Below are 62502 nucleotides of genomic sequence, written 5' to 3'. Positions count from 1 at the left end.
TTCTTTATCTTGTTCCATTTTCTGGAGAGCACCCAGTATAATGTGCTGGAGGGCACATTTTCTGGCTTGGCTCAGGACTCATTTCTCTATCTCTGAAGTCGGGAACAAATCACCTTCAGGTAGGACTCTAGTGCTCCTGCTTCTAGTCACATTATACTAAGCTAAGTAAGCCAGATCCAAAGAAACATAGGCTGCATGGTTTCCCTCCTTTGTAATAATTACAATGTGCTTATAAATCTACAAGTTAACCCAGTGGACAGCAAAAGACAAATGATTACACCTGGACATGATTAATTAAACAGCAATCTAAACATTCACACAGTGAGAGCAAAGGAGGACCAATTCGGTGGTGACATTCATTAGACATGATGTTGGAAATGAACTGTACAACTTGGGGGGAGGGGGAAGGGAGAGGAAAAACGGGGGGGGGGGGAATGACAGAGGGAGTGCCATTGTTCAAAAAGAAATGTACTCATTACCTGACTTACATAACTGTAACCCCTCATGGAGCCCAAGGTTGAAGGGCTGATTTGATGAGATTCTTTTTGCTGCGTCACAACATGCTGGGAGGCATCACAGGAACAGAGAGACAGAGAGACAGAAAGACAGAGTATGAGTTAGTGCTTTGATAATGGAATCCATTCATGAGGGCACAGCCATCATGAACTAACATTACTTAAAGGTTCCACCTCTCAACACTGAGTCACTGAGGATTACATTTTCCAGTCCATGAACTTTAGTGGACACATTTAAATTGTAACAGGTGTGTCTGGAAGCTAAAAGTATTACTCAGATAAGCCACAGCTCCAGATCTGCAAGTGCTTTTTTATATTTTCTTTCTTTTTTGCCAGTCCTGGGGTTTGGACTCAGGGTACTGTCCCTGGCATCTTTTTGCTCAAGGCTAGCCAGAGTGCCATATCCTACTTTTTCTGTTTACATGGTGCTAAGGAATCGAACCCAGGGCTTCATGCATGCTAGGCAAGCACCACTAAGCCACATTCCTAGCCCTTTTTTCTTTTCCCCCTAACCCCAGTAAGATCTATCCCATCACCAAAGAGAAGTAACATTTAATTCAATGGGGAATTTTAGGGGTTGTTGTTTTAAAAATGTGCTTTCATTGTACTTAGCCTACATCTAACATTCCGTACCATCAGAATACTGAGGGAAACGGACCTCCATGTCTTGAAGTAGAGGTGCTATCAGAGACCCAGATGATGTTGGAGAGAAGAGACACCCCTGTAGAACCAAAGGGCTTGGTTTAGCTTCTATGGCTTTCTGCCAACATTCCTGGATGGGGAAATGGGGTGGGGGGCACAAAGGCTTATCTTACTTGAGAAAGGGTGAATCTGACAGCTGACGGGTCCCAGAGCAGCAAATATCACCTTGCCTCTTCTCTTGGACCACTCCAACCAGCTGCTTGAGACTGACAGAGTCATCTGGCTGCTAAAAATACCCTACTGACCCAAGCCTCCTTATTCCAACCCAAGCTGAACATGGCTGCAAATGCAGAACTTGGCACATGCGCATAGTTTCTTCTTGAAAATGAGCTTTTCAAGCCTTGCCAGTCCCTAGCCCAAGACCGCACTAACTCAGGGCCACTTCTACCAGGTCACTATCCTGCTCACTCCCCACGCCTGCCTCCAGGGGAAGCAGTGAGGGGGAGGTGAGGCCCCCCTGGCTCAGGGGGGTGGGGGAGGGGAAGTGGCCTGTCCATTTATAGTCCTGCTCCTGGGACACTGAAGGTGCTAAATAGCAGCAGCCACCAGAGGCTGGGCGCAGTGTGAAATCCACCTCACTGGCCTGACAGGCTCTGAGATGACAGTAGGGGGCATGGAGAATGTGGAGGTCTTCACTTCTGAGGGCAAAGGCCGGGGTCTGAAGGCCACGAAGGAGTTCTGGGCGGCTGATGTCATCTTTGCCGAGCGGGCATATTCTGCGGTGGTTTTTGACAGGTATGAAACCTGGGGAGTGGCCATCCTCTCCTTCATTGGCATGGTGGGTGACAAATTTCCCAATGCTTTGCTCTCAAAACCCTCAGGGGGAAGGACTAAGGGTCATAGGATCCTTAACAGAGTGACAGTCTAATGTTGGCACTCCCCCTCTCCCCCTTTTGAGGAGCCATTGCCTGGGATTCCTTGTGGCCACCGGAAGGGTTACAAGTCAACAGGGACTTTGGGGCACCTTCTTCTCCTGGGGTGAAGTTGGCTGAGAGGGTGCGCTGTGGGTAGAAAGGTGGGTGTGGTTCTGGGGGAAGCAGTCTTACAGACAGCGCTTTAGCTTCTTTTGGGATATACAAAAAGCTAGACATCTGTGTTTGTGGATTAGATGGTAAACAAGTTGCTGAGAGTGCAAGAAATTAATTGTAAATATACAGGTAACACAGCACAAGCATCTATTTATTTTTCAAAAAATAAAAATAAAAATGAGAGCCAGGAGCCAGTGGCTCACACCAGTAATCATAGCTACTCAGGAGGCTGAGATCTGAGGATTGAGGTTCAAAGCCAGCTTGGGCAGGAAAGTCCATGAGACTCTTATCTCTAATAAATGACTCAGAAAACCGGAAATGGCACTGTGGCTCAAGTGGTAGAGCACTAGAGCTGAAGAACTTAGGGACAGCACCCAGGCCCAGAGTTCAAGCCCCATGGCCAACAACAGAGAGAGAGAGAGAGAGAGAGAGAGAGAGAGAGAGAGAGAGAGAGAGTCTGGTCCAATTCTAGTCCCCTATGCTTTTCCTTAGACCTATGTGATGATTTTAATGTATTTCCTTCTAGAATGTTTTCACATACATCTGTCTGTTCTTATCAAGATGTATAACTATAGTTTGTTTTTTCTTTTTCTTTTTTTTTTTTTTTTTGGCCAGTCGTGGGACTTGGACTCAGGGCCTGAGCACTGTCCCTGGCTTCTTCCCGCTCAAGGCTAGCACTCTGCCACTTGAGCCACAGCGCCGCTTCTGGCCGTTTTCTGTATATGTGGTGCTGGGGAATCGAACCTAGGGCCTCGTGTATCCGAGGCAGGCACTCTTGCCACTAGGCTATATCCCCAGCCCTGTTTTTTCTTTTTATAGAAATAGAATCATACTTCATATGTCATTTTAGAACATGATTTTTTTCTCCTCTAACATTTTTTATGTTTATACTTGTGGGGACTAGTCTATAGATATTTTTTTCCTCCTCATGTGGTGTGTGTGTGGTGTGTGTGTGTGTGTGTGTGTGTCTGTGTGTGTCTGTGTGCTGGTACCGAAGCTTGAATTCAGGGCTTGGGCTTTGTTCTGAAGCTTTTTGTTCAAGGCTAGAATTCTTCCACTTGAGGCACAAGTTCATTTCTGTCTTGCTGGTGATTAATTGGAGATAAAAGTATCATTTTTCTGGCTGGCTTTGAAGTGGGATCTTCAGATCTCAGCCTCCTGAATTTACTAGGATTAAAGGTGCATGAGCCATTGTTCTGGTGACTCAACCCCAGATCTTGCACATACTAGGAATGTGCTCTAACAGTTCAGGCTTTAAAATAAATGTTTAACAAAACTTTAAGTTCTTCAGATAAAAATGTGATCGGTTTTCACACCGTGAGACCAAAGGAGAATACTCTTAGTTTTTTTTTTTGTTTTTTTTTTTGCCAGTCCTGGGCCTTGGACTCAGGGCCTGAGCACTGTCCCTGGCTTCTTCCCGCTCAAGCCTAGCACTCTGCCACTTGAGCCACAGCGCCGCTTCTGGCCATTTTCTGTATATGTGGTGCTGGGGAATCGAACCTAGGGCTTCGTGTATCCGAGGCAGGCACTCTTGCCGCTAGGCTATATCCCCAGCCCAGGAGAATACTCTTAGGAGAGGAACACAAAGGTGCAATGCCTATGTACCTCTGATCATTCAAAATAATATTTATGGAAATGAACTCCAGGATATGGAAACACACTTCTTTATTTCTGTTTTCATTTTCTTTTCTTTTTATCTTGCTTGTTTATATATCTGTCTTTGGGAGGCACAGAAATAGAGGGACAAAGGACAAACAAATCCAGCAGTGGTATTCATTAGATACTGTGTTGAAAATGAATGCATACAACTTGTGGGAGGGGCTGGGAGGGAAAAACTGGGAGAGCATGAGGTCCTGGGGCTTGAATTCAGGGCCTGGGCTCTGTCCCTGACTGAGCCTCTCTGTGTTCAAGCCTAGCCTCTTCATGACATTGTCCAAAAGAAAAAAAAGAAACATTTACCACCTGACTTATGAAACAGCAGCTTCTCTGTACAACTCCTTAATCAGAACAATAAAATTACTTTTTAAACCCTCTCTAAATGCCCAGGCCTTGCAGGAGACCTTTGTATAGCCACGCCCACTTCTCCCTGTCCCCACCACCTGTGTAACCCCTGGCAACCCTCGCACGGTCATATGGTGCCCATTTCGATCACCCCATCATTAGAGTGTTGTGTAAGTGGGACCACACAGTGTGGCACCTTTTGGGACTGGCTTGTCACACTTGCCGTAGTTCTGTGGAGACTCCGGTGTTCCATGTACCCGTGGGTCCTCCTTTCTTGTTGTTGCATAGTACCTCATGGTGTGGATGTATGGACAAGTTTGTTGAGCCATGTACCTGCTAAATGACATCTGGATCATTTTCAATTTGAAGCCATCATGAAATGAAACTGCTATATGAAAAAAAATTATATAGCCCTTTTGGTGTTTGCCCTTGATCATGAGGGTAACCATAGGAGATTTAAGATTTTGCCTTTAGGAAAAAACATGCTGTTGTGTGACACAGCCTCCTGTGAGCTGTATTGCTAAAACATCTACTGAATAGTCCTCAGATTCTAAAGTTTAGGAGTAACAACCTCGTCTCTTTCTTTTTTCTCCTCTCCTCTCTTCTTTTCCCTCAGCTCCCATCCCTTCCTTTTTTCTCTTCTCTCTTCCTTTCTCCTTCCCCTTCTCTCCTCCATCCCTCCCTTTCTCCCTCCCTCCCTCCCTCCCTTCCTCCCTCCCTCCCTTCCTCCCTCCCTCCCTCCCTTCCTCCCTTCCTTCCTGCGGGGTCTCCCTGTATTACCCAGGTTGGTCTCAAACCCACAGTCCTTCTGCCTGATCCATCTTGGAACTGGAGTCACAGGTGCATGGCACCATATTTGGCAATGATTTCCTTTAAAACCTAGAGTACATCACATACCAAATTGCCTCCACAGCGAGGCTCTCATTTACATCTGAGGATATGACGAACTTGGGGTGAGGAGTGTGAACACAGCTAGAACACAGAAATACATCCAGTGTGAGGTGCTGTGTGCACTGGCTGTAATTCCAGCATGAATGGGAGGCTGAAGTCAGAGGGTTGTGAGTTAGAAGCCAGGCTGGATTACATGGCAAGACTGCTTCAACAAACAAAATCAAAAGGGCCCTCTCTTCCTGAACAAGGAAGCTGAAGTATCTAACTTACATCTAGGTGCATAGTAATTCAACAGGAACCCAGCAATGCCCCTATAGGACTGACATGAGTCACTGGAACATTACATAGACATGTCAATCTGGTCAGGTTGCAAATTGTCTGCAATTGCAATGTACTGAAGAGGAAGTATTCCAGAACCTGCACAGACTCCAACATTGTATCTCACTATGATGCACCCAACCATCCCCCAACAGCCACTCCTGTCTCTTAGAGTGTCTGTGCTCACTCCTACTCCAACACTTTGACACAAATCAGGGCCTCTTTCTGGAAGACCTTGACATTCTTTGAGAACAAACTCAGTTCTTTATCCCAGTGGGGCCAAGCCTCTTCACCTGAGGTGGGCCTCAGGTCTCAGCCTCCTGAGTAGCTAGGATTACAGGTGTGAGCCACCTGCATGCAACTTCCCTTCTTGATGCCACAGTGGACCACCAGGCCTGGCCTTGGGCTAGTTCTGGAGCCTGACTCCTAGCACTGGGCATGAGACTTGCTTGACTCCACTGTAATTCCCATCTAGCTTTGGTGGCTGGAAGCATGTCAGCAGAAGCTGTCCATGGATCTGTTGAAGGCGCTGGGAAGATTCAACGCAGAGAAAAGAAGCAGCAGAATGACAGTAGCTAGCAAATTCTTAAAGAACTGACCTGGCCAGACTTGTTGCATTAGTCAAGGAGCCACAGGGCCACATTGGGGTACAAGAGTATGTTTTCTGGGGAGGCAAAGTCACACTTTTTGTTGTTCGGTTTTCTTGAGTCAGGGTTTAACTATGTAGCCCAGGTTGGGTTTAACTTACAGTTTCCTGATTAAAGGTATGCACCGTTATGCCCTGCTTGTGATTTGTTATTCTTTTGGGAAAGGGACCTTATATTTCAGCCATGAGAGGGAGGTGACACACAACAGTGCCTGTGACTTAGTGTTTTTGGTAAGGGGTCCATGAGGAATTCCAAGACTTCCACTGGGGTCTGCTCCCATGTGTTCTAGAAACACTCTATACTTCCTTTTCATGATATTCAGCCCAGCGATGGTGACCACATGTTCACTTGCATTTTGGGTGACTTGCTCACTGTATTCCGTGCTGGTCCCATAGAGGCGGAGAAGAACCCAGCAGGGGCTTCCATACAGAAGGCATTGTGTCTCCCACATTGAGGTCACTTCAAAGGTTCGGTGAAAAGTCTGCTTATAACGAAAGGGACCACTTGAAAGCTCAAGGCCCTCATTTTGAAAAGCAGGGATCTATAGTTTTGGAGGATAAAGACCAACTTAGAGCTAGAATTGGAAGCCAGGTCTCCCCATGGTCAGTACCGTGTGCTTTCCACTAGGCCCTCTGCTGTAGTTTGAAGCTGAGTGTGTCCCCAAGGTTTGTGGTGTGACATTTGATCCTCATTGTGAGCTCTTAAGAGGGCAGGAACAATCTATGGTAGTTGGAGGTCATTAAAGTAGAGTTCCAATGATTGAAACATTGTGGCTTTATAAAAAGCGGGAGAAACTTGAAGATGGGGATGGTAGGGAGAGCTGGGAGAGAGCTAGGCAGGGAGTGACACTGTACCAGAAATGTACTCATTGACTGTCTCATGTAACTGTTACCTCTCCGCATATCACTTTTATAATAACAATAACTTTTTTCCTTTTTTAAAAGTTAATTTTATTGTCAAGGTGATGTACAGAGGGGTTACAGTTACATGCATAAGGTAGTGAGTGCATTTCTTGTCAGACTTGTTGCCCTCTCCCTCACTTTTCTCCCACCTTTCCTCTCCTCAGCTCCCCCTTTCCCCCCAAGAATCATTGTCTTATAAAGACGAGATCAAAGAGTAAACCAAAAGTGCCTAGTGCCCTGGAAGCTGCCGCTTCCTGGGGTCATGATGGGCAGCAAGATGGTATCTGTCAGCAGGGTGGTTCAGTCAAGCCACATACACAATTAATAAGACTTCCTAACAGAAGAGACAATCCTCAGTGCATCTGAAGCTCTGAGCTCTGCGGGGCTCCCACCTCAGTCTTCTTTGGTCTCCCAACGTACTAAAGGAAGTAAATCACCAGGTCTGAGGCAGCAAGGCCCAGCAGACACTGCAGCAATATTAAGAAACATCATCTCAGCCTAGGAATGTGGCTTAGTGGTAGAATGCTTGCCTAGCATGCATGAGGCCCTGGGTTCAATTCCTTGGTACCACATAAACAAAAACTAAACAAAAACATAATCACAGAAGGAAACTTAGAACTCAAGGGGAAATGGAATTTATCCAACATGGAGGTTCAGAGTAAACATTGAGGCTGCTGTTTATCATCAAAGAATTACCTTTACAGTAAAGGATTTCTAAAATGACAAGTACAAAATTGTATATTAAACAACCTCAAACCTTAATCAATATCCTGAGAAAATGAAATCGAAAAATATACATGGATACTTGTATCTCCTAATTTATGTATCTCAGTCAGCTTCTCCACACACTTACCAAATTGCTTATGTATTTTATACTTATTAAAGTATACTTTTTTTTTTTTGCTAGTCCTGGGGCTTGATCTCAGGGCCTGAGCACTGTCCCTGGCTTCTTTTGGCTCAAGGCTAGCACTCTACCACTGAGCCACAGCGCCACTTCTGGCTTTTTCTATATATGTGGTATAACAATAATTTTTAAAGGAAGAGGGAGAGGGGAAAAAAAAAAAACAAACCAGCCCAGTGCCCATAGCTCATGCCTGTAATCTTAGCTACTCAGGAGGCTGAGATCTGAGGATCTCTGTTCAAAGTCAGCCCAGGCAGGAAAGTCCATGAGATTCTGATCTCCAATTAACTGCTTGAAAAAAAAGAAAAGCTAAAGTGACTCAAGTGGTAAAGCGCTACCTTTGAGGAAAAGAAGCCCAGGGACAGCGTACAGGTCTTGAATTCAAGTCCCAGGACTGGCATGTGCATGCACACACGCACGCACGCACACTCTCACACACACACACACACACACGCGCGCACGCGCGCGGAGGAGGGGGATAAGAAAAAGGAGAAGGAGAAGGAGAAGGTAGGCGAGACCCAGAACCCCTGCCATATTCTCGATTCCTGTCTCTCATCTTGGGAGTTGCTCTTCACCTTAGTGCTGTGTCAACAAACAAACGAAGACCCATCAAATTGCAGTCCTCATCTGTGCCACTGGACCATGAGCCCAAAGTGGTCCCTCTTTTTTTTTTTTTCCTAGCTCACGCAGCCAGTGCTCATGTTTTGTAACAAGGGAAAATGGCCCAAGACAGCCCCCACTAACCCTGTTTTCTTCCTCCATGTGCAGCCTCGTTAATTTTGTGTGCCATACCTGCTTCAAGAGGCAAGAGAAACTCCATCACTGCGGACAGTGCAAGTTCGCCCATTACTGCGACCGTACCTGCCAGAAGGACGCCTGGCTGAACCATAAGAATGAGTGTTCCGCCATCAAGAGATTCGGGAAGGTGCCCAATGAGAACATCAGGTCAGAGTTGGGCCCCGGGGTGGACCAGGGATCTCCACATGTCAGGCTGGGGACTGTGGTGGGCTCAGCACTGGCACTGGCTGTGGCAAAGAGCTTCCAAGAGACCCGACGGTCCTCACTTCCAGTCACACCCTTGGAAACAACAGGGAGAGCTGGAGGCTGCCCATGAAGCAGGCCTAGGACTTAGAGGACTTAGAGGCTACAGGATTTTTCCACACCTGATCTGCAGTCGCCGCTTCCATCTTCTCCTCTTCCGCCTCCTCCTTCCATTTAACACAGCAGTTGGTTAATTCAATTCATCTTGATCCGTGTCACCCCTTCCAACATTCCCACTCACCCCTTCCTTACCCACTCCTTCTCGCACGCTTCTTAATTTTGTAGGTTATACATTGGATTATTGACTGCATTTCCCCCCATTATTGACTGCATTTCCCCCCTCTTCTCTTCGTTTTGCTGGTCCTGGGTCTTGAACTTGGGGTCTGACCTCTATCCCTGAGTTTTTGTGCTCAAGGTTGGCACTATACCACTTGAGTTATAGCTCTACTTCTGGCATTTTAAAAATAGAAAATTGGAGATAAGAGTCTCATAAACTGTTCTGCCTAGGATGGCTTCAGACCATGACCCTCTGATCTCAGCCTCCTGAGTAGCTAGGGTGACAGGTGTGAGCCTCTGACACTGGGATTGGAGCCTTCTTTCATTCTACTGCTGCTCCATGTGGGGACACCTTGGTTCCCACACCTATGAACTCAAGAGTGTAAGGCTCTGAGTTCAAGTTCTAGTACCAGGGCACACGCACACACACACACACACACACGCACGCACACCACAGGATGTAGATATTCATGACCGTCCTTCATCTTCCAAGTACCTCTGGAGGGGTGGCCAAGAGTATTATGCCAGGTGTACCTTGCCGAGCTCTCTCCCTGTGAGCTGTACTGTCAGGAGATCCTCAGCCTGCTGCCCCTCTCTGTGTCCCAGGTCCTGAGTAACCCAGCCCCTGCTCTCTCCACTCCTTGTTCCTATACTCAGCCACCTGAGTCTTCCATCAGACCAAGCCATTTCTTTCCTCTCCATCGTGTCACTCCTTTTATTTTCTGCCCTGCATTTAACACTACTCAAAACAATTTTGTTTACTTATATCTCCCCTATCATAAGAAGCATCCCAATAGACTGCTCATTCCTTTAGTTCAAGAGCCCGACACTGCCTGGCACACCTTAGCCACCCAGTATTTGTTGAATGCATGCTTGGAGGACCATGCAGTGGGAGTGGCCTCTCAGACCAGGTCTGCCTCTCTCCCTACAGACTGGCTGCCCGCATCATGTGGCGGGTGGAGAGAGAGGGCACGGGGCTCACCGAGGGCTGCCTGGTGTCGGTGGACGACCTGCAGAACCACGTGGAGAACTTTGGGGAGGAGGAGCAGAAGGAGCTGCGGATGGATGTGGACACGTTCCTGCAGTACTGGCCGCCCCAGAACCAGCAGTTCAGCATGCAATATATCTCGCACATCTTTGGAGTGGTATGGCCCTGGGCCCTGGTTCCTTGTCCTGCCTCCTCCAGTGCCCTCCTCTGCCCTCTTGCTGAGGGCATCTCACCCAGGCAGCCCAGGACTGGTGAAATCTGCCCTGAACCTCCCAGATGTAGCCCAAACACCCGCTGGCCCTTCCGACAGTGCCTTAAATGACCCCAATACACAAAAAAAAAATCAGAGTTCTTAAGGTATGCCTCCTTAATAAAAGAGGGGCCATGGTGACAGCTGGCATTGCCCAGTCAAGAAGCTTCCAGAAGTCAGGAAAAGGAGGCCTAGAGGACTAGAGGGAACAGAAGCTTAAAAGGAAGACCTCTTGTTTACACTCTTTCTGGTCTCCTTAACTATGTCATTTCTATCCTAATTCAAATTGTGCTCCCTTCTACAAGCTATTTATTTGTCATTCTCTGAATAGTAGACTTGGATGGTAACTAATCTTCCAGTCTATCTGCACTTTCTCAGTTTTGTCCTGAAAACAAAGACATGGTCCTCATTATGGTCTACCTGTCAGTCACTTTAGGAAGAAGACCCTTTCTCATGTCTGCTGGGCAGGATGTTTGGGAAGCCAAAAGTAGTGAGTCAGGCCTTCCTGGCTGGAAGAACAGAGGCAAGCAGGAGCACAGGAATCCAGGAGCTAGAGGGGGGAGTTTGGTGGATCAGGAACCTCAGGCCTTGGGCTTTGGGGTATGGGGTATATGTGGTGGGCCACACCTTATGTGGTGATGGTGATTAGGCTGAAGAGGGAAGTTATAGTAACAGTAACACCATCAACAACAGCATGAGCACATGCTGAAAAAGATAGAGACAAGGATGTTTATTTTGAGAAGTCAGTTCATGCATTTCTGGGAGTTGGACAACTAAGGAGAACAACTAAGGTTGGGCAACTAAGGACAACTAAGAAGCTGCAGCTTGTTGAAAGGCCTTCTTGCTAAGGGAAAGTCAATCACTATTCTATTAAGATCTTTAACTAGCCAGGCTGGCTCACGCCTGTAATCCTAGCTACTTAGGAGGCTGAGATATGAGGATCGCAGTTCAAAGCTAGACCCAGCTGGCTTTGATCAGAGTCGGTGAGAATCTTATCTCCAATTGAACACCAACAAACAAACAAAAATACCAGAAGTGGAGCTGTGGCTCAAAGTGGTAGAGCTCAAGCCTTGAGCACAAAAGCTCAGGGACCTGGCCCAGGCCCTAAGTTTGGGCCGCCTCAGAACTGACAGAAAAGAAAAAAGATCTTTAAGTGATTAAATGAGACCCACCCTCATTGAGGAGGGCAATCTGCTTTACTCAAAGTTTGCCGATTGAAACATTAATCTTTTTTTTTTTTTTTTTGCCAGTCCTGGGCCTTGGACTCAGGGCCTGAGCACTGTCCCTGGCTTCTTTTTGCTCAAGGCTAGCACTCTGCCACTTGAGCCACAGCTCCACTTCTGGCCATTTTCTGTATATGTGGTGCTGGGGAATTGAACCCAGGGTTTCATGTATGCGAGGCAAGCACTCTTGCCACTAGGCCATATCCCCAGCCCCTGAAACGTTAATCTTATCCAAAAAAATAGCTTCACAGAAACATACATAATAAAGTCTCACCAAATAAACTATCTGAGCACCACAACCCAGCCATGGTGACTTGTGAATGTGCCAGCCTGCTTCCTGTGCTGCATTATGCCATGCTCTTTACACTACAAGGTAAGGTTAATGTTTTGTTTTGTTTTGTTTTTTTGGCCAGTCCTGGGGCTTGGACTCAGGGCCTGAGCACCGTCCCTGGCTTCTTTTTGCTCAAGGCTAGCACTCTGCCACCTGAGCCACAGCGCCCCCTCTGGCCGTTTTCCATATATGTGGTGCTGGAGAATCGAACCCAGAGCTTCATGTGTAGGAGGCAAGCACTCTTGCCACTAGGCCATATTCCTATTTTATTTTTATTTTTGATATTACTATTTTATAGGCAGACCTGCAACTAGAGAAGCTTCATAATCTCTGAGTGCTTTCTGGTTAGCTGATGCCCAAGAAAGGTCTAGAAGCCATCTGTCTGGTGCTCTACTCATGCACACATGTGTATACACATGCACTTGAACATCCTGGAACACACAGACACGCACACAATGCACATGCACACATCCACACTGGCAAGGCAGGTCAGGGAAGGGAATGGGGAGCGAAACAAAGACACTGAGGAGTCCTCAAGCAAAACCCAAATCCAGAAAAAGAGATTCATTATTTCCATCTTTGGCCTTTTAGGAACACAGCCACTGAGAGCTTCCATGGTGGTGTTTCATTTTGTGGCGCTCATGTGTAGGGCATTTGGAGTCCCATAGAGAGGAAGAGATTGTTTCCAGACTCGAAACATCTCTAGGCTCAAAGTGGATCTTCCAAGATTCAGCCTCCTTGCAATAGCTAGGATGCTGTTCTGCCCAGTTTCTATCTGTTCACTGACCCTTTTGTCCTCTCCTCTGGGTAGATTAACTGCAATGGCTTCACCCTCAGTGACCAGAGAGGCCTGCAGGCAGTGGGTGTGGGCATCTTCCCCAACCTGGGCCTGGTGAACCATGACTGCTGGCCCAACTGCACAGTCATCTTCAACAACGGCAAGTGAGTACTGTGCTTGGAAGGGGATGTGTGTGTGTGAGATGGGGAGGAGGACATTGGGCTCTCCATTGGTTCAAGAGTCAGACTCCTATCTGAACTTGAGCCATGGATAGCCAATGTTCAGCAACTCCAAATCTCATTCTAGAAGAATTGTGGCTAGGACAAAAAAAATGGGGATAGAGGGGGGGTCAGTTTTAAATTGATGTGTTTCTCAAGGTTGCTTAGGTATGTTAAATAAACCTCTATTCTATAATGTGAAGCTTGTGATTACTTATCTAGAAATGACATCAGAGAATGATTAAGAATATATGTTGGAAGGCACACCCAAAGAGGTCTATCCATAGAAAATATAGAAAACAGTAGAAGTGTAGACAGGGCTTAGGAATTGAGCAGGAATGGCAAGCAATCAAGGTCTAGAAAACTCTAGAAGGAAAACTCTATCACCTCTAGACTTAGAGGGACAAGTAGAGTTGAATCCTTTCCTATATCCAGTGAGAGCCTGACCCATGGCAGAGGGGCCTGGAGGCTCAACTTTGGTTTACAACTGTGCCAGCCACTACTGGAACCATGGTAGACTGTTCTCCAACCTTCTGGACTCCCCCAACTACAGGAGGCTGGAGAACAAAGGAATCTGAGGGATGTGGCCCTCACAATTCAGCCCTCTGCCCTGAGGATGACACAAATGGAGGACATGAGGGCAAAGACTGGATCTCGAAGATAGGACACAATGGAGAGGGATCCATCAATGATTGAGCACCTGGTTTTTGTTTTTGCCAGTCCTGGGGCTTGAACTCAGGGATTGGGCACTGTCCCTGAGCTGCTTTTACCTGAGGAAGGAAGCCTGAACTCTATGCATTGCTTTTGCTCTTAGAGATGATCTGGTATGACAGATAGGAGTTGATTCAGCCTTCAACATGAGTAGCTTCTCCTTTCCCATCCGCAAACTTAGACACCAGAAATTTTGGTTTCCAGGTCTCTACTGAGAATCAGGCTTAAGCCTTCACCTAGCAATGACTCTTAATTTCCCCTTTCTCTTCCCTACTTCCAAAGTCAGACTAAAGCAATTGAGAAAGATGCTGGGGTTGAGCAAGTTTACTTTGGACACAGATGATAATATATATGTATGTATGTATGTATGTATATATATATATATATATATATATATATATTTTTTTTTTTTTTTTTTTTGCCAGTCCTGGGGCTTGAACTCAGGGCCTAGGCACTATCCCTGAGCTTCTTTTTTTTTGGCCAGTCCTGGGGCTTGGACTCAGGGCCTGAGCACTGTCCCTGGCTTCTTTTTGCTCAAGGCTAGCACTCTGCCTCTTGAGCCACAGCGCCACTTCTGGCCATTTTCTGTATATGTGATGCTGGGGAATCAAACCCAGGGCTTCATGTATATGAGGCAGGCACTCTTGCCACTAGGCCATATCCCCAGCCCCATCCCTGAGCTTCTTAAGCTCAAGCCTAGTGCTGTACCACTTGAGCCACAGCGCCACTTCCGGCTTTCTCTGTTTATGTGGTACTGAGAAATTGAACCTAGGGTTTCATGCATGCTAGGCAAGCGCTCTACTGCCAAGCCACATTCCCAGCCCCCCCCCCCCCAGATGATAATATTTCCCAGGCTTTGTGTTACATTTCCTGTGCCTCTTGGGGTCATTTGGCTGGACTTCATGGAATCCTCCAAGAGGCCTGTAGTTCACACAGCCTCGTTAGCAGAGAGCAGATAAAATTTAGTCATATAGAGGCTCCAGCTTTCTAGATGGCCCTCCTCTAAGTGATGGTGATCTAGGCTCTTCTTGTCACTATGTGTAACCGTTGACCTTTCTTCAGATCATCTCTGGTGTGTGCTTTGGCTTCTTTGCCTTTATTAATCTTGAGCAGCTATGTATAGCTGAGATTCTTGGCTTTCGTACCAGAGAAGCAGTCTTTATAGTCACCGCTTAGCTGCCTGGCATAGTGGAAAGAACCCTGGATATGGTATTGGGGGTCTAATTTTAACTCCGACAATTTTTACATGCTGCCTGTGTGACCTAGCCAGTCTTCATACGCAATGAAAACTCTCTCCAAGATACTCACTCCAAAGAAGCCATGTTCATTCATCCAGGATGCTTGTCAATGGGAAAAGAACAACTGTACTTTCTTAGCACTGTACGTTGTCTCTTGACAGCCCCCCACCTCGTGTCAGTACTGGGGCTTGAACTCAGAGCTTGGGCTCTATCCCTTTGCTTTATTGTTCAAGTCTGGCATTCAACCGCTTGAGCCACAGCTCCAATTCTTGCTTTTTGCTGGTTAATTGGAGATAAGAGTCTCACAGGATTTCCTGTGTTGGCTGGCTTTGAACTATGATCCTCAGATCTCAGCCTCCTGAGTAGCTAAGATTATAGGCATAAGCCACAAACATCCAGTTTGATAGTTTCATTGCTTTCTAACAGGTGAGGCATTGGGTACCAGAGAAGAGAAATTATTTGTTCTACACTAAGAACCTTTGAATCTAGCACTTTGCATTCCAAATCCAGTGTGATTCCTCTATGTACCAGGGTGCATTCTGCCGCATGAGCATTGCTAGAAGGGCTGGGATAATTACCAGGATGGCCAAGGCTTTGATTGTGTGACCCACAATGCTGTGCACCAGATCAGCCAATGGTATTGACTTGCATTCGGGTGTCTGTTTTGTCTTTCAGTCATGAGGCAGTGAAATCCATGTTTCATACCCAGATGAGGTGGGTCAGTCTTTTCCAGCATCCTTGTTCCTCTGACCCATGTCCCTTACTTGCCTGGTTTGCTGGGACTGCCCCCTCCCAAGTGTCCACCCATCTGTAATGTCCTGCACTCCAGTGTCTGGTCTTTATTGAGTGGTGATACATTTTGAATGCATTGAAATTAACCATTTACTTCTCACCCACCCACTACTGCCTGCTTTGCCTTTGTTTCCTTGTGCTTCCTTCCTTTCTCTTTCCTAACTCAGCTTTCTCACGTCCCTAGCCTTGAAGCATGAATCCTCTAGTTTAGACCACCTTAGCAAAGACCTATTATCCCGTGAACCCTGCTTACCAAGAAATGAGGACTACTGATGCTATTGACCTACTAAAGTACTGTGTTGATTACTTCAGCTTCTTACCTAGACTGCGCTCTGAGAAGAGCACTCCTAACTATGATATTTTGGTCAATATGTGTACAGAGTATTTTGCTTACTGTTTTTGGAATTTGTATTTAAGTTGCATTTTACTTTTATGTGTGCGTGCGTGCGTGCGTGTGCACCTGTGCACGTGCTAGAACTGGGGCTTGAACTCACAGCCTTGCCTTCTCACTTGATTTCACTCAAGGCTGTTGTTCTACCGCTTAAGCCTCACTCCGCTTCTGGCAAGCAACACTTATTCTCCTACTTGTGCTCAGTGAGCCAAATTCTAGAATTGCCGTGTTGGAAGTGGAAGGGCTCTGGGTCCAGCATGGGGAAATGATTGACTGCAGAAGCTGGTTGGAGGAAAACCTCCTGACTGCTACCGTGCTTATTTTAGTCACATTGTCAGCCCTTACCAAGTAAAATGTTCTGTTGTTTAAGATATTTTGACAACTTTTTTTAAACTTTATGCTAATGTGAAAGCATACTCATGCCTCCATTCTGCTTTTCAATTTCAGTATATATAGTGTTCAGTAATTTGCATGAGTCGATGCTTAGCATTTTATTATAAAATAAGCTTTGTGTTAATATTTTTGTCCAATTAGTGAAAGCATTCTATTAAAACATAAGCTTTAGAAGTGGCGCTGTGGCTCAAGTAATAGAACACTAGCCTTGAGCTGAAGAGCTCAGGGAAAGCATCCAGGCCCAGAGTTCAAGCCCCACGACCAACCAAAAAAAAAAAATAAAAGAAAAAAGGAAAAGAAAAAAGAAATACAAAATAAAAACAAAATAAGCTTTGTGTTAGATAGTTTTGTCAAATTAAATGAATGCATTTAAGGCAGGTTAAGCTCAGCCATGATGTTTGGCAGGTTAGGTACATTAAATATATTTTCAACCAATTATATTTTCAACTTATGGGTTGTAATTGAGCATATACACCTGCTGTGGGACGAGGAGCTTCTCTAATGTAAAATGGCATGGGCCTAGATGCATTTATCGTATTTAAGTGATATCCAGTTAATTTGGTTTTGAAACCTTTAATAGCATTTAAACAATCTGCCAGACCCCAGCCAGGCACGCTCCACACTGCCCCAGAGAAGCTCACATAGAACTATTTAGGATAGTAATGGATTCCTAACAGGCAGAGGGTTGGCTATATTTCTTTTTCCATGCATGTATCATAGAGAGCAAACAGCTGAAAACCATCAGGCAAGGCTGGCGTGACTCATGGAAGCATGGTTGGTACCTTTCTTCTCATTCTGTCTCTGTTGCACAAGTGCTGGGAGACCTTCAGGGAAGTTGCTTACATCTCTGGTGTCAGCGTCCCTGTGTGGGAAATGAGTCTGGGGCTTGGAAATATTGAGATTACCTGCAGAGATACGACTGGAATCAGCCTACCTTCTTCTCCCATGTGTCTTTTTATCTCTTCAGTATAACAACAACCCCTGCCAAACTTGGGGCTGGGAAAGAGAGGAATGAAGGCAAAGGAACTAGGGGCATGGTTCAAGTGGTTGAACACCTGCCTAGCAATGGCAAAGCTCTGAGTTCCAAGTCTAGCACTAAAATAGATAAATAAATTTTTAAAAAGGAATAAATGGTAAGCAAGCATTTAGATTTTTCCAGGCTTTCTATCAGTTTTGATAACTATTTACCTCATTTATTGGGCGTGTCAGTGTATTTTCAGTTGGAGGAAAGTTAAAAAAAATTTTTTTATTTAGTTATCGATTTCATGACAGTCTTAGTATGTACTCTAGGCTGGCTTTGAACTTGGGATTCTCTTGCCTCAGTCTCTCAAGTGCCGACATTACAGGTGTGTTCCAATCACAGCACCTGGATCAGGGAAACGGATTGTAGGCATAAGTGGACAGATGCCTTTCTTAGTTTTCATCTCAAAAAACATGGGAGGGGCTCCTTTCAGGACTGCCCAGTTGTTCACAGGCGTCTAATGTAACCTTTCTGAGAGGTAAAGAAATGACCAGTGATCTTTGTCAGATGCTGTCCCCAGTCTCTGTATCCTGCTCCGTGCTCTCTGGAAGTTGCTTTCCCACTCAGCCGTGGAACCCAGGTGCCTGGGGGATGCGGAAGCACCGCAGAGGACCCAGCTCGCAGGCCGTAGCTGTCTGGCCCTGTGGCGGGAGGTGCATGGCCAAGGGACTCTCGTCTGGCCTCCGCCTGTTTGGTGTGAGGGCATATCAGTTCTTTCGGAGGGCTTTTATCTGTGTCACACTCTGTATGATTCCATGGTAAGCAGAATAGTGTTGTGGGTAATTGGAGGGTCAGATCTAGATTGGAAGGCAATTAAAATGCCATATAGCACCTTCAACCATTAAACCATTTCTCCCAGTAAGCACAAATGTGGACAATGCAGCAGGCTACAGACACGGCCTTTCTTTATTTAAATGCCTTCAGTGATCTCCAGTGGGCATAAGCTCCCTGACAGGATATAGACTTGAAATTAGACTGAAGTGTAAGTGTGAGAGGCTCAGAGTTAGATGCAGAATGAATCAACATTGTGGGTAACTAAATGTGCATGTTTCTGAGAGCCACTAATAAATTATAGATCTTTGCTTGCTTAAGATTTTCAAATTAGGGGCTGGGAATATGGCCTAGTGGTAAAGTGCTTGCCTCATATACATGAAGCCCTGGGTTCGATTCCTCAGCACCACATATATAGAAAAAGCCAGAAGTGTCACTGTGGCTCAAGTGGTAGAGTGCTAACCCTGAGCAAAAAGAAGCCAGGGACAGTGTTCAGGCCAAGTTCAAGCCCTAGGACTGGCAAAAAACAAAACAAGATTTTCAAATTAGGGGCTGGGAATGTGGCTTAGTGGTAGAGTGATTGCCTAGCATGCCTGACACCCTGGGTTCGATTCCTCAGCCCCACATAAACAGAAAAAGCTGGAAGTGGCACTGTGCCTTGAGCAAAAAGAAGGCAGGGACAGTGCTCAGGCCCTGAGTTCAAGCCCCAGGATTGGCAATAAATAAATAAGATTTTCAAGTTATTATTTCTCTCTTCCTTTGTTACACATAATCAGTAGCTAAGTGAACTTGGCTAATTGTAGGCATGGAAGGTGTGTATAGCTTTGTGAATAAGCCCTGCCCTCTACCGAGATTCTATTCGAGTTGATTCCAGAAACAAACAAATCAAACAACCTCACAGAATGGAGCAGACTTAACTGTTGTAATGAGTAGAGTGGAATTTTTCAGAGAACTATGCTTTAGACCACACTTCCCCTATTTGCAGGGAATGAGAGTTTTCTCAGAATGCTAGGGAACACGGTTGCATTTGAGTCTTGACTCCTGGAAGCTTTGCAGAGCACAATCCCTTGCTGGTATGCCTGGATTCCACTGACTCTTTCTCTTTTGCCCTGCTCTAGAATTGAACTCCGGGCCCTGGGCAAGATCTCTGAAGGAGAGGAGCTGACGGTGTCCTACATTGACTTCCTCAATGTCAGTGAGGAGCGAAAGAAGCAGCTGAAGATGCAGTACTACTTTGACTGCACGTGTGAGCATTGCCAAAAAGGGCTGAAAGACGACCTCTTCCTGGGGGTGAAGGAAGACCCCAAGGTACATGCCTCTCCACTGCTGGGTGTCTCTGTGGCTATCCTCTTCAGAGCCACCAAAGGGTGGATTCCACAGCTAAGCAATGGACCTTTGGGGAGGTGGCATGGGGTGGTGCACAGAGCAGGGTATTAGGTGGGTCCTAGCTAGTGTCCTGGCACTACAGTGGCTAAGGGTTTAGATGTAAAGAATCACTCAGTCTTCTCATCCTTGAAATGAGAGTGGTGGCCCCACTACATGGTGCTATAAAGATTAAACAAAAGGAGATATATAAAATGAGCCAGAGGCTCACGCATGGTAATCCTAGCTACTTAGGAGGCTGAGATCTGAGGATTGTAGTTTGAAGACAACCTGGGCAGAAAGGTCTGTGAAACTCTCATCTCCAATTACTCACCAAAGTCCAATATGAAGCTGTGGCTAAAGCACTAGCCTCAAATGAAAAAGCTCAGGGACAGCAGCCAGGCCCTGAGTTCAAGCTCCCAGACTCTCTCTCTCTCTCTCTCTCTCTCTCTCTCTCTCTCTCTCTCTCTCTCTCTCACACACACACACACAGACAGTGATATATAAGCACCAAGTAAGCTTTGGGTCTGGCCCTTGACCTTATATAGATGAAGTAATGTGTCCAGTTATTGAGGACTAATGGGCAAAGATGTTTGTTATCTGGGGCTGGAGACATGGCTCAAGTAGAAGAGTGCTTGCCTAGCATGCTCAAGGCCCCGGCTCAGTCCTCAGTATTAGGGAGGAAGAGAGGGGTTGGTATCTGGTTATCACAAAGATGGAACTGGGGATCTAGTTCCATGGAGATAGGGCAGGTTGAATGGGGCAGGAGGGGCAGGGGCTTAGAGGAGCTGCCACACACTAACATGACAGTGAAGTCTTGAGTCACTTATATATAACAATACAATCAAGAAGCTAAAATGGAACCATTTCCTCCTTGAACAGGCAGGGAGCAGAGGACAGATGGGATCGGCGCTGGGGTTGGGGTGACTCATGGTTGAGGGAACCCTATCAAGAGGTTTTGGAAGTTTTTGATCTGTAGCTGGAAGGCAGTCAAAGGGGAAGGGGTAGAGAGAAGGAACGGAATAGTGTATCAGTGTGAGCAGAAGTATCTTCAAGACTCTCTTCTTCCCCTCGGTATCAGTGCCTGAGGAGGATCTGGGCACCAGAACTTAGCTAAATAGAGGCAGGAATGGTAAAGCTGAACTGTAGCCCTTCTACTCAGAAGCTGCCACGCTGGCTGTGCACCACATCCGAAACCTGCCAGCGGGTCCTTTGGTCACAGCCTCTGAGCAGGCCTGAGGAATCACATAGAGGTGCTGAGCAAGGAGGCAGGCCCTCAGTGCAGTCTAATTGGGCATATCGGTCCAACTGGCAGTCCACGAGCATCTTTAAGATACAAACACATAAATAGGCTTCCAAACTCCCGTGTGGGAGCAGAAACTGGCTTCTAGTAAGGGCAGAGGCTCTACATGGACTTCTGGAGACCAGCGGTGGGCCGCCTGAGAAGCACTTCATTACTCAGTAGAGTCAGGGCTGAGGTTCAGAAAGCGTGTCCTCCCAGAACTCAGCTCTCCCGCCTCTAGGCTCTTGGCTCTTCTAGACATTGGGCCACTCACTGATTTTTATACTAGTTTTTATTTTTTCCCCCCAAAAGTTCCAGTTTTAAGAATTTATCCTGCATAAATGTCCATAAGGATACACACGCACACACACACACACACACACCACACACACACAGAGACAGAGAGAGAGAGAGAAAACCACCTCTTATTATTGAGAACAATAAAGAGAACCACCTCTTACTGTTAAGAACAATAAAATACCAAAACCCAGATAACCACAAACAGAGAAATATTTAAATGCAAGGAATAGCTTGTAAACATTAAAATAAATACATTGGGCTGGGAGTGTGGCTTAGTGGTAGAGTGTTTGCCTAGTATGCATGAGGCCCAGGGTTCGACTCCTCAGTACCACACAAACAAGCAAAAATTATTAAATGAATTATAAAAGGGGTTGGGGGCATGGCTCAGTGGGTTGAGTGCTAGTGAATAAGCAAAAGCATCAGGTACCCAGTTCTAGTCCCAATCTTGCAACAAAAGTAAATAAATAAATAAATAAATAAAAATAAATAAATACATTAGATGTTTATACATCAGTACGAACAGAGCTTTATTTCTTCTTCTTTTACAATGGTACTGGGCCTTGACCTCCAGGTTTTGAGCTGTCACTTGGCTTTTTAGCTCAAAACTGATACTCAACCACTTGAGTTATTCCTTTGTGTCTGGCTTTTCGGTGGTTAACTGGAGATGAGTTGCAGACTTTTCCATATGGGCTAACTGAACCACAATAATCAGATCTCAGCCTCCTGACTAGCTATGATAACAGGAGTGAACCACCCATGCCCAGCTTGGAATGAGCTCTCTTTCTTAAAGGAAAAGAATTAAGACGCTAAACAATACTGTGTGTATTTGTTTTCTGGAGCTGCTATAACAAAGTACCAAAAGGTGGGTGGTAAGACACACCAAGTTGTCTTACGGTTCTGAAAGTAAGAGGTCCACAAATGGTTGATAGAGTGGTTGCCTTCTGAGGCTTGTGAGGAAGGATCTGTTCCAGATCTTTCTCCCGAGCTTGTAGGTGGCTGTCTTCTCTTGGTGATCTGCATAGCGTTTTCATTATGCTTGTCTCCTCTTCACATAGTATTCTTTTTTATAAGGTCACTAGTCATATTGGACTAGGACCTACCCTAGTTTTTTTTTTTTCCAGTATGATCTCAGCTTAACTAATTACATCTACCAATGATCCTGTTTCTAAATAAGGCCACATTGCGAGGTACTAGGTATTAGGACTTCGACATATAAATTTCAAGGGGATGAACTTTAACCCATAACACAGTGTACACCTCCCCTTATAAAAATTACAAGAGACATACACCCATAGACCCATGTAATAGCCATGGATATGCAAGCATAATCAGTCTCTATGTAGACAAAAGTAGAAGGAAGCTGTAAGCAGTGAGTCATCAATGCAAAGCGTAGCGAAATTGAGAGTCCTATCTCCCAGGCAAGGGACAGAGTAATTGCGACCCAAGAATCAGTACCTTTCTTATAGGAACAGCTACTTTCTCACAGAAACTGAGGTTCCGTACATAGGAAATATGTATTGACATGCAGGCATGTACAAGTCTCTGCACTAAGGAGAGAGCAGACTACCCTGTTACCTCCACCTTGACCTTTTAGCATTTGTGCATGTCCTGTTTTGTCTGTGATCCTGCCAGTCTCCCCTCCTAGAGGCTGACTCCCAACACCACATAAACTATGTTTTCATAGACAAAAATCCTTCTCTCCCTTCCAAAACCATACAACAACATAGTCATTTTGTTAAACCTTTTTTTTCTTATTTATTGTCAAAGTGATATACAGAGAGGTTACAGTTTCATACTTGTTAAACTTTTTGATGTTTATCTAGTGTGTCAATAATTCAGTAGGTTAGCTACTCAGGAGGCTGAGCACTGAGGATTATGGTTTAAAGCCAGCCAGCAGAAATGTCCATGAGACGCTGATCTCCAATTAACCAGCTGGAAGTAGAGGTATGGCTCAAGTGGTAGAGCACCAATGTTGAATGAAAAAGCCAAAGAGGAGCTCAAAGCCCTGAGTTCAAGTCTCAGTATTGGCTCCATTAAAAGAAAATAAAAGCAGTTCTGTAGGTAGTATGTGACCCATAGTTTCTGTTTAGATAGGCTCTTACTAGTGATGACATTGTCCATGTGTTCCCGTCTGAATTGCAGGGGTGTAATCTCTATTGATGTAAAAGATTGAGGATTTGAACTGAAACTTACTTGGATTCAAAGCAAAAACCTTCTATTTTTAAAAAGTAAAATTGAGTTTCCGTGTTCAAATAAACAAACTAAAAACAACCTAAGTAATTGAGAAAAAACAAGTGAGTACACAAAACCAAACCAAAAAGCCATGATAATATAGAAAGAACACTGGAAAAAATAATTAGGAGCTCTATGTTCTAGTTCTGGCCATGACCTTGAATTCTGAGCTTGGCAACCTTCTTCCTTTTGGATTTTAATTTCCTCATGTGTAGAGTTGGAAGTTGGAGTCACTTAGAAATATTTCTGCAAGCTGAGGTCTGTATAAGTCCATTACAATTCTTTTTCTTTCTTTTGTTAAAATAACATGCCACTCCGTCCCATAAGCATCAAAATCTTTCCTACTTTCTTCATGACATGTATGTGTAAACCTACAGAGAGATGTAAAGCAAGTTGTGTGCGTGTGTGTGTGTGTGCGTGTGTGCGTGTGTGCATGTGCACGCCTGTACTGGGGCTTGAACTCAGTTTCTAGGTGCTGTCCTTTAGCTTTTTCTCTTAAGGCTGGCATTCTACTACTTGAGCCACAGCTCCACTGCTGGCTCTTTGGTGGTTAATTGGAAATGAGAGTCTTATGAACTTTCCTGGCTTGGAATCGAGATCCTCAGAGTTCAGCCCACTATATAAACAATTATATAACAATATAATAATTGTTATATGTAATAACAATTATATATGCATATTCTCTCAATTGTGCCTCTGGATGGCTTTCACAATAGAAATTTGTCAAATTTTCAAGGTTGAGGGACTGACATCCCTTTTACTCCATCCCCTTCTTCTGTAAGGGCTTCACCCCTTCTAATCTGCCTTCTCCTTTTTCCTTCCTCTTCCTTTTTTGAGGTTTGAGAATTTTTTGCATTTTTCTTCAAAATTATGGCAACTTTACGGTAATTGGCTTCATAATTATGGTACTTCTTTGCTTAAAATACCAAAAACCTATTTTAATAGGTCTTAACGAGACTTCTAGGTTTCTTAGGACCATCAGTAAGCCAAATAAATTTAGATTTCAGAGAAAGCTGATAATATCTCTCATGATATTCTTCTTGTCAAAACAAGTAGATGGATTATAATCCTATGAGCATTCTCTGATGAGCTCCAAGGGCAAACTGGAGCATGATTTTTGGATCAAGTCTTCAAGCTTTGCGCTTTATCCTGTACATGCTAGTATTTAATGGCTAGGTTAAAGACTAAAAACCCAAGAGCATATCTTCAGTTGTGTGTGGTTAACTTGAAGCAAAAAGAATGATAATTATTTCAGGTGACACATCTGGAATCCAAAATGCCAGAGAAAATATAACAGGAATCAATGTCCATTTTAACACTTAGGTCCCAAAACCCAGCAGTGAGCCCAGACTAGTAATGACTGACTAATAGTAAGGAAGGTTCTGGAATGTGATCTAGAGAACACAACATGTGTTAAAGTATGAAGAGGCCGCTGGAAAAGCCGCTGAGGTCTTTAGCACACTTGAATTAAGGTATTCAGAATGAGAAAGACATTGATCTTGAGTTACACTGAATGTAACTCAAAGGCTACTCAGAGATAGAATGAGTTTCTCCATCAGTAAGTCTCCAACTCAGTGTCTCCTTCTTTTCCAGCCTTCACCCGAAGTGGTGAAAGAGATGATACAATTCTCAAAAGACACACTGGAAAAAATAGACAAGGCTCGCTCTGAGGGTTTGTATCATGAGGTAAGCAGACTTTATAGGGCATGGGGTGGGGTGAAGATAGAAAGGCTCTCTAGTGTGAATTTCCTTTGGCGTATGCCACGTGGTTACTGTATATGTTTTTGGTACACTGGGTATTGTATATATCCCTACCTGATCTAGGAAAGGGAAAGAAAAACGAGGGTGTAAGATATCACAAGAAATGTACACACTGCCCTATTATGTAACTGTACCCCTTTTGCCCAACACCTTGTCAACAAAATTAATTAATAAATAAATAAAATTTTAAAAAAAAGAAAGGCTCTCTAGTAAGTAAGGACTTGGGAAGCTACTGAGCAGTTTGTTTTGCTGAAAAAATGTCCCTTATGATACTATGACTTTTTTTTTCCAGTCCTGGGGCTTGAACTCAGGGCCTGGGCACTGCCCCTGGCTTCTTTTTGCTCAAGGGTAGCACTCTATCACTTGAGCCACAGCTCCACTTCTGGCCCTTTCTGCTTATAGGGTGTTGAGGAATTGAACCCAGGGCTTCATGCATGCAAGGCAAGCGCTCCACCGCTAAGCCATGTGCCCAGCCTGATGCCATGACTTTTTATGCCCTTAAATCTTTAGTACCTGTGAGAGGTGTGTTCTCGATGACTGGTCAGCCTACCGGAACTGGGTGTGAGGAGAGCTAAAGCAGCCTGACCCGTATGCCGAGGGATTAGTGGGAGCTCAGGTGGCACTGGAGATAGAGGGAGGGCCGTGACGGGGGACACACTGAGAGTGGGTTGCTTGCTTTCCCGTAACTGGATTTCCATACAAATACAACTTCCCATTTCTACCAGCCGGGCATTTAACTTGGGCTCTGGATGTACCAGGGATTCGCATGTGGACACGCACTCCAATCTCCTTTGAGAACTCCTCATTTCCACACTCCTACCCAGGACAATTTCACCAGAATTTCTTGGCAGGGGACCCAGGCCTCTAGATTTTTAAAGCTCCCAGGTGATTTCAACGTACAGTCAAAACTGAAGCCCAAACACAAGCTTGCGGAGAAGTTGCCTTGAATGAGCCTGGGCAGCATGTTGGAAGTTAATTTCTGTGCCCAACACCTGCAAGGGAGTGCGCATCCAGTCTTTAATAGAACACAGAGACCATTAATCAGTTCTCCCCTTCCCCCACCCAAAAGTAGATGCCAGTAGGGCATGGCAATATAAGAGCTTAATATTTTCTTCATTTTTATTTGCTTTCCCCCCTCTCTATCTTCTTTTACTAATTCATTGTACATGTATGACCCTTTCCTGAAGTGAACAACCCAGGACATAGTTCTCGCTTCTTAGCAGTTCTTTCAGGTTAAGTGACAGTCATGTGAGTGAAGTGGTATTATATATTATGGTTAGTTGATGTCAAGGGTAGAGTCAAGAGTTACACTAATTAGTGTACTTCCATAGGCTCACCCCCTTCTCTTCTTTCCTCTTCATTTCCACCTTACAGTACCACCATAGGCAGGCAACCAAGCCTTTAACACATGGGCCTTTGGGAGATACCTAACCATAGCATAGGATATATTTGCATTGTGTATCTATTTGCATATTTATGTATATGTACATACGTATATGTGTGTAGCTATATACACACTGAGATACATATAAGTTTCTATAGCTCTCTGCTACCTGTGACTTTGAAAGCTCCTAACTTGGCCCTCCATCCCATCATTTCCCTTCCTATCCCTCTATCTTAACCAGACAGGGCCATTTAGCTGTGCAAATCGCAAGCCTGGCTTTCCCATCTCTGTCATCAACATCCCCAACCTTCAAAGATGAGTGGAGTGAGTGTCCAAGGGCTGGGATGTAGCTCAGGGGAAAAAGCATTTGCCTAGCAAGTACAACATCCTGGGTTTGATCCCCAGTACAACAAAAGAGAAAGAGAGCAAGGGTCCAGTATTGTCCTGGTGTATCATCTGTGAAGCGAGCGGGTGTTCTGGTGCAGTGGTGATGGACAGAGCCTTTCTCACTGCAGGTTGTGAAGCTGTGCCGGGAATGTCTGGAGAGGCAGGAGCCAGTGTTTGCCGACACTAACCTGTATTCACTGAGGATGCTGAGCATTGTGTCTGAGGTCCTCTCCTACCTGCAGGCCTTTGAGGAGGCCTCGCACTATGCCAAGAGGATGGTGGATGGCTACATGTAGGTGATGAGCCTGGGTCTCACACAGTCGCCTGGAAGCATGTCTATTCCAGTGATGGCAAATGGATGGCGCATGCGCGTACACATACACACACACACACACACACACACGCACGCACACACGCACGCACACACACACGTTGCTACCCTTCCAGTTGCACCCACAGCAGGCATCACAGTAATCAGTCACGCCATGGTTCTGTTTTCAACTGAACCTCTTTCTTGTGCTGCTCAAAAGGGCAATGACCCAACAGTGAGAATGGACAGTCCAGGTGAAGCCTACTTGTCGTCCATGGTCATGTGTCTCTTAAGTGGCTTCTGCTTTTGGTTGTTTTTGTTTTGTCAGTTGTAGGGCTTGAACTCAGGGCCTGGACACTGTGCCAGAGCTCTTTTGCTCAAGGCTAGTGCTCTGCCGCTCTGAGCCACAGCTTCTCTTCCAGTTTCTGGTAGTTAATTGGAGATAAGAGCCTCATGAGCCATGCACCCGTAGCTCACACCTGTAATCCTAGCTACTCAGGAGGCTGAGATCTGAGGATCACGGTTCAAAGCCAGCCCGGGCCAGAGAGTCCCTGAGATGCTTATCTCCAGTTACTCACAGAAAAAGCCAGAAGTGGCTCTGTGGCTCAGGTGGTAGAGTGCTAGCCTCGGTCAAAATGAACCCAGGGATGATGCTGAAGTCCAGAGTTCAAGCCCCCGGGGCCTCACAGAAAAAAAAAATGAGTCTCCCAGACTTTTCTGCCCCAGCTGGCTTTGTAACACAGTCCTCAGGTGTCACCCTCCTGAATAGCTAGGATTGTAAGTGTGAGTCACCAGGGCCCAGCTGCTTTTTTTTTTGCCAGTCCTGGGGCTTGGACTCAGGGCCTGAGCACTGTCCCTGGCTTCTTCTTGCTCAAGGCTAGCACTCTGCCACTTGAGCCACTTCTGGCCGTTTTCTGTATATGTGGTGCTGGGGAATTGAACCCAGGGCCTCATGTATACGAGGCAGGCACTCTTGCCACTAGGCCATATTCCCAGCCCCTAAATGTATTTTCTTTTTTTTTTTTGCCAGTCCTGGGCCTTGGACTCAGGGCCTGAGCACTGTCCCTGGCTTCTTTTTGCTCAAGGCTAGCACTCTACCACTTGAGCCACAGCTCCACCTCTGGCCAATTTCTATATATGTGGTGCTGGGGAATCGAACCCAGGGCTTCATGTATATGAGGTGCTTTTGTTTTTGTTTTTTTGTTTTTATGCTGCTGCTAGGGCTTGAGTTCAGGGCCTTATGCTCTCTTTTAGCTTGTTCTGCCTGAGGCTGACACTACTTCTTGAGCCACAACTCTACTGCCAGCTTTTTGCTGGTTAACTGGAGATAAGATCCTCATGAACTTTTCTATCTAGGCTGGCTTTGAACTTCAGTCCTCAGAGTTCAGCCCCCTGAGTTTCTAGGATTACAGGTATGAGCCACCAGCACCTCACACTGGTTACTTTTATTTATTTATTTTAAGTCCAATTATTTTATTTTCTCAATAGAATCTTTTTTTTTTATTTATTTTTTTTTTTGCTCAAGGCTAGCACTCTACCACTTGAGCCACAGCGCCACTTCTGGCCATTTTCTATATATGTGGTGCTGGGGAATTGAACCCGGGTTTCATGTATACTGGTTACTTTTAATATAGAATCTCATTTCCCACCAATGCATATATGAAAATACAATACTGTTCCGAGATGGACAGCTAAGTTATTTTTCCCCCTTGAACTTCATGTCACTCCCCTAAGAAGAGGGCTGAGGTGCTTCACAGGGTGCCAGCTTCCTATGCTCAAACTCAGAATTCAATCCTGGGCCCCTTCTCCAAAGAGGAGTTGTCTTGGTAGTTAGTCACATTGTGTGGGATCCTTCAGTCCTTTGCCCCTCAGCGCCCTCTATAGACGAAGATGCCTCACAGCAGTAGCAGTAACAGGAGGAGCAGATGGACTTGGTCTATGAATTGTTAAATGGTGTGCAGATGTAAGGATGGTTGCGATGAAGTATGATGACTATTTGCTGTGACCCTACAGGAAACTTTACCACCACAACAATGCCCAGCTGGGCATGGCCATTATGCGGGCAGGGCTGACCAATTGGCACGCTGGTAACATCGAAGTAGGGCACGGGATGATCTGCAAAGCCTACGCCATTCTCCTGGTGACACATGGTCCCTCCCACCCCATCACCAAGGACCTAGAGGCAAGTAGTAACTTGGGACTGGATGTCCCTGCCTTGTCTGAGCATCTGAGCTAAGCATAGTTCTCAGGTTGCCAGCTAGGCCAAAAGGAAACTTTAAAGGTATGGGCCCAGAACTCTTGTTTACTAAGGCAGAAATGAGGCCCAGGGAAGGGTGTAATCTGTCTATAGCTATCTAGTGAGCTGATGGCAGAGCTGAGTTGTTGTTGTTTTTTTTTCCCAGTCCTGGGGCTTGGACTCAGGGCCTGAGCACTGTCCCTGGCTTCTTTTTGCTCAAGGCTAGCACTCTGCACTTGAGTCACAGTGCCACTTCTGGCCATTTTCTATATATGTGGTGCTGGGGAATTGAGCCCAGGGCCTCATGTATACGGGGCAAGTACTCTTGCCACTAGGCCATGTCCCCAGCCCCAGAGCTGAGGTTTGAACTCCAAGTTTGTTGTATCCATGATGACCTCAAGCCTGAACTAAGAAGATGTATGTGTGCTCCATTGGCCATCTATATTAGAAAACATTTGGTGATCATAGGCTCAGATAATCAGGATTGATCAGTATGCTTCGTACTTACAAACTGACATAATGAAAGGAAACTCCTTTGTACAACTACTTAAGAAAAAAATTAAAAGTAACCCCCCTCCAAATAAACAGAAAAAAAGGACTGAATATCAGCTTGTGAAATTGTGTAGCCTTGTGATTTTGCAAATATAGAATGGATGAACCTAAAAGGATTGCAGTGAGGTTCAGTGAGTTGAACTCAGGGCCAAGTGCTTGCTAGGTTGGTATTCTGCCACTTGAGCTATATATCTAGTACAGCTTTTTGCTGGTTATTTTGGAGATGGAATCTATCACATTTTTTCTGCCCAGGTTGGTTTTTTTCTTGCCAATCCTGGGGCTTGGACTCAGGGCCTGAGCACTGACTGTCCCTGGATTCTTTTTGCTCAAGGCTAGCACTCTACCACTTGAGCCACAGTGCCACTTCTGGCCTCTTCTGTTTATGTGGTGCTGAGGAATCGAACCCAGGGCTTCATGCATGCTAAGTAAGCACAATACCACTAAGCCACATTCCCAGCCCCCATCTCAGCCTCTTGAGTAGCTAAAATCTGAAGTTTGAGCCACTGGCACCCAGTTGTAAGTAGCGTGGGCTCCCTTTGTGCTTTGAAGGGCTGGCTGGTTGGAGAGTGACAAGGCTGTTCCCAGGTGGTTTCCCAGGGAAAGCAGACAGATGTTTGTAGAACATGAATTGAAGAGTGACTACATTTAGAACTAGTATGAAACTCTGGTCTTTGTATCCTTTTGCTTCTCAGATCTCTAGTTTCTTCATCTATAAAATGAAAATCATACATTAGTCTCTCAAAAGGGATAGGAGGACCAAGTAGGGGGCAGAGAGGCAAAGATGACTAACTTTATTCCAATAGATTGAGCTTTTCCAAAGTGATCTTGTCAGTCTTAACCTCTGTAGAATCCTCAGCAACAAAATGATGACCATATTTGACGACTAGTTGAATGGTCAAATGGGGGAAAAGGATTTGTGTACGTGTACTATACAGTATAGTTCTCCCAACCTACTGTAAGGCACAAAGGAATCTCACCGTTCTCTTGGAAAACAAGGCTGAAGTGATTACATGATTGGCTTGAGGTCCCAGAACCAATAAGTACAGGATCTGAGGTTCAAATCGAGGTGCTCACTTGACAGTTTCTGAGAATAAACATTCTCTGCCCCAAACAATCCCTCCAGCTGCTCTCTTGGGGGTTTTGACCCCTTCTCCCTAACAAAAACGGACACACTGCCAAAACACACTGCGACGTGTGTGTGTGTGTGTGTGTGTGTGTGTGTGTGTGTGTGTGTGTGTGTATTCTAAAGAAGCAGAGATGAATCTCAGTGGCTGGGAGGGCTTTACTGCAAGGTAGATCAGGGACCCTGCCCTGAGAGTTTGTCACACTGCTTATGGTGTACCTATGTCCCACAGGGAATGCGGATGCAGACAGAGATGGAGCTGCGCATGTTCCGCCAGAACGAATTCATGTACCACAAGATGCGCGAGGCTGCCCTGAACAACCAGCCCATGCAGGTCATGGCGGAGCCCAGCAACGAGCCAGCCCCAGCCCTGTTCCATAAGAAGCAATGAGAAGCTGTTGGGGGTGGGGCGATCTGTCTGGGGAGCTGGAGACTCCTGAGATGCTGGGGCAGTGAGTCTCTGCAGCGAGGAAGTCAGGGTTCTGCTCAACCTGTGGCTGTGGGAATGTAGTGCCCTGAATTTCCCACTGTCATCTTGTGTGAGTTCAACCCATTTCAATTCAACTTAGCTCAATCACATCCCAGCCCAACATTGCCTACTAATGTATTTATTGAGTACAAGGGTATAGCATCTCATAAAGAAGCTCCGAATGCAGTTGGATGGGGGTGGGGCAGAATGTAAGCAATGAAAACACAGTATCATATTAAATGCAATGAACTGTATGGAGAGAGGGATGCAAAGGAGGTCATGATTGTGTGTGTGTGTGTGTGTGTGTGTGTGTGTGTGTGTGAGACACAGTGTAGCTATCACGGAAGGGATAACATCTGAGCTGGGGCTGGCAGGCTCCTGGAGTCTCAGGTGGATGCTTGCCTCTGTGTGGCTGCCTGTGGGGCTGTGCTCTTCCATGCTCTGGAGAAGGTGAGATCAGACACTAAGATGGATGCTTCGCCCTTCCTCGGCAGCATGGGGTATGAGTGGGCTTGTCTGGCCACTTGGGCTCTACTCAGACTTGAAATGTATTCAGGATGCTGCATGAATTGGTGGTGGCCTTTTCAAAACTACCCAAGGCCTCAACTTCAAGGCCAAATAAGATTTTAGAAATAGAAATCATTCTAGAACATACACAAATATGACCTTCCTCACGGTCATCCCCAAGCCTTGTGACTCTTGTCACGTGGGGGCTACTTGGACAAAAATCTAAGAGTTTGATGATGTAGGATTTTAGTGGCCTACTGGGATTTTCATTCCTAGCAAAACTGAAAAGACTTTTCAGGGCGAAGCTAAGAGAAACACGGAAGCACACACACCTGATGACCGTGGCCCAGAAGAACTGGCCCTTGCTTACTTGAGACAGTGGTTGTTATCATTGCTGCCTCCATTGTTAGCAAGGAATAGTTATTACCTCCCTTCATTTCTTTTTCTCTGTGCCCTGAGGGTTTCTGCCCTTCTCCTTAGAAAACACTTGCCCACCTGGGTTAGGATCTCCTCAGGGGTGTGGCCAATCTGTCTTCACTGCTGGAGGCGGATTTGCATTGGAGAAGGGAAGGTCTTGGGAGTCGACCAATCCCAGGGATGGCCTTGTATTTTCTGGGACCCCAATTTCTCATCGGTGTTTTGGGGGAGACCAGAGCAAAGTCTTTTACGTGGGGATGTCACCAAAACATCTATATAATCTTGGGCTACCTTTGATCCCAGAGCTCACTCTAACATTCTAAAGTCAAGTGATCCCACCGAGCCCTCTATTTATCTCTGCCTAAGATATTAACTTCTTCTTCTTTTTTTTTTTTTTGCCAGTCCTGGGCCTTGGACTCAGGGCCTGAGCACTGTCCCTGGCTTCTTTTTTGCTCAAGGCTAGCACTCTGCCACTTGAGCCACAGCGCCACTTCTGGCCATTTTCTGTATATGTGGTGCTGGGGAATTGAACCCAGGGCCTCATGTACATGAGGCGAGCACTCTTGCCACTAGGCCATATCCCTAGCCCCTAAGATATTAATTTCTTCCTTTGAATCCTGCCACTAAATGAAATTCCTGCAAACAGGACACTTCTGTGAAGCATATTTATATGACGTTTGGTTCTTCTTTGAGGATACAAAGCTTCAGCCTCCGTTCTTCAGGCACAGAGAGCACAGACATTTGTCACAAGATCCAACTGGCGCATCCTTACCATCACTCTTCTTCCAAAATACAACACCTCCTTCCAAGCCATCTTGTTCTTTTGTTGTTGTTGTTCTGTTTTCTGCCTACCTCCTTGTCTTTCTATCATGTTCATGGTCATTTTTTCCAGCATACTAAAATGTGTTGTCTTCCATTAATGATGTTCTAGGACTGTGCTCTTCCTCCTCTCCTTCCCTCTTGGACCAGTAGAATGGTGCGGGGGGGGGGGGGGGGGCGGAGGGGATGGAGGTTTCTTTCCCTCCAAATCTCACCTGTCTCTGCCCTGGACCCCTGGCTCTCCTACCACCTTGAGACCTAGTTCCATTATTATTCCTTCCCCATCCTGGATTCTTGGTACTTTCCATCTTCTTTAAAATGCAGTCAATGAACATGCTGGGGGCTCTTGAATCATAATCTTCATAGCCAAATATTTTTTTTCTACTTGTATAGTTTTATTTGATTTTCCTTGCTAGTGTGTGTGTGTGTGTGTGTGTGTGTGTGTGTGTGTGTGTGTGTGTTATGTACCTGTCCTAGGGCTTGAATTTAGGGCCTTGACACTGTTTTGAGATGTTTTTGCTCAAGGCTAGCACTCTACTTGAGCCACAGCTCTGCTTCTGGCTTTTTTGGTACTTCATTGAAGATCAGAGTCCCCTGGAGCAGGGAGCTGGTGGCTCATGCCTGTGATCCTAGCTACTCAGAAGTCTGAGATCTGAGGATCGTGATTCAAAGCCAGCCTGGGAAAATAGGAAAGTCTGTGAGACTCTTATCTCCAATCAACCACAAGAAAACTATAAGTGGCACTGAGGATTAGAGTGGTAGAGCACTAGCCTGGAGTGCAGAAGCTCAGGAATAGCACCCAAGTCTTGAGTTCAAGCCCCGTGACAACAACAACCAAAAGAGTCTCTTGGACTTTCCCTGCTGGAGCTGGCTTTAAACTGCAATCTGCAGATCTCAGCCTCCTGAGTAGCTAATATTATAGGCATGAGCCACTGGCACCCAGCTCCATTTCTTTTTACAACCACTAAAGACTGGCTTCCATTCGTACTTACCTAAAATATCTCTTCCCAGTGTTCTTATACCCTGTCCACTGAAAATCCTCTGCTGTAGTTCCTTGCTCATGTGGCTGATCAAAAAAAGAACATGCGGGGGGGCTGGGGATATAGCCTAGTGGCAAGAGTGCCTGCCTCGGATACATGAGGCCCTAGGTTCGATTCCCCAGCACCACATATACAGAAAACGGCCAGAAGCGGCGCTGTGGCTCAAGTGGCAGAGTGCTAGCCTTGAGCGGGAAGAAGCCAGGGACAGTGCTCAGGCCCTGAGTCCAAGGCCCAGGACTGGCCAAAAAAAAAAAAAAAAGAACATGCGGAGTCGCCCTAAAGGTCCTGCCACATCTTGGGTTCTTGTCAGGGACACCTGAGTGGACAATCTGAGGTCTGTATGCAGGTTAAGAATCATCCTTCAGGCCTGACCTGGTAGCTTGAAGCACATGGATACCAATTCCAAGTTTGTAGGTGTTAGTTGAGACCAACAGCAGAGCAGGGGAGGTAGCTCAGCGGTAGAACACTTGCCGAGAAAGCATGAGGCCCTGGGGTTGATCTCCAGTAACACACACACACACACACACACACACACACACACACACACACACACACTTTCAAAGCCAACAGTACAACCAATGAGAAGCTACCAAGAAGAAGCAATAGTTTTTAAACAAAGTTTACTTTGCTACATTAATTTTACACAGTAAAAGAAGATGAGTTGCAGTTGGTCTACATTCTTTTGCTGACTCTCTTGAAGACAATGTCACCCAGTGTCATGGTCTGAAAGCCAGAAATAAAAACCACAAAATTTTCATCTAATGTTGAATTGTAAAAAAAAAAAAAAGAAGGAATAATTAAGTTACCCCAAGAGCATCCAAATATGCTAACGTGGAGCAATCTAAAGACCCCCATTTTCTATAAGATGGGAGGAAGGATGGGTAATTTTTTAAAATTCCATGCCACTTTTTTCCCATTTCATTTTCTCATAGGGAAAATTGTCTTTCCAGATACTTCATTCTTTTCTGCATCTGTGGTTACTATAGCAACACCACTGTACCAGCTCCATTCCTCAAAACTTCACTGAGGTCTATTATATGTCGTGAGTATGTTGTTGAACACCCAAGAGAAGATACATGGACACACTAAGCAACTGGCCCGGAACATAGTGGGCACCATGTAATTTATCTACCAAAGCTACGAACGAAGGATATAAAAACACTTGAATGTACCAGTTGTCGATGTTGCGGGGTGATTCCCGCATCCCTCTAGTTCTCTGGAACAAGTTGGCTGTTGTGACACAGCTTGTTAGAGTGAAGGAAAGAACTCTTCGGCTTTTACAGCCATTCTATTGCTGGGGTGGAGCCCTGGCTCTATCATTCCTCAGCTGGATGGCCTTGGGTCAGTCAACCTGACTATGTAATCCTGGATCCCAACTCCCTCTCGGAAGATAGGAGAAGAAAGCGAAGTGGAGTTCATTAAAATCTGGTAGCCTGGACTGGGTGTAGGATAGCTCATGCCCGCTGCTCCCTATGTTGTAAAATGCAGGGTGGGGATGGAGACTGCATGTCTAGTGGTTGACGCCCATTCTTCCCTGTGGAAGGAAGCCACCGGTGACAGCCTCCTTGAGCAGGGCTCTGCCTTGTGACTCTAAAGCATATTGTTGGGGAGGGAAAGAAGAAATAGCAGAGCATATCTGTGGGGAAAACACTACAGATTGGCTGAATTGGAGTCTCCTTCTAAGTGCTAGTGGGAACTGGCTCTGGTGGCTCACACCTCTAATCCCAGCTACTCAGGAGGCTGAGGTCTGAAAATCATGATTTGAAGCCAGCCAAGGCAGCAAAGTCCATGGGACTCTTCTTCCCACTTAACCAGCAAAAAGCTGAAAGTGTAGCTTTGACTCGAGTGGTAAAATGCCTGACTGGAGCAAAAAAGCAAAGGGACGGTGACAAGATCCTCACTTCAAGCTCCCAAAGTGGCACAAAACAAATCTACAAACTCTAGTGGGCAGCGGCATTTGTTAGGTACCTCGGTCTTGTAGGGCAGATAAGGGCTCATTGGGTAGTGTAAGGCGCAGCCACAGGCTATGGTTATTGCCTCTTCTGATGTCATGAAAAAGGCAATAGGAAAAGCAACAAAACAGCCCAACGTGAGGGCACACAGAACCCTCTTTGGGAGCCAGAGCTGCATGGGTGGGATGAGCGGTCCTCCAGCAGCCACTGAGGCCCTACGAGGCCGATGGCTGCAGACGGGATCTCGGTGGCTTTGAACTGTGGCTTTCTGTGGCTTTGAATTGTGGCTTTCTGTGGATCTGAATGGACTTTGGCCTGAGTGTGAGGCTTCTGGCTACCCAACAGTGACAGAAAAAGACAAGCTCTGCTGGTGACTCCGCACGCACGTCCCCTGTGCCTCTGCCCATAAAACAATTCCCCGTATGGGTGTTGTTGAGAAAAAGGGAGAGGAGAGAGGGCGAGGAGGGGAGAAGGAAGGGTGCTGGGTGTGGGTGGCTGACTCAGAAAATGGTAGCGGAAGGCCACCCAGGTGACACCAGGCAATTCAAGCTCATATGGTGAAGTAGAAAAAGATTCCTCTTCCTCAAGATAGAGTAAGAAAAAGAAACCTCCAGGTGCTGCAGTGGTTGAGTTGAGAGGAAACCCACTGGAGGTTGTAGTGAGGATGCAAATCCACTGTCTACAACGCGAGTGGCTCCCCCTCTTGGGAGGGGAGTTGTGAGCAAGTGTGGCTGGCAGCCCAGCTCTGCTGTTCCCAGCTGTTCACTGCCTCAGTTTCCCTACTTAGAAAATTGTGTTGTTGGGAAGATTTAAACTGACAGGTGGTGGATTCTCAGAGAGTGCTTGAAGAAATTGCCAGGGGGTATGGAGAGTTAGAGGCGTACGGAAGGAAAGTTCGGGTACAGCTCCTGTGTGACATTCTCTTCTCCTCTCCCCTCAAGTTCCGGGAACTAGAAGCTCCACAGAGCGCCAACTTACATTGGTGATTGTGTCGCCGTTGAGTTCAGTCACAGACTTGACGTTTTTGATGGTTGTCACTAATTTATTGTCACCTTCCATCTTCACCACTGTCTGTAGGAGATAGAGAGATGGGCCTGTGAGGAAAGGTTTGTGGAGGGAGCTACACCCTTACTAAGGAGCTGGGCTTTTCCACATGACCTCAGCTCACAACCTCCAAAATGCTCTGTCCCCAGACCTCCAGTCCCCTCCCTTCCAATCCTCAGACTATAAATGGAAGTGAGGTGCATTTAAGAACGGGAGAAAACCTAAGAACTTCCCTTCTGAGAGTTGCAGTTTGTGGTATATGCTCTCAAAATGAGCATAGGGAACCCAAGATTTGGACCTCAAATCCAAATTCTCAAATCTAATGGAGAGAGACACAGTGAGAGAACATATAGTTCGCTTTGGTGTGTATTGATCTTTCCAGAACACTAATATTTCCTATTCTTTTTTCAATCCTTAGACATGCAGGAAAAGTAAAGAAACCCAGCCAGGACTGGACATGTTGGTGCATGCCTGTAATCCTAGCATTTAGGGATTCTTAGACAGGAGGATAGAAAATTCCAGGTACACTTAGGCTACATAGTGAGACAGTCTCAAAAACAACCAACCAACAAACTCTTAACATAGAAGACATTGGCCAAGGCTAAAAGTTGGACTCCTTAATGGGCAATTGGAAAAGGACCATGGTAAAAACCATGATAACTTGCTCCTTTACCATGGGCAGAGCGAGATAATTCATTCCCCTTTTGAAATTCATCTTGACTTGGATTTTTCTTTTTGCCAGTCCTGGGGCTTGAACTCAGGACCTGGGCACTGTCCCTGGCTTCTTTTTGCTTAGGGATAGCACTCTACCACTTGAGCCACAGCACCACTTCTGGCTTTTTCTGTGTATGTGGTGCTGAGGAATCGAACCCAGGACTTCATGCATGCTAGGCAAGCACTCTACCACTAGGCCACATTCCCAGCCCGTAATGTATCTTGAGAAGCAGAATTAAAGAACAATCAAAAAGGAGGAATTGGCAAATATGCCGAACCCAGAGCTTGAAGCTGTCTTGGGAGGGGGAGAGAAGATGGCGCTCTGTGATGCTGGCTACAATGGCCTGCAGAGTCGGTTACCTCCACAGCATTTGGGTTTCCTTCACGTGCCAGACTCTCACATAGCTCATGGCCCGGCTCTTATTGTCCAATTGGAGCCAGAGCCCCTTGGAGGTGTAGCTGTCTGGTCAGGTAGGGGTTTTCATGGACTTTTCTCTTCCTCCTTGCTGAACCCTTCTTGATGGATTCTGAAAGCACTGGGCCTGGGAGTCATACTCTGTGCTTGTTTTCTCCACATCCTCCATATGGGAGAGCTCAAGTATGGGGGCCAGAGCATTCTGGAACTTTCCCCAGGGGAAATCCAGAAGCTTCTTTTCAAGCTGTCTTGCTTCTTTCATCTAAGAGGTGAGTTCAAGATGGGATATCCATGATGGGAATTGTGAGACATGAACCCTGAGCAGAAAGCCCTGGGGCCGGGATCTAGGGAAAGTTCTAGAAGCAGAAGGTAGTGGAATAAGAGCAACTCCTACCTTGACTTTCTCCCCATTCATGGTCTCCAGCTCACACTCCTCCCCCAAGGTGAACTCATTCTGGATCACTTTGGACCCTGTGGTGATGGTGAGCTTGAAATGCTTCCCATTCTGCACGATTTCTGACACACTCTTGAGGTCCTTGCCCTTCTGGATGAGGTCATCAGACACACCTGGAGGAACCAGCTGAGGTTTACAGACAGCATGTGTGGGATTTGCATGGCTGAGGTAAACAGACAACCGTGGCATGTAGGGACAGAGGAGGGTGCCATGTGTCTCCAGAGACCATGGACATTGGAGACCAGTGAGGAGCAAGAGTTTTGTCTCCAAGGTCTGTGGCCAGTGGCCTGGTCTACTGCTATCCTACTAATTAATTTATGAAAAGAACCTTTCTCTGGCCCAAAGAGACTTTTGTCCATGGACCCCCTGCTTCTCGCTCACCTGTTTCCCCATCCCCTTCTCTTGTAATGGTTCAGCTGTTGGAATGTGGGCATTTCATCCCTCATACCGCGGGGACCAGAGCACTGGTCTTCCGGATCAAGTCACTCAAGCAGCAGTTAGGGGAACTGTTGCTAATTAGTGCAGTTGTGCCAGGCAAGCCTGTGTTTCTGGAGGCAAAACTGTCAGGGGAAATGTATAGGAATTTCCTCATCCTGGCATAGAGCTTTGCCAGTTGCAGAGCACATCTGTTGCCTCCATGTAAACGGAGGATCATGGAAGCCACGTGTTGTGCATTGACAGCAGGAATTTTTTTTTTTTTTTTGGCCAGTCCTGGGCCTTGGACTCAGGGCCTGAGCACTGTCCCTGGCTTCTTCCCGCTCAAGGCTAGCACTCTGCCACTTGAGCCACAGCGCCGCTTCTGGCCGTTTTCTGTATATGTGGTGCTGGGGAATCGAATGTAGGGCCTCGTGTATCCGAGGCAGGCACTCTTGCCACTAGGCCATATCCCCAGCCCGACAGCAGGAACTTTTGTTGCCAGGCTAAAAGATGCAGGACACAGAAGCACTGTGACTTGTCTATAGAAGAGACTTAGAGGTCTCAGCTTGCCCTTCAAGTCCTCCTATTCTAGCCCTTGTCATGCTGTACCTCTGTTCATGGGGCTCCTTCCCCCCAAAGCACACTTCTTTCCCCCAGGTCCCAGTGGACGCCTCATCTTCCAAAGGTCAGCCTTCACCACCCCTGAGATTTTCTGCACCTCCCTCCACCCTCCTGTGCTCAGGTTAAATGGGAGCGACAGGGACCGGGCCTGCTTTCAATCACAGTATGAACACTCCCTGCCAGGTAGCCTTGGTCGTTCTATTTAACCTAGCTTTCTCAGGCATGGTTGCCTCAAGTATAAAATAGGAAACCATATAACTCAATTCAGTGTGTGGTAAGCATCAAGTAGGGTGCTGTATATCCAGTGCCCGGTAGACTCACACTTCTTAGGGGACACTTTGTTGGTTTGTTTGTTTTCCTCTTCTGTCTTTAAATGGTGACCTTGGAAATAGGACTTGTCATTATTTGCTCCCAAGGTGTTTGATATATGGTTATCCTTGAGTCAGTATTTGTTTGTATCAAGAGTGAAACACACATACGTGAGTGAACAGGGTCACCAGATGACACCGGGCTTCACACCAGGCCCCAGTTTAGTGTTATTTCCACTGTCTCTGGGCTGTTCTGTCCAGTCATAGCACAAGGAGTGGTAAGAGACTATGAAAGTCAGCAAAACACCCTCCAGTTCCAATCTAACCTTGCACCTCTCCTCCCATCTCAACATCAGACCTTGCCTAGACCTTGCCTACTCAAGTAGGAGCAGATCTTCACTGCTTTACCCTGGCCTTGGCTTTCAGGCCAGCACTTACCAATTGCCTTCATGAAGGGCTCAAAGTTGTCCTGGCTCTGCAGTTGGTACTTTCCAGTGAAGTTCATGATGGCAATGAAGTTCTTTCTTCACAGTGGACCCACAGCTCTGCTGCTTGAGCTGCCCACTGTTGGTGGTTTTATAGGGGGCTTCCTCCAAGTCAAATACTGGCCATAGGTCAGTGGCTGTCGATTTCTTTATGGCCAGGTTCAAACATTAACTCCTGAGAGCAATGGTCAATGATAAAAAGAGGCAGGCACGGCAGAGGTTTGCTTTATTTCAGCAAACATTAGTGCAAAGCTCTAGGGTACTCTAGCCTTTGACAGAGGGAACCTGTCATAAATCAGTGAAAAAGTATATGCATGCATGCTGTAAACATGTAAGTGTATGTGTACATACATACAGGGTACATAACTATATGTGCATATATACATGTAAGTGTATGTGTACATACATACAGGGTACATAACTATATGTGCATATATGCATACGCATGTACATGTGTTTGTGTACATATGTAAATGCATGTGCATTGTGTCACATGTAAATGCATACATGTATATGTATGTACACATGTCTGTGCATATGTGCATGTGTACGTGTTATGCACAGAGAAATATCTTTGAACAGGAATACCTTACCTTATTTATATAACCTTAGGATTGTTTCCCAAAACGTTTACACACTTGTCCTTAGTCACTAATGCTATTTTCTTCTGAGGATTCTTCTTTGATGATTATAGACATTTCCATAATCCAATCAGTGCTAACCTGTGCTTCAAACTCTTCTCAAGTAAAGAATGATATTGTGGGCTGGGAAGATGGCCTAGTGGTAGAGTGCTTGCCTTGTATACATGAAGCCACCTGGGTTCGATTCCTCAGTACCACATATATAGAAAAAGCCGAAGTGATGCTGTGGCTCAAGTGGTAGAGTGCTAGCCTTGAGCAAAAAGAAGCCCGAGATAGTACTCAGGCCCTGAGTCCAAGCCCCAGGACTGGCAAAAAAAAAAAAAAAGATATTGTGTCATTTGCCAAGGAATGGATAGGCCTGAATAAAAGTACGTTATATAATTTTTTCATGTTTTTTCCTCATGTGTGTGGAAGTTAGATATAAATTATAAATATGTGAGAACATATATAAACCTGTGTGTCCATATACACAAATTGAAGTATAGTATATGCAGGGGTGGACTTCAAGGGTGTAACTCCTTTTGACAACTAACTTACAATTTAACAAAAGCAATGCCAGGAAGCTGGAGCATGTTGTTGGGGAGAGGGAGGTTCAGAGGAGGAGAGGAGACAGACGTATGGAGAAAGGAATGGCGGGTGACCACAGTCATAATTCTCAGTGTGAAAATGGAACCCAGGAGCTTGAGGGGTTGAGGGGGGTTGGGATGGCTGGGGTGGGGAGATACATCCCGCATGTCTTTACCCCTTACTCTTCCCTGTCCACTGGGCTTTGCTATCAGCCTCTTTCCTTGAAGCTTCCACTCACCTATCCTCCAGGGCTCCCTAAAGCTGTGACTCACAGATTTTCCTAAGCTGTTCCTTAGGCCCATCACTCCTCAGGGCAGAAGCCTCCACAGCTCCTGCTACTGGGCTCCAAGGTCCTGGTGTTTAAGGTCTTGGCTGAGCTGGCCGCCTCCAGCAGTGCTTATCCTTTGTTATCATGAGCTACGTGTTTTGGTTTGGAAAATGATTGTCCTTGCCTAAAGTTCTAACAGGGATGCTAGCCTTGCAAAACCCATCTCAGGTTTACCTTTCCACCCCTGTGCATGCCTCTGGTTTGTGTTCATTTGGTTCTCTCTGCCTTCGTTCCCTTCTCCACCTTTTTGAGTCCTCTGTGAATTGTACGAGCCCACAAGGGACTTTACAAACACCTGCATCTGACTCCTGCTGGGCTGATTTCTCTATGCATTCTTTGTCACAGTGCTTTTTTTTTCTTGCAATTCTCAATGTCTGGACACAGGAAGAGCCAAGTTGGTGATGGGTCAGCAAATACAACCTGTCAGAAGATAAGGCGGCCTGAATCTTCTGGTTAAGAGGAAATAGGAGATACAGAATAGTCAAGTCAGCACCCAGCCCTGTAATCACTAACTCACTGGAGTTAGGTAGCAGGAACAGAGAGACAGAGAGAGAGAGAGAGAGAGAGAGAGAGAGAGAGAGAGAGAGAGAGAGAGAGAGAGAGAATAACTAGCTGTGGGAAGGAATGTGTGAGATTCCCAACCTGTGAAGAAGGCAAGGGCAGACCACTGTGCAAGAGACATGGAAATGCCAGTGGGGAGAGGAGAGAAGAGAGGGGTTAGTGTGAGGGTCTGGGGCATTGGCCCCTAAGATACCCCCAGTGTCCATTATAAGCAAGGCTAGTGGAAGCCTAGGAAAGGTCAACTTAATACCAGGGAGGCTAGCATTGAGTTTGAAGCTCTTTGACACAAAGCAAATTCCCATTTCATCTTTCTTTAATACACTACTATTCCTAAAGCTTCAGCAAGATGTAGAATATTAATCATTAGGTGAGCAAGTAGTGATGTAGGGCTCTTTCACTGCTGGATTGATGCCATAGAGCTGAGCCAGTTCACCTCGACAGTACTAGGAAGAAGTGCCCATGAGATGCTTTCTCCCCAAAGGCCCTCAATATTCTTAGGGGAGGATCCTGGGGGAAATTCAAGCCCATTTATCTTGATTCCAGAGGACTGTGGGATTCCAGATGACATCTGATTTATTTATGCTGGGTGATAGCTGACTTATGTTGTTTGATGATTATGTGATGATTGAACCCAGGAATAAACGCAAACTTATAGCTAAGACTTCATCCATCTCTTTCTCACCCACTCCCTACCTAAAGAACTCATTCAACACTTGCCTGGGAACAAAGCAGTAAGAACTTATTTAGATGGAAAGCTAGTGGTTGAGGTGTAGCTCGGTGGCAGAATGCTAGTCTAGCAGACATGAGGACTGTGTCCATAACCTTATGATAGGGAGAGGGGGAAGAAAAAAGAAAAGAAGGAAGGAGAGAGAGAGAGAGAGAGAGAGAGAGAGAGAGAGAGAGAGAGAGAGAGAGAGAGACCAGATGTTGGTGGCTTGCACCTATCATCCTAGCTACAAAGGAAGCTGGGACCTGACGATCCTAGGTTGAAGCAAGCCCAGTAGACAAACCTGAAAGACCCTTACCTCCAATTTACCACCAAAAAGCCAGAGCTGGAGGCATAGTTCAAGTAGTAGAGCACAGCACAGGCAAAAAAGCCAAGTGAGAGTATGAGACCTTGAGTTCAAGTCCTAGTGCAGAAAGAAAGAACGAAAGAAAGAACTAGGAAGGAAGGAAAGATGAAAAGAGAAAGAAGGAAGGAAAGAAAATGAAAGAGATTCCTCTGCATGACAACTTCATCCCCTGGAAGACTGGGTCCCATCCCCCCCCCCCCCCCCCGCCCACCCTTGTGCTACACTGAGGCCCTGCTCACCTCGGCCACTGTGAGGATGAAGGACATGGATGGGTGCTGAGGGTCAATGCCTTCCAGTTTCATGCCCAGCTTGAAGCCGTTCTTGTTGTGAGTGACCGCCTGGGACTGTCAACGCACAGAGTGGACAGCACCCAGCTTCCATCCAGCCTTATCCTTGCCTGGCAAGCTTGGGGTGAAGGAGCTGCCTTTAGGCCCCACCCGCCTGGCATTCCTGAATGGGGCATCTTGTCTGTGGAATCGGCCGTGCAGTGATCCAGAAAGGAACAGAAGAGCTGAGGGGCAGGACTGGACTTAAAAGTCTGTGGCCTAAAACCAATTAAATAATCTCCAAGGTAAACAATAGCAATGGGAGTCTTTCCCGCCTGTAGCCCTTTTCCATCCATCAAGTTGCTAAGTCTGGCAGCTTCCTGGGTAGACCATGCCTTCTCAGGCACCCAGCTTCCTGCCCCGCCCCCAGCCTACTCAGATCATAGGGAAACTTGGTAGTCAATCCCACATCTTCCCTAGATCATAGTTTTCAAATGCAATTTGGACAGCCCAGCTTTCTGGGATTGAAGGTGGGGAGTGGGAAGTGGGGAGGGAGGCCATGACAGTTCATATAAGGCAAGTCATGCTTCATCCACCCCAGGAGCCTCTAGGATAGCTTGGGGAAGAACAGGAAGTGTGAGCCGGCTCCCTGCAGGTCCTTTACCTGGCTTTACACTTTCTACCTCTGTCCAGGCAGTGCCTGCAGACCAGGAACTGCACGCAGAGTGGGGCGATGGCGGGCTCAGAGGCCTGGCACGGGCCTGGCACGGCCAGTGAAGACGTGGCAGCTCCTGGCAGGTGGACAGCCAGGCCGGCAGGGAAGTAGGTAGATAAGGCTGCACATCCCGTGGTCACTCGGAGGCCAATCCCACAGCCCCCTGGTGCCGCCATTTAGGGGACGTGTGTCTCGAAGCTTCAGAATTTAGTCATTCCTTTGAGAAATTAGCATATGTGAGTAGTTTTTCATAGAATTCAATGAGTATGTTGACATCTTCCACCCACTAGCTGAGCAAACATAAGAAGAGATAAGGTTAATTGCAATGACAAAGTTCAAGTGGCTTTCAAGAAGGGGAAAAAAAAGATTCCAACTCCACATGCCTAACTTTGGGTTTTGGTCTTTCCAAAGACTCCAGCTCCTCTCCCTGTCTAGATAGCCCCTCTCCTCACACTACCCGAGGAGCGCCGTGTGCAGACATGGAGGGCTAAGCCGGTGTAGAGGGGGGAGGGAGGCACCCCTTAGAGGCCAGGATATGGCATTCATTTGAGAACAGGTCCCTGTTGTGTCTGGTCCTATCCTGAACATCTGGGGTACAGCGGAGCGCTGAGGAGCCTACACATCCTTTAGATCAAGGCTGCAGTGGAGAAGGACTTGGCTCTGGATCCTTCTTTACATCCACTGTGTGATCCTGGAGCCTATCTGGGCCTCCATTTCCTTACCTGTTAAATGGTCATGATATTCCTTGCCTCGTGAAATAACTGTGTTTAACATTGTTCAGTCCTTCAAGAAGCTCTAAACACAAGAGAACGTTTGGGTCTACCATATGCCCCGGAAGCGTCACAGAGCCAAGGACCTTTTTAAAGTTTATCTCCTGACTTGAGGGAGCTGTCTTCCTATTTGAGCCAATGAGACTCAAGCTCAGCCCCAGTTCACTACTTCCTGCCCCAGCTTCCAGTTCCTACTGGGATAGAGGGGCAGGAGAGCTATCCTCCTAGCTCTGCTTCAGAGACTCTGCAGAGACCATGCTGCTCCTTGTGGTTTTGTTTTACTTATTACACATGTTAATGTTTGGTCTCTTCCCTCAAGCATGTGGTTTTGTCTTTAAAAGCTTGGTTCAAGCTCCATTCTGGTCTGCAGTCTTTGAGACAAGAGTCCACCTGTAGCCTCTGGCTCTCCAATAAAGGCTCCCAATTCGATCTTTCAAAATATGGCTTCTCGGGCTGGGAATATGGCCTAGCGGTAAAGTGCTCGCCTCGTATACATGAAGCCCTGGGTTCGACTCCTCTTCACCACATATATAGAAAAAGCTAGAAGTACTGCTGTGGTTCAAGAGGTAGAGTGCTAGCTTTGAGCAAAAAGAAGCCAGGGACAGTGCTCGGGCCCTGAGTTCAAGCTCTAGGACTGGCAAAAAACAAAACAAACAAAATGTGGCTTCTCTGTTTTCACTGAGTTTCGGTAAATCCCACTGTGTCCCGGGCACATGGGGGATTTGTGACCTCTGCTACACACACATGCAGAAAACTATGCACTCCAGCTGTTCACTCTAGCTGTGCTTGAAAAGACTTGGCATTCACGTAGATGCCCATGGTATTGGTTCTAGAAGTCTTGTGTTTCTGCTTTTAATCCTTCTGATAGGATTTCTGCGTTTATATATTTTAATGAAATGGTTTTTTTAAATTTATTTATTAATTAAACAAAAATATTTTGACAAGATATTGTGCAAAAAGGGTACAGTTACATAGTAGGGCAGTGTGTACATTTCTTGTGATATCTTACACCCTGTTTTTCTTTCCCTTCCCTAGGTCAGGTAGACATATATATAATACACAATGTACCAAAAACATAAACAGTAGCCAAGTGGCCTACGCCAAAGAAAATTCGCCTAGGGCTTTAAATGTAATGTCGACATTAGACAATATGTCTACAGTAGTCTTATATGAGAGTACATACATAGGTTTTGAGCTATTGTATTCTACTGAGAGGTCAATTTTTGACCTTTATATGTTGAGTAGTTGTTTGGTTTTAGTTACATACTGTTGGGTCGCTGACCCAATCCTGTGGGAAATACCATTTGACAAGCAGTTTTTGGTTTCACAGACTTGGTCTCTACTGTTTCTCCGTCACCCCATCTTAACAGTCATATATCAGGGAGATCATGCCCCTTTGTTTTCTGTGTTCTAGGCTTGTCTTGCTCAACATTATTTGTTCAAGTTCTGACCATTTCCCTGCGAATAACAATATTTCACCATTCCTAATCGCTATGTAGTATTCCATTGTGTATAGTTACCATATTTTTTGGATCCATTCATCTGTGGAGGGGCATCTGGGTTGATTCCATATTTTGGCTATTGTGAATTGTGCAGCGATAAACATGGAAGTGCAGATGTCTTTTTGATATCTTGGGACCTGTTGTTCCGGATAGATGCCTAGGAGTGGTATGGCTGGGTCATAGGGTATGACTATGCTGAGCTTTTTGAGGAACCTCCATACTGTTCTCCAGAGTGGTTGTACTAATTTGCACTCCCACCAACAATGGAGAAGGGTTCCTCTTTCCCCGCACCCCCTCCAGCATTTGTTTTTGCCTGAGTTCAGAGTATAGGCCATTCTAACTGGAGTGAGGTGGTATCTCAGGGTTGTTTTTATTTGCATTTCCTTTACTACCAGGGATGTTGAACATTCCCTCATATGTTTCTTTGCCATTTTTATCTCTTCTCTTGTGATGTCTCTCTTTAGCTCCTTTGCCCATTTCCTAATTGGTTTACTGGGCTTGGAGGGACTTAGTTTTTTGAGTTCTCTGTAGATGACAGATATTAGGCCTTTGTTGCTGTGCTGGTAAAGATCCTTTCCCATATAGTTGGCTGTCTTTCTAGTTTGGTGGCTATGTCCTTAGCGGTGTAGAAACTTTTTAATTTGTAGTAGTCCCATTTGTCGAGTCTCTCCCCTATTTGTTGTGCCCCTGGGACTATATTCAGGAAGTTCCTTCCTGTGCCTATAAGTTCTAGCATCTTTCCTACTCTGTCCTTCAGTAGTTTCAAGGATTCAGGTCTGATATTGAGGTAATTGATCCATTTTGAGTTGATCTTGGTGCATGGTGATAGGCTTGGGTCTACTTTGAGTTTTCTGCATATGGCTGCCCAGTTCTCCCAGCACCAGTAGTTGAAGAGGCTCTGTTTATTCCATTGTATGTCTTCAGCTCCTTTGTTGAATATCAGCTGACTGTAAGAGTGCGGTTTTATTTCTGGGTCTTCAATTCTGATCCATTGGTGTTCCGGTCTGTTTTTATACCAATACCAGGCTGTTTTTGTTATGATGGCCCTGTAGTAGAGCTTGAAGTCTGGTATTGTGATACCTCCTGCACTGCTTTTTTTTTTTTGCCTAGAATTGCTTTGGCTATTTTAGGTCTTTTGCTGTTCCATATGAATTTATGGATTGCTTTCTCTATTTCAGTGAAGAATGTGACTGGAATTTTGATAGGGATTGCATTGAATTTGTATAACAACTTGGGCAATATGGCCATTTTCACTATATTGATTCTGCCTAACCATGAGCATGGGAGGTCTTTCCATCTCCTTGTGTCTTCTTTGATTTCCCTTATTAGATTTTTATAGTTCTCATTAAATAGGTCAGTTACGTCCTTGGTTATGTTGATCCCTAGGTACTTTATTCTTTTTTTGGCTACTGTAAATGGAATTGTTTCCATAATTTCCTTTTCTGCTTGTACATTGCTGGTGTACAGAAAAGCTGCTGACTTTTGTGGATTGATTTTGTATCCTGCTACTTTGCCAAAATGGTTTATTAGGTGTAGGAGTTTGGGGACTGAGTTTTTTGGGTCCTTCAGATATAAGATCATGTTGTCTGCGAATAGGGATAGCTTGATTTCTTCCTTGCCAATGTGGATCCCTTTGATGTCCTCCTCTTGCCTTATTGCTATGGCTAGGGATTCCAGCACTATGTTGAAAAGAAGTGGGGAGAGTGGGCATCCTTGTCTTGTTCCTGAGTTTAGGGGGAATGATTTAAGTTTCTCTCCATTTAATATGATGTTAGCAGTTGGTCTGTTGTATATGGCTTTTATTGTTTTGAGGAATGTTCCATCTGTTCCTGTTCTTTCCAAAGCTTTTAATAGGTATGGATGATGTATTTTGTCAAAGGCTTTTTGGGCATCGACTGAGATAACAATGTGATTCTTGATTTTAGTTCTGTTTATGTGGTGAATTACATTGACTGATTTGCAGATATTGAACCATCCTTGTGACTGTGGGATGAAGCCTACTTGGTCATGATGTATAATTTTCTTGATCAGTTTCTGGATACTGTTAGCTAATATTTTATTGAGGAGCTTTGCGTCTGTGTTCATTAGTGATATTGGTCTGTAGTTCTCTTTTTTTGTTGGGTCTTTGCCTGGTTTGGGAATGAGTATGATATTACCTTCATAGAATGAGTTTGGGATTTCTCCCTCTGTTTCTATTTTGCGGAAGAGTTTGAGGAGTATTGGTATTAGCTCCTCACTAAAGATTTTATAGAATTCGTTGGTGAATCCATCTGGCCCTGGGCTTTTCTTAGTAGGGAGGTTCTTGATTACCCCCTGTATCTCGCTGTAAGTTATTGGTTTATTTAGTTGATTTATTTCTTCTTGGTTCAGTTTGGGCAGTTTATACTTCTCTAAGAATTGATCCATTTCTGTAAAATTATTGTTTTTTAGTGAGTAGAGGTTCTGGAAATAGTTCCTTATGATTGTTTGAATATTGTGTGTACTTGTTGTTATTTTTCCGGTGGCGTCCCTGGTTTTACGTATATGAGTCTCTTCTCTTCTTTTTTTGTAAGTCTTGTGAGGGGTCTGTCAATTTTATTTATTTTCTCAAAGAACTAGCTTTTAGTCTTATTTATTTGTTGAATGGTCTTTCTATTTTCAATCAGATTTATCTCTTCTTTAATCTTTGTGATCTCTCTCCTCCTAGTCATTTTAGATTCGATCATTTCTTGTTTCTCCAGTTGTTTTATTTTCTTTCTTTCTTTTTTTTTTTTTTTGCCAGTCCTGGGCTTTGGACTCAGGGCCTGAGCACTGTCCCTGGCTTCTTCCCGCTTAAGGCTAGCACTCTGCCACCTGAGCCACAGCGCCCCTTCTGGCCATTTTCTGTATATGTGGTGCTGGGGAATTGAACCCAGGGCCTCATGTATATGAAGCAGGCACTCTTGCCACTAGGCCATATCCCCAGCCCCGAGTCGTGAGGTTATTCACCTGCTCTGTTTTCCATTCTTTTAATGTGAGTGCTGAGGGCGATGATCTTGCCCCTCAGTACTGCTTTAGCTGTGTCCCATAGGTTTCTTTGTGATGTATTTTCATTGTCATTGTGGCTTATGAATTCGTTAATTTCATCTTTAATTTGGTCTGTGGCCCAAGTTTTGGATAACAGTTCGGGGTTTAGCCTCCAAGAATGTGTATAGCCTCTGTGGTAACCGTTGTTACTGAGGGTTACCTTTAATCCACTGTGGTCAAATATAATACAGGGGATGATGTCAATACTTTTGTATTTGCTGAGGTTCTTTGTGTGGGCTATGACATGGTCTATTTTGGAGTATGATCCATGGGCTGCTGAGAAGAAGGTGTATTGGGTCTCTGTAGGGTGGAAGATTCTATATAGATCTGTCAGATCCATTTGCGATATGGTGTTACTTAGGTCTTCAGCTCCCTTGCTAATCCTCTGGGTGTTGGATCTGTCTCTTGGAGAGAGTGGGGTATTAAAGTCACCCACTATGATTGTGTTTGGGTCTATCTTTTTCTGTAGTTCTGTGAGAATTTGCTTGACATATGTAGGGCCTCTTTTGTTCGGTGAGTATACATTTTTAACCGTGATGTCTTGACTCTGGATTTTTCCTTGTATTAAAATGTAGTGACCTTCTTTGTCTTTTTGAGTTGATTTTAATAGAAGTCCAGCTTGTCTGAGATCAGGATGGCTACTCCTGCCGTTTTGGTAGGTGCGTTTGCTTGGAAGATCTTGCTCCATCCTTTCATTTGGAGCCTGTTTTTATCCCTTGCTGTAAGGTGGGTCTCTTGTAGACAACAGATGGCAACTTTTTGTTTGCGGATCCATTCTGCCAGTCTGCTCCTCTTTGTCAGAGAGTTTATACCGTTTATATTCAAAGAGATCAAGGATAAGAGTGTTTTTTCTCCTTCCATTTTCTTGTTGGGCTGTTTTTCCTCTTTTTTTTTTTCTTTCTTGTTTTTAGTGAGCTGCTCTTTCTGTTAGGCTCTGGCTATTGTAGTTTCTTTCTGTTTCTGTCTGTGTGTCCTGTTTCTGATGGGTGGGAGTCCCTTCTTAGAATTCGCTGTAGGGCTGGTTCATTCACATACTTCTTTAGATCCTTTTTGCTATGGAAAGATCTGGTTTTCCCCTCGAATATGAACTCCAGCTTCTCAGGATATTTTATTTTAGGTTGGCAATTTTGGCTCGTAGGACTTGGATGGTGTTCTTCCATTCTTTTCGTGCGTGGTAGGTTTGTGTGGAGAGGTCTGCTGTTATTTGGATCCTCTTCCTATTGTAATAAATTTCTTTGTTCGCTTTGGCTGCATTCAAAATTTGCTCTTTATTCTTGAGATCTGAAGTCTTGAATATTATGTGCCTTGGTGTGGCTTTTCTAGGGTCTGGCCTGCCAGGTGTCCTATAGGCTTCGGTTACCTGGATGGGGTCCCTTGCGAGATTGGGGAAGTTTTCTGCAATCACTTTATTGAGAATATTTTGAAGCCCTCTGCTCTGGTATTCAGCTCCTTCTTCTATTCCAATTATGCGCAGATCATATCTCTTGTCTTTGTCCACTAGCTCCTGGATTAGTCTGCCCTGGAGTTTTACCGTTTCTTGGAGTGTGGTAATTTTCTGGTTCTTATCGGCTGCATCATCATCCAAGAGAGAGATTCTGGCTTCCATATGGTCAATTCTTTGTGCTGTGGATTCAAGTGCAGAGTTTATGGATGTCAGAGAGCTAGTTATGGTTGCCAGATCAGCTGTGATCGTGGAAATTTCTTCCTTTAAAGAGTTGTATTTTAAATCTATTTTTTCATGCATTTCACTTCTCAGGATGTTAAGGTCTTCTTTGATGAAGGTTTGCACTGTATCCATTTTTGCTGCCATTTCTTTCTTGGCTTCCTGGATGTCCTTCGAGACTTCTATGCTGAACCCCTGGAATTGTTTTCTGATTTCGTTTCTGAGGCTTTCCATCATTTCTGCTAACAAAGCCTCAGTTGTTTTTTTATTCTCCATCTCCTCTTCAGTAGTGCTGCTTTTTGGAGCTGGCGAGTTGGCTTGCCCTTTGATGACCTGTGTTATATTTCTTAGTGATTTGCGCAGCTGGAGATCTGTGGGTGGCTTCCCTGGTTTGGCTTTGTGCTGGTTCCCGCTGGTCTATCAGTGGGAGACTTGTTTGTGTCCTGGCTCTGGGTTTGAGTTTGGCTGTTGAACCTTACTGCCCAATGGGTGAGCATGCCTGTCCCGGTTGTTGCCGAGGTGGTCACCCTCACTGCACTTGGGGGTGGGTAGGTTCTGTGTCTTTCTCTGTGGGATAGTGTCCTGCCGCTGTGTTGTGCTGACCCTAGCGTGCCCCTGGTGGGCGTTTGCTGGTCGCTGATTCAGCGTGGCGTGGAGGCTTTTCTCTTCTTTGGTTCTTTTTTCCTCTCAGGCGGTTCGCCCTCCTGTGTGGATTGATCTGGGGCTGGTGTTGTTGAGGGGCGCCCCACCCACTTGTGTGAAATTTGCCAATCTGAGTGGGCGCTGCTGCTGGGGGGCTCTGCCCTCCTGTGAGGGTGCGCCTATCAGAGTGGGCGCTGCTGCTGGGGGGCCCTGCCCACCTGTGTGGGGGTACGCCTAGCAGAGCGAGCCCCAGGTTGTTGGGGTGTGCTTGTGCCCTCCTGCGAGTTTGCTGTGGGGGTGGTATGTGTAGGGCCCAGTGGGATCAAGTGCCCAGGCGCTGGTTAGCGCCCACAGACTGTGCCTCCACCGTGAGGGGGTCATGTGATCGGGCCCAGGTGTCCCTGCTGGGCTGGTATTGCCCACCAGCGCGCCTGTGACTTTTGTTCAAAAAGTCCACGAAGCCCAGGCACCTCAGGTGGGACTTCCAATGCCTGCCATCCCGGGGCCCCTGTTGGGGAGGGGGCGGGGCCGGTGCGGCTGGTTCTGGCTCCTCTGCTGCCTTGGCGCTGCTCCGCCCCTGCTAGCCCTGTGTCCTCCCAGAGCCTGATGGGACCTTGCTGCCTGATTTGGGGGTTCTTTGTTCCCTCGGGGTGGGGAGGGGGCGGGAGGGAGCTCTAGCTTCTTTGTAGGGTTTGGGTCTCTGATAGCTGGTCTCCCGTTGGGGGAGGGGGTAATGGGGAACTTACTGGTCCTGGATTGTGTGTGTGCCCCGCGCTGTTGTTGGCCCTTCGGGGCTGTGGTGCTGGGGTGTGGCGCTCAGTTGTTTGGTGATGGCGCCCCAGCTCTCCACTTCTGCCACTTCTGCACCGCCTGGTTCCCCTGCTGCTCACGTCCAATCCTGGCCGTGCGGTCCCATGCCTCCCATCGCTGCCATCTGTCTCGATCGGTCCGCGCTCTCCCTGGGGTCCATGGAGCTCTTGCTGTCTGGACTCTGCGCTCCTGGTGTGACTTTTCAGCAGTTGGCAGGGTTGGCGGGTGGGGGGAGGGTACCCCGGAGATTTTCCGGCTCCATGCAGGTTATAGGCTCTTCTTTATTTGTTCTTTTTTCTTTTTTCTTTTTTTTTTTTTTTGGCCAGTCCTGGGCCTTGGACTCAGGGCCTGAGCACTGTCCCTGGCTTCTTCCCGCTCAAGGCTAGCACTCCGCCACTTGAGCCACAGCGCCGCTTCTGGCCATTTTCTGTATATGTGGTGCTGGGGAATCGAACCTAGGGCCTCGTGTATCACGAGGCAGGCACTCTTGCCACTAGGCTATATCCCCAGCCCTATTTGTTCTTTTTTGTTTCCTGTGTTTCTCCAGTGCTTCTGGCTGCTGGTTTTGCTGGGTTCTTGATGGGGTGTTGGGTGCTGGAGTTCCCAGCTCACTATTCAGTTGGAGCGAGTTGGGGTGCCTCCCTACTGTGGCGGTGCCATCTTCCTCCTCTCCTTATGCTTATTTTCAATGAAATCGTTTTAAAGGGCAGGTTTTAAGCCTCCGTTTACATATGCTCAATTTCTTCTGTCATAGGAAGTTCCCTAAACCATTTATCTCCAAGCCTGAAATACTAGTCTCTTGGAAGGCAACGATCTGGGAATTGTCCCAGTCAGCCCAGTAGAAAATGGTTCACAAGACTGACTGGTGTGGTGGTGTGTGCCTGTCATCTGACTATGAGGAAACACAATGACTGGGTACCCCAGAGTTTCAGAGAGGCGTGAAGAAGAGGAAGTCCTCCAAGACAGACTCTCTTGAAAACAATCCATATGAAAAGGGGCTGTTGTAATGACTCCAGTGCGAGAGGGCCAGCCCAGCAAGTGAGTTCCGGCCTTAGTACTGCCACAAAACATATTCCTCTGGAACAGTGTCTAGAGTCATATTTGTCTCTGTGGGCTTTACAATAACCTTGGTATTTTTAGATACCTATTTGCTTGAGGAACTGACAGGGGATCAAAAGTGAAAATAAGCCAAACAGAAATCACAGCTGGTGACTTGCACTGAAAAGGAATTATACTGCCTGAACTATAGAAAAAGATGTGTCCAACAAGCCTTCCCTTTACTCAATACCTTCTTAGGAATGTTCCTGTTACACGAAGTGAAACTTTCCTATGATTTCCTTTAAGGCCCTCAGGGAAAGAGTTCTTTACAAGGTAGAATAGAAAAGTTTGGACTAACTGGGAGGTGGTAGAGATACTTGCAGGCTGATGTAATCAAGAGAGGACTCCAAATCTGCCTGTCAGCCTAGTGCATTACACCTTTCCGTGTGTGTGTGTGTGTGTGTGTGTGTGTGTGTGTGTGTGTGTTATGGGGCTTGAAGTCAGGGCCTGGGTGCTATCCCTGAGCCTCTTTGTACTCAACGCCAGTACTCCACCACTTGAGCAGCAGCTCAATAAAACAGGTGCTTTATTGGAGATAAGTCTCAAGGGGACTCTTCTGCCTGAGTTGGCTTTGATCCATGATCTTCAGAACTCAACTTCTTGAGTAGCTAGGATTACAGGTGTGAGCCACCAGTGCCCCGTGTCATTCCTTGTTTTGACTGTAAAAACTAGTACTATTTATTTGTCCTGTGTACCTGGGTTCTTTGCCCCCTGAGGGTTAAACTGTTGCCCAGTTGGCTTCAAAGTTTAGTTCAAAGCAAACCTTTCCTAACTTGTCCCCCTGCCTTTCAGCCCTGAGTTCTCTCTGGGCCATCAGCCTTGCAGAGCCATGGTGGCCCCTCACTGGCTTCCCCCAGGAAGCCCTTCTGAGATGTCTGCTTTCTCTATACCCCAAACCAGTATCCCACACAGCAATCTTCCCTTTCCTTCTTCTCCTTTCCTCCTCCTCTCCTCTTCTTTCTCCCCCTTCCTTCCTCTCCCCTCCCCCTTTCTACTCCATTCAGTTCTATCCCATCCCATTCTATTCTGTTGAGAGTGGTGAAATAACAGCCTCCACTATCTGAATACTAAGTGCTTCCTGTCCTCGAACTCTCAAAACAATATCAGAAGGTAAACATTATGTCCCCACTTCCCAGATGCTTAAACTATGCTACCTGACTATTCACTTAATAAGTACCCTCAGTCCTGCTATGACATGCATGCTAGGATAACATTTTGAAACCATGAAGGAATTCACTGTCTAGCAGGAGGCATGATGGGAGTGGAAACTATGTTTTGGATGGAAAGAACTTTGAATAAAACTTCGAAATATAGAAAATGTTTGATTTAGGGATGAATTTTCTGGTTGCAGAGGGAGTTTCTTTTCATGAAGAGGAAACAACGCTTGCAAAGCATGGAAACAGAAACACACCTAGTTTAGTGGAAGAACAGCGAGGAGGGGGAACGCAGGACAGAGCAGGGAATCTGGGGGCAGGGGCTGGTGTTAGGCAGATGGGGAGGGAGAAGACTGTGTTCGTAACAGGGTTTTCCTATAGGGATCTACAGCCCCACATGAGTTTACATTGCATGGATGCACATTTTATTATGAATTATGCATTGTCTAATATATATTTTAAAAGTATACTGATTTATGAACTTATGGATAGTATTGCTTATGATGAGAGGGGGGAGGGGGTGTGCTGCTCCTGGGGCTTGAGCTCAGGGCCTGGGCTCTATCCCTGAGCATTTTGCTTAAAGACAGCACTCTACTACTTGAGCCACAAGCTGTACTTCCAGCTTTTTGCTACTTAATTGGAGACAAGAATCTCATTGGCTTTCCTGTCTAGGCAGGCTTCAAACCACAATCTTCAGGTCTTAGCCTCCTGGGTTGCTAGGATTATAGACATGAGCCACCAGCACCCAGCTATGTTGGCTTTTTTGGGGGGTTATTTTTGTTGTTTATTTATTTGTTTTGCTGGCTCTAGGGCTTGAGCTCAGGGCCTGGGCACGGTCCTTGAGCTTACTTTGCTCAAGGCATTCTACCCTTGAGCCATAGCTCCACTTCTAGCTTTTGGGGTAATTTATTAGGAGTCTCAGGGACTTTGCTGCCTAGGCTGGCTTTGAATCTTGATCCTAAGATCTCAGCCTCCTGAGTAGCTAGGATTGTAGGCATGAGCCACTAGTGCCAGGCACATACACACACATACACGCATACACGCACGCACACATATTGTAAGGGTATAGCTTAAAGAAAGATAATCCGTAATATAACACAGAAACATATTCATTAGAGTCCATTATGGAAAACAGATATTAACCTTGGCATTGCAAATGAGCAGATTTCACCGGTAGAATTCCTTACTGGAGTGTTGGCAAAGCTGAGAGCAAAAGGAAGGAGGAATTCAAACTGTTAATAGTTGGCTTAGAATCCACGGGTCTACACCAGCTTCCACAGGGCTGAGAGTGGTTGGTACTTTCAGCATCACCTTGACCAGAGCTTGAACTACTATAAAGGAAATAAAGGTAAGGGGCTGCAACAGAAGTAAATTAGGCATAAAAGCATGAGAAGATGTGTCAAAAAAGAAAATAGTGAGGTTGATATGCTGGTAACAAAAGTTTGGATTTGCTATTCTAGGTGATGAAAATTCAGCGCAAATCCCTAAGCAGAGGAGTGATGCAAACTGATTTGGGAAGCTGGCAGATTACATTCAAGACAGCAGGAAAAATGGGATAGGGTAGCCCCAGTGGTAGAGAAATGGGTTATGGAGCTTGCAGGAATTCAGGCATGAGAGAGTTAGGATGGGGATTTGGGAACAGGAAGTAGACAGAGCATGAATCTAAAAGAGATTTTGTGATCCTGACAGAGAAAATGGTTTTGGAGATACATTATGGATGCACATGGGGGCATGGGAGGAATTGAAGGTGTCCCGGGATTAAACACCGAGGTTTGGAGTGTGTTCGATTATTTGTTTTTATTCTTTTTAGTTGCTTATTTTTAAATTGTCATTATAAAGATGACATATAGGGGGTTACAGTGTCATAAGCAGGTAGTGAGTACATTTCTTTTTGGTCAGTGTCACCCTTCCCTCGTTCTCTCCCAGTTTTCCCCTCCCGTCCCCACCCACAAGTTGGACAATTCATTTTCAACAGTGTCTAGTGAGTATCATTGCTGCATCTGTTCACCCTTTGTCCCTCCATTTCTGTGCCTCCTCTTACCCTCCCAAAGATAGATAAATGAACAAGCAAGACAAAAAGAAAACAAAAACAGCAACAAAGGAAAAAAGCTATTGTTTCCATTTCCATAAATATTATGTTGCATGATCAGAGGCACGTACGCATTGTGCCTTTGTGTTCTGCTCCCAAGAGTATTCTTTATTAGTTTTTTGGCTGGTCCTGGGGCTTGAGCTTAGTGCTGTTCCTGAACTTTTTTGCTCAAGGTTAACACTCTATCAGTTGAGCCACAGATTCATTTTCAGCCTTTTGTGTGTGTGGGGGGGGAGGGGGGTAGTTAACTGGAGAAAAGAGCCTCACAGACATTCCTGTCTGGGTTAGATTTGAACCACGATCCTCAGATTTCAGTCTCCTATGTAGCCAGAATTGCAGGTGTGAGCCTCCAGTCAGTGCTCAGTGAGGTTTTGGGTTTATAACAACACTTCTTTCTATTGCCTTTTGTTTATTTTATGTGAGCTTGGTATGTCTTAATTTTCTGGAGGGTGGAACTATCTTTACATCTCCAAGACTTCACAAAGTGGCTGCATAGGAGGACCTCAGGACATGCTTGTTGAATGGTAGAGTAAATGGATAAGGCTGTAACAAATGCCACAAAGCATCTTTGTTTTGTTCTATATGGGAAACAAATATCTAGCACAGAGCAGAGATGAGAGAGTAATAAGAAGTCTAGGAGGGAAAAAAAGAGTTGAAATCTGCATAGCAATAGCTTTATGAGCATTTCATAGAAACTCTGCCCTTCTAGGACTCCACAATACATACAGAGCTTTTGAAAATGCACACTGCCGGGGGCTGGTTGCCTGTCTTCCCAGCTGCTCAGGAGGCTGAGATCTGAGGACTGGGATTTGAAGTCAAGTGGGGCAAATAAATCCATGAAACCCTTCTTTCCAATTAACCACCAAAAAGAGCTGGAAGTGGAGATGGGGCTCAAATGGTAGAGCTTAGTCTTGAGCGAAAAAGCCAAGGGAGAGCATGAGGCCCTGAGTTCAAGCCCTAGTACCAACATCAACAACAAAAAAGAAAAAAGGAAACAAAGCAAAAAAAAAAAAAAAAAAGGCATAGTGAACAGTGAGTGGTGATTGGTGAGACTGCTCACCCCACTTTCTGATAAGTATGTATATGTGTTCCAACCTGAATTCCCCTTTTGGCCAGAGTTTTTGGCAATTTGGTTAAATTTCAACTAAATACTATTTGACTAAATATTATTGCCTAATGACTTAGGAGACTAGCTTTGACTGGCCACTCCCAATAGGTCTGATGGACATTGTTACCCCAGGGCAAAGTGAAGTCCCCAGGTCTTGAGCAAGAGTGGTATTAACCAAAATAAGAGGGATTTTATAAAAACATATGGCCCCCGTGGGAAGGGAAGAGTCAGGTGTCTCAAGCATTCACTTAACTCCTTTTTCAAGTAGGCCCAAGTAGACAACTTCTTGAGCCTGGTTTGGAATCCTGTATTTTTATTATTATTATTATTTTTTTTTACTGCAACTGGGAAGACTCCAAGTTCCAGAAGACTAGAAAAGAAAGATGAACCTTATCCTACATGGCATTGCTTACCAACACACACTGAGAGCCAACTACCTCTTATACAGCCAGGGTGTGTACAACCACTCCCATCCTAACAGGAAGACTCCGGAGACTCAGTGACAAAATGTCTAGCCAAGGGTCACATCCCTAGGAAAGAGCAGGAAAATCAGGCATTTCCAGAGCAGTCCTACGAGGCCTCCACTGCCCAGAATTTGTCTGTCCTTCATGTCTTCATCCTAAGTGCAAGGCAAAGCTTGCATTTGAACGAAGTATCCTTACTCAGGACATTTCTCTGTTAGTCACTTAGAGAATGTGGCTACTGCAAAGGCAACCAGGGAGACTGGGGCCTGGCACATTGTAGTTCCTAAGTGTGAAGGTAGATGATAACCAGATGGACTTTCTTGTTAGAACCAGATAAAAAGCAGAACCGGGGAGTTATGAAGCTGAGGGCTTGTATCTGCTTGATATAAGTAGTTCCGCATGTACTTTCTAAAAGCTCTAGAATGACTTTTCTTGTTCTACATGCATTGAATGCTTTGAGCATCTTGCACAGACATATAAAGTCAGAGTTTATCCTTGCCATTCTTTAAGATGGAAATGATTCAGACAAGGTGCTTTGGACAAAACATTTGCCCAAGTGCTCATAATAAATTAATGTTAATGGTTTTGGATTTTTCTGTTTCCAAAAGGATGCATAAATCCTTCCCCTTTAAAATCTTCCATTTCGGGCTGGGAAAATGGCCTAGTGGCAAGAGTGGTTGCCTCGTATACCTGAGGCCCTGGGTTCGATTCCTCAGCACCACATATGTACAAAAAGGCCAGGAGAGGCGCTGTGGTACAGAGTGCTAGTCTTGAGCAAAAAGAAGCCAGAAACAGGGCTCAGGCCCTGAGTGCAAGCCCCAGGACTGGCCAAACAAAACAAAACAATAGAATCTTCTATTTCCCTCACGAGCCTTGAATACACTGTGGAATCTAGTATCAGATTTTGCTATGGAATCTTTTCTTGCTAATCTTGCAGCTTGAACTCAGGGCCTGAGCACTGACCCTCAGCTTCTTTTTGTTCAAGGCTAGTGCTCTACCAATTGAGCCACAGAACCACCTCTGGCTTTTCTATTTCCTGAGTAGTTTATTGGAGATAAGAGACTCATAGACTTTTCTGCCCCAGCTGCCTTCAAGCCGCAATCCTCAGATCTCAGCCTCCTGAGTAGCTAGGATTACAGGTGTGAGCCATCAGTGCCCCGCCTAAGTGTAGATTTTAAGAGAGCCTCTGATTGTTACTTAGAATGAGAGCAGTATTTATTGCCGAATGAGTGAATGAATAAATGTACCTTTCATATAGCCTTGGAAGCTCCTAGGCTGCAGCAGTGTCTCTGGCCTTTCCTTGGGCCCAGACTGAGTCAAAGGAGATGTCCTTGGTAAGGCACAGGGGCGCCGGCCCCTCTCAGTCACCTAGATTGTTCTCAGTTGTTGCAGATATCCTCAGGTTCTGTGCTAAGCCTCAGGCCCATGCTCAGCTCCTAGCACTGAATCTTCAATGCACTAGCTTTGAGTGTGTGTGTGTGTGTGTGTGTGTGTGTGTGTGTGAAATGGGACTTAAACTGTGCTCTTGCTTGGGTTTTTGGCTCACAGGTGGGTGCTCTGCCACTTGAGCCATGCCTCTCATTCTGTTTTTTGTTGCTAGTGAATTGAAGCCTCACAGATTTGTCTGTCCAAGCCTGAGCTGGCTTCAAACCATGATTCTCAGATCTCAGCCTTCTGAGTATCTAGGATTATGGGTGTGAGCCACTAGGTACCTCTATTTCTTGACCTTGTTTCTGTCTCCATACAGGAGCAGCACACAGCACTCTGCTCTTCCCAGTATACATCTCCCATCCTCTAATCCTCCTGAATGCATATCAGAGCCAAGTGATGGCTGTCACATAATCATAGAAAGTGGCTTCAGTCTGCTTATCAGGGAAAATGAGCAGCAAGCTTCTGTACATTCTTAGGAAGCGTGGGCAGAGTCATTGCGGAGGAAGGCACTGCTGAAGAAGTTGGATGGGAGTGCCGGAGGACTGCCTTGGACACTCTAGAATCTCTCCTGGGTCCTTCCTTACCTGCTTCTTTATCCCATTTAGAAATGACCCACCTCTCCTGCAGGATGGCTACCATCTTCTCCATCCAAGGCTCCACCAGCCATCTCTGCACCCTGCCTTAGGGGACTCCTCTGCCAATGAGAGCATCACAAGACTGCCTGTCATTGTACTTTGCTCCACTGACAGACTCAAACAGTCACATATGGAGTACTGCTGCTGACCTTTTCAGTGACTCTTGAGGAGGGGGGGGGTCCCCCATTCCTGACTCTCACCTCCATTCCCAATCTTAGTGGGCATCAGAAATAGGCATTGTGATACACTGAGAAGAGCGAAGGGGGTATAGCTGCATCTATGTCATACATTCCAGAATAGAAGTCCAGAGTTTCTGAACACAACTTATCTGGAGCCAGGACTTTGAACATCCTTTACTTATCTTCCAGGTTTTAAAAGTTTCAGTCATTGTCCTGGAGAAGTTTGCCAAGCAATGAACCTCTCAAGAGTCAACTCTGACTATCCCTTGAGGTCTCTAAGAGGATTGAAGGAGATTGACTGCAAATATCTATTCCTAAAGAGCAAAGGCTGGAGATCCCAGAGACTGGAAACCCCTCCTTTTCCCCAGGGGGTGCTGTGCAGGTTTTAAGTATAGGGAGGTTGGGGGGTGGGCAACTCTCTTCAACCTTCCCCATGTTTATCACTCTGATCGTGAAAGGTGGGCGAAATATCTCAGAGATCAAACGGCTTAAGTTTGCTTCCATGGGTGCTTATAAGAGATCAAAGACCTCATGACTTCAGTCTCAAAGTTCCAGGGTTTTAGGCTTTTATTGCCCAATCCAAGACTATTTCACTTCACAATCACATTAGCACAGCAAACACTTTGAGTTGACTCTTCACCTACTTCCTTCCTAGGAAAATTCCAATCTTGTTCATAACTAGCAGTATAGGAGGTTTCTAGTTACTCCCTGGCCTTGCCAACACTTACTATTGTCCCATCTATTTTATTAGACCTATCCTCATGGATGAGAAGTATATTTCATTAGAGACTAGTGATGGTGAGTATCTTTTTATGTGTTGGTTGGACACTTGTATATCTTTTT

The 62502-nt window shown here is 45.7% G+C and overlaps 2 protein-coding genes and 1 pseudogene across 4 annotated transcripts; 2 read left to right on the top strand and 1 right to left on the bottom strand.

The window, feature by feature from the left end:
* Positions 1–1770: 1770 nt before the first annotated feature.
* On the top strand, positions 1771–33051 carry Smyd1 (SET and MYND domain containing 1). Of its 3 annotated transcripts, XM_048352526.1 has the most exons (10): positions 1771–1952; positions 8674–8850; positions 10154–10367; positions 12826–12956; positions 15635–15673; positions 19446–19635; positions 25097–25189; positions 27164–27327; positions 29359–29527; positions 31489–33051. In XM_048352526.1, the coding sequence occupies exons 1-10, from the start codon at positions 1816–1818 to the stop codon at positions 31645–31647; spliced, it is 1473 nt and encodes a 490-aa protein (XP_048208483.1). In that variant the 5' UTR covers positions 1771–1815; the 3' UTR covers positions 31648–33051. The 3 variants fall into 3 exon arrangements, with proteins under 3 accessions (XP_048208483.1, XP_048208484.1, XP_048208485.1); XM_048352527.1 differs by lacking the exon at positions 15635–15673 and having other exon boundaries at positions 1775–1952; XM_048352528.1 differs by lacking the exon at positions 29359–29527 and having other exon boundaries at positions 1782–1952; positions 31489–31652.
* LOC125356198 lies at positions 7267–7666 on the top strand (annotated as a pseudogene).
* Positions 33052–35095: 2044 nt separating the features above from the next.
* Positions 35096–40990, bottom strand: Fabp1 (fatty acid binding protein 1). The gene is made up of 4 exons (XM_048353550.1): positions 40872–40990; positions 39028–39200; positions 37439–37531; positions 35096–35231 (listed from the first exon to the last, which is right to left on the bottom strand). The coding sequence occupies exons 1-4, from the start codon at positions 40936–40938 to the stop codon at positions 35181–35183; spliced, it is 384 nt and encodes a 127-aa protein (XP_048209507.1). The 5' UTR covers positions 40939–40990; the 3' UTR covers positions 35096–35180.
* Between the last annotated feature and the right edge of the window lie 21512 nt (positions 40991–62502).

Source organism: Perognathus longimembris, chromosome 8 (genome assembly GCF_023159225.1).
Source record: "Perognathus longimembris pacificus isolate PPM17 chromosome 8, ASM2315922v1, whole genome shotgun sequence".
Lineage (NCBI taxonomy): Eukaryota > Metazoa > Chordata > Mammalia > Rodentia > Heteromyidae > Perognathus > Perognathus longimembris.
Note: the sequence above shows the minus strand (reverse complement) of the source record. Positions and strands in the feature narration are given on the sequence as shown.

Bases quoted from the DNA above. Each gene is read 5' to 3' on its own strand.
- Smyd1 (XM_048352526.1), top strand. From the start codon at position 1,816: ATGACAGTAGGGGGCATGGAGAATGTGGAGGTCTTCACTTCTGAGGGC. The intron at 8,851-10,153 runs GTCAGAGTTGGG...CTCTCCCTACAG, and splicing joins GTGCCCAATGAGAACATCAG to ACTGGCTGCCCGCATCATGT. The intron at 15,674-19,445 runs GTGGGTCAGTCT...GCCCTGCTCTAG, and splicing joins ATGTTTCATACCCAGATGAG to AATTGAACTCCGGGCCCTGG.
- Fabp1 (XM_048353550.1), bottom strand. From the start codon at position 40,938: ATGAACTTCACTGGAAAGTACCAACTGCAGAGCCAGGACAACTTTGAG. The intron at 37,532-39,027 runs GTAGGAGTTGCT...TATCTCCTACAG, and splicing joins TGAATGGGGAGAAAGTCAAG to ACAGTGGTGAAGATGGAAGG. The intron at 35,232-37,438 runs GTAAGTTGGCGC...TCTGGCTTTCAG, and splicing joins ACGGCGACACAATCACCAAT to ACCATGACACTGGGTGACAT.